Source organism: Dama dama, chromosome 1 (assembly GCF_033118175.1).
Source record: "Dama dama isolate Ldn47 chromosome 1, ASM3311817v1, whole genome shotgun sequence".
Classification (NCBI taxonomy): domain Eukaryota; kingdom Metazoa; phylum Chordata; class Mammalia; order Artiodactyla; family Cervidae; genus Dama; species Dama dama.
The window spans coordinates 21,105,748-21,177,836 of NC_083681.1; the positions used below are offsets into that span (position 1 = coordinate 21,105,748).

General features: G+C 39.1%; 1 long non-coding RNA gene across 2 annotated transcripts; it reads right to left on the reverse strand.

The window, feature by feature from the left end:
- Nucleotides 1-20,616: 20,616 nt before the first annotated feature.
- On the reverse strand, nucleotides 20,617-46,277 carry LOC133044589 (uncharacterized). Of its 2 annotated transcripts, XR_009690002.1 has the most exons (4): nucleotides 46,030-46,277; nucleotides 26,903-27,027; nucleotides 22,125-22,236; nucleotides 20,617-20,631 (listed from the first exon to the last, which is right to left on the reverse strand). It is a non-coding gene; the product is annotated as an uncharacterized LOC133044589 (long non-coding RNA). The 2 variants fall into 2 exon arrangements; XR_009690000.1 differs by lacking the exon at nucleotides 20,617-20,631 and having other exon boundaries at nucleotides 22,081-22,236.
- Nucleotides 46,278-72,089: the final 25,812 nt, after the last annotated feature.

Below are 72,089 nucleotides of genomic sequence, written 5' to 3' on the forward strand. Positions count from 1 at the left end.
ATAGATGGGCATCTAGGTGAAATGTCCTATAGATATCTATTAGGTCTACCTGGTCCAATGTGTCATTTAAAGTTTGTGTTTCCTTGTTAATTTTCTGTTTAGTTTATCTGTCCATACGTGTGAGTGGGGTATTAAAGTCTCCCACTATTATTGTGTTATTGTTAATATTCCCCTTCATTCTTGTTAGCATTTGCCTTACATATTGTGGTGTTTCTATGTTGGGTGCATATATATTTATAATTGTTATATCTTCTTCTTGGATTGATCCTTTGATCATTATGTAGTGTCCTTCTTTGTCTCTTTTCACAGCCTTTATTTTGAAGTCTATTTTATCTGATATAAGTATTGCGACTCCTGCTTTCTTTTGGTCTCTGTTTGTGTGAAATATTTTTTCCCAGCCCTTCACTTTCAGTCTGTATGTGTCCCTTGCTTTGAGGTGGGTCTCTTGTAGACAGCATATATAGGGGTTTTGCTTTTGTATCCATTCAGCCAGTCTTTGTCTTTCGGTTGGGGCATTCAACCCATTAACATTTAAGGTATTTATTGATAGGTGTGGTCCCATTGCCATTTGCTTTGATGTTTTGGGTTCACGTCCATACAAGCTTTCTGTGTTTCCTGTCTAGAGAAGATCCTTTAGCATTTGTTGAAGAGCTGGTTTGGTGGTGCTGAATTCTCTCAACTTTTGCTTGTCTGTAAAGCTTTTGAATTCTCCTTCATATCTGAATGAGATCCTTGCTGGGTACAGTAATCTGGGTTGTAGGTTATTCTCTTTCATTACTTTCAGTATGTCCTGCCATTCCCTTCGGGCCTGAAGGGTTCCTGTTGAAAGATCAGCTGTTATTCTTATGGGAATCCCCTTGTGTGTTATTTGTTGTTTCTCTCTTGCTGCTTTTAATATTTGTTCTTTGTGTTTGATCTTTGTTAATTTGATTAATATGTGTCTTGAGGTGTTTTGCCTTGGGTTTATCCTGCTTGGGACTCTCTGGGTTTCTTGGACTTGTGTCACTATTTCTTTCTCCATTTGGGGGAAGTTTTCAGCTATTATCTCCTCGAGTATCTTCTCATGGCCTTTCTTTTTGTCTTCTTCTTCTGGGACCCCTATGATTCGAATGTTGGGGTGTTTCCCATTGTCCCAGAGGTCCCTGAAGTTGTCCTCATTTCTTTTAATTCTTTTTTCCTTTTTCCTCTCTGCTTCATTTATTTCCACCAATTTATATTCTACCTCACTTATCCTAACTTCTGTCTCCGTTATTCTACTGTTGGTTCCCTCCAGAGTGTTTTTTATCTCATTTATTGCATTATTCATTTTTAATTGACTCTTTTTTATTTCTTCTAGGTCCTTGTTAAACATTTCTTGCACCTTCTCAATCCTTGTCTCCAGGTTATTTATCTGTAACTCTACTTTGTTTTTAAGATTTTGGATCATTTTTATTATCATTATTCTAAATTCTTTTTCAGGTAGATTCCCTATCTCCTCCTCTTTTGTTTGACTTGGTGGGCATTTTTCATGTTCCTTTACCTGCTGGGTATTTCTCTGCCTTTTCATCTTGTTTAGATTGCTGTGTCTGGAGTGGGCTTTCTGTATTCTGGTGGTCTGTGCTTCCTTTTTATTGTGGAGGTTTCACCCAATGGGTGGGGTTGGACGATGGGCTTGTCAAGGTTTCCGGGTTAGGGAAGCTTACGTCAGTGTTCTGGTGGGTGGAGCTGGATTTCTTCTCTCTGGAGTGCAATGGAGTGTCCAGTAGTGAGTTTTGAGATGGGTCTATGTGTTAGGTGTGACTTTGGGCAGCCTGTATGTTGACGCTCAGGGCTATGTTCCTGCGTTGCTGGAGAATTTGCGTGGTATGTCTTGCTCTAAAACTTATTGGCTCTTGGGTGGTGGTTGGTTTCAGTGTAGGTATGGAGGCTTTTGGATGGTCTCTTATTACTTAATGTTCCATGTAGTCAGGAGTTCTCTGGTGTTCTCAGGTTTGGGGCTTCAGCCTCATGCCTCTGGATTTCAGTCTTATTCTTCCAGTAGCCTCAAGACTTCTCCATCCATACAGCACTGATAATAAAACTTCTAGGTTCATGGTGAAAGGATTCTCCACAGTGAGGGATGCCCAGAGAGGTTCACAGAGTTACATGAAGAAGAGGAGAGGGAGGAAGGAGATAGAGGTGAGCAGGAGGAGAAAAAGGTGGATTCAAGAGAGGAGGGAGACAGATCTATGCAGTTCTCTGTTCCCTAAGTGTTCTCCACAGCCCAGAACACCCAGAGAGATTCACAGAATTGGATTGAGAAGAGAAGTGGGAGGAAGGAAATAGAGGTGATCTGGGGGAGAAAAAGGAGAGTCCAAATGGGGAGAGAGTGATCAAACCAGTAATCACACTCCTGAGTAAAAATGGGTACTGAATATTGGATTCTTAAATGTCCAAAATTGATATCAAATACTGAAAAACAAAGATTAAAAATCTAGTGTAGAGGTTAGATTCTTAAAAATACAATATTAAAAAACCACAAAAACACAAAAAATTTAAGAAATATATATGAAGTTCACTTTTAAAATAGGGTCCTTTTTTTTTTTTTTTTGGCCTGGTTATAGTGGGTTATAAAAATGAAAATTAAAGAGTAATAGAGGAGTAATAGAGGACTTTAAAAAAAAAGAGAGAAAAAAAATTTTAATTAAAAATAATAAGAACAATAGTAAAAATATATCTAGGAATTTCTCTGGAGCTGTTGCAGGCAGTGTGGGTGTGGTTCAGTTTCAGATAGCTCCTTGTTCCAGCTTACACTTCTTGATATCTGTAGGCCCCTTCCGGTGTAGTCGGTGTTAACTACAGGAATTTTAATCTGTTGCTCCTGTCACTTCTGAAGTGGTTCCCTTTGTTTATTTGGTTTCTGTTTGCAGGTCTCTCCAGTGTCTAACTTCTGCCCTGACCCAAGTGGGCAGAGGTGGTATCTTGTTTAGGTTCGCTTGTTCAGTCGTGCTGCGGGGAGGGAGGGGCACTGCAGACAAATATCGCTGGCGTGTGTGGGGAGCACTCGCAGTGTTCCAGCCACACCAGGTTTGCCCCCACTCGCGGCGTGTGTGCTTTCCCCGTCTACAGGCTGCTCTCCAGGGAGCGGGCCCTGAGTTGCGTGCACTTCCCAGGCCTAAGCCGCTCAGATTCAGGTTTTCGGGTACTCCACAAAAGCGCAGACTTGGTTGGGCCTGCGTTTTGTGCCTTCCCCGGCCCGGAGCAGCTCATGCAGCCGGGAGCTTGAGGAGCGCATTCTCCCCAGGTGCAGGGCGCCTTATCCCCTCCGCTGTCCCAGCCTCAGTTTCTGCGCACTGGTTGGGTGTGCCTTATGTCCCTTCTGGGAAGCTGATTTCTCACTGTGACCCTCCCGGCAGATGTCAACCATCCAGAATCTCAGGAAGTCTTTGGTTAGAAGCTGGGAGCCTGTTTGCCGTTTGGTAGGGGTGCCGTCTCTGGGGCCGAGTGCCAGTCCGCCGCCGGCTAGCTCTTCTCAGTATTCGCTCAGTCCTTTGTTCTGGGAACCGGCGGGTAGTGCCTAAGTTTAGGGCTTTTCCCAGGTTATTCTCTCTCTCTCTCTTGCTATCCCACAGTTTAAGTTGCTATCTCACGTTAGCTCCCTCCGATTGCCCTCAGGGCATTCAGGCCCGGTCCTTACCCTAAGCAATGCCGCCTGCTCCTCTCCGTTCAGCCTCCAGTTGCTTGTGGTGGACGCGAGCGTCTGGGGTACTTTTCTGCTGGGAGTTGTTTTTAGGCATGTAATCTGTGGGTTTTATTTATTTTCTTCCCAGGTAGGTTACCCGCCGAGATTCAAAAACTTCCCCCAGACCCACCAGAGAGAGGGTTTCCTGGTTTTGGAAATTTCCTCTATTAAGACTCCCTTCCCAGGGCGGATCTCCGTCCCTAACTCTATTGTCTCTCTTTTTCTCTTTTATATTTTGTCCTACCTCCTTTTGAAAACAATGGGCTGCTTTTCTGGGTGTCTGATGTCCTCTGCTAGCGATCAGAAGTTGTTTTGTGGACTTTGCTCAGCGTTCAAATGATCTTTCAATGAATTTGTGGGGGAGAAAGTGGTCTCCCCGTCCTATTCCTCCACCATCTTAGTTCCCTCTCTGGATATTTCTCTTATAAGTGTAAATTTCCCTCACAAAAGTGAGCTTTTCTGTTTTCAGAGATTTCACTATGTTTCTTGTTTCTCAAAAGAATCCCTGTGCCAAAAAGGTATATTTGGAGGTGGCATATTCTGTTGCTGTTTACTATTATGATTATTAAATATCAGAAACTTGTCAGATTCTGAGCCTAAGTAGACAGCAATAATTGCTAAACTATGTTAGGTACATGAACCAAGTCTCATTTCAAACACTTTCTGTGAAGTTTAGATAACTTGCCCAAGTTGAGAAGGACAAGGTATGGTTCCTTTTGATAATCCAATGTGAACCATAAAGATGTTCATCAAAACTATAGCATGATAAATAGAAAAAAAATCCCATTTGTGCACAGAGAAAAATAATTCCATCTGTGAAAGTAGACAACACCTCAGAAAGGGTTAAATCCCCCACCCCAGCAGCAGCACCACCACCACCCCACCCACCCCCACCAAGGTTTTCAGAGGAAAATGAACTGGCTAGATGGAGAAGGTGAAAGGGAACCTTCCAGGGAGAATGAAAATGAGCCAAAGAAAGGGTGAAACAGCCACTGGTCCTGGGGACCGAGAGCTTTCCTGGGGTATACGGAGTGTGAGGGGGCTTCTTTGATGGCTCAGTGGTGAAGAATCTGCCTCCAACACAGGAGACACAGGAAATTCGAGTTCAATCCCTGGGTTGAGAAGATCGCTTGGAGAAGGAAATGTCAACCCACTCCAGTATTCTTGCCTGGGAAATCCCATGGACAGAGGAGCCTGGTGGGCCACAGTCCATGGGGTTGCAAAGAGTTGGACATGACTGAGCGAGTGAGCAGGCACTCACATGGAGTGGGAAGGGCTGAGCCTAGAGTCATACTAGGGTGGAGCTGGGTGTGGAGGCTTCCTAGACCACATGGGAGGCTGAAATTTTCTCAAACGACAAGCGGGAGCCAGTATAGGCCCGTAAATGAGACTGCAACAGAAATAGATAGAAGGTGGGGAGATCTTGCCAAAATTAATTAGAGTTGCTTTGACAACAAATGTAGACAACAGGGAGTTCTTCAAATCAAAGCTTAACATTTCTTTTTTCTTTTTTTTTAAAGCTTAACCTTTCTTAAGTTTCTTGTTCAAAATTGTTCACTGACTCTGAAGTTTTCTCACAGAAGACTGGAAGATCAACTTTTCCCTTTATATACTCATATAAGCTACTTTCATGATTTCTTTTATGTAGTGAACATAATATTGAATATTTTTAAAATTCTTAAATATCATGGAAACTCAAGTGAAAAAAAGTTTATCTTTTCAGGTGTCACTTGGTTAAGTATTTCATTTCAACTCCTCTCTCTTACCCACATCTTGGTTTCAAATATCATTTAAATAAAATGAGTTCAGAATCAACAATACTCCAAGATTGTATTAATCTTCAACCTTGCAGATGAAAAATTGTTGCTGAGTGAACAGGCCTCAGGAGAGTGCCCTGGGGAGGGGAACACCCTTGTTTATCTGTTCAGAATTGCTGACCCACACACTTGGCTGCAGGTCAAGCAGGAAAGAAATGATTACTTCTGTCAAAGTTGCTCACAGACAGCAGTTCAACTCCCAGGATGTAAAAAACAATCTCCTAATAGCACCTGACCTTCACCCACCAGTCACCTACATTGTCAGCCATGGAGTCTACCAGATCTGACACTGCTTCCTCCCTCTGGGCAGCTAATGCAGAAGTTAAGTACAGAACTGGACTGTTTGCATCGAGTGTTGAAAGGAAATTTGAGCTTCTTGGGCTCCTGCTGCCATGGTAGCTGATGTTGCCTAGGCTGATACTTTTTCTTTGATTTCATTGTTAAGCCCTCAAGCTCTCTACCTGAAACATGTACCATCATTTCCTCATACAGTGTATCTGAGACATAGAAGGGGCTATGCAAGACACAGTGATTTTTTTCAACTTTATTCATAATGGCTCTTTTTTCATCACTGAAAGACTTAAGATATTCTTTGGAGCATGGAGTGAGATGCACTTTATGCATTCGTAGATCGTTGGGTTTAAAGAATACCTGGTGTTTCCTCTATAGCAGCCCGTCTGTGACAAGTTTGGCTGGAGACCAATCATCCAGCCTTTGCTGCACCAGCCCCAGTGAAGAGCTCCACTCCCAAGGTGGCCATGCCATTTTAGGATCTAATAATTAAAAACTCTATTTCTCACTCTATTTCTTGGAATTAAATCTATCTTCCATATACTGCCCTTAAAATTTCAAAAGACTTTACATTATCTCCATAAGTCTTTCCTTTTTATAGACTTAATTAGGGTCTTGGCAGAATCTATGTTCTCTGTGGGATTACTATTTTCTTATCTTTAAAGTACTGATACCACTCTTGGTAAAGTATCAAATTTCTTATCTTAAAAAGAAATGAGATAATAATAATAATATCTTCCATACTGTTCTATAAAGGTCATATAAAATAATAAAAACAAAGTTTTATAAAGAAAATATAATGTTCTACAAGTGTCATACATAAGGTTATTAGTATTATTAGAAAAACAGATATCTCTGTAGGATCCTAGTGCAGACATCTTATCACTTTGAGCAAAATACTAACCAAATAGTTATCCAAAAGAAACTGAATTTAAGAACTCAGCCTTTAACATTAGAAAAGAAGCCAAACTCTCCCATACCCTCAGTCACCTCAATTTCTTCTATGCAAGGAATGTTTTGTGAGCCCCAACTCTGTGCTAAGTATAGTCCCAAGAATTAAGGATATAGAAATAAGCGGAGTAGACAAAGGCATGGTCCTCTCTCAAGGAATTTATATTTTAATGTGGGAAGCTTGGTAATATATAATCTGATGCTGATTAATACTCTGGGGAAAAATGAAGCAGGATAAAAGTGTCCATGGATAAGGAGAGGTATATTATTTTCTATAAATTAGAAAGAGAAGGCCTCATTAATAAGATGATATTTGAGATGAAATGAGAAGTAAATGAGAGAATTAGGCACGTGGGTGCCTGGGGTAAGCACATTCAGGAAGAGAAGGGAGCATATGTAAGGGTCCTGACACAAGAAGAAAAGGGCAGCAGCTAATGTGACTGAGAGCAGCGGGGGATTGAGAGCCATTGTCAGGACTCTGGGTTTTATTCTAAGTGAATTGGAAGCCATCGGAGGGCTGTGAGCTGAGGAGTGATAGGACCTGACTTAGATTTTCAAAGAATCGCCATCCTATTCTATGATATGTAGCCAACAGAGATACCAGTTGCAAAGTGTTCCAATAAACTGTACAAGAGATCATGATAAGTTGGACAAGACTGTTATCAAAGTATGAGCTACACATGCTTAGATTTTGTATATACTTTGAAGCAAGAGTCGTCAGGGTTTGCTTATGAATTGGGTATGGAATATAAGAAAAATCAAGGAGCCGAGGATACACCATGATTTCAGGACTGAGCAACAGGTAAACTGGAAATTACAGAACACTTGGAAGTATAGAGAAGAGAGAAGAGGAGAGAAGAGGAGATAGGATGGGAGGGGATGGAGGGAGAAGGGATAATATGTTGAAAAGGTAGGCCACTGTTACATTGTGAAGGACCGTGTCCCTCAGGCTAAAGAACTTGGACTTTAGGAATAGAAAATTATGGGACAAACTTTGTATTTTATAAAAAAAACTGAAGCACATACAGAATGGAATAAAATGGGATGAAACTAGAAGATGAGAGATTATTTAGAATAATATTGTAATAGCCCAGGTGAGACATAATGAAAAAACAGAGTGTAGATGGTGGGCTGACCTTCATGTCGGCTGGCCTAAAGGTGAGGTTACCATAGACTCACTGTGGAAATGAGATAAATAACCTTAAGAAGTATTTTTCACCAAGTGACAGTGAGTGGACTCTGGTATATTCTAGTTTTTCACTTGATCAATTCATTTCTTGCCTAAACAATTCTAGAGAAATATTGATGAATTCTAACTCATCTAGGAAGTACATATTGAGAATCTATCACTATTTAAGTACTAGGCCAATACATTGTCTAGAATTGTGGGTTTTAAAAAAGGGAGGGGGGAAAGCAGTTGGGACTGGGAATCAAATTACTGAGTCCTAGTCCTTGTAGTGTTTCTGGTTAAATCACTTCCCGATTTTTGACCTTGGTGTAGTCATCTCAAAATGAGGAAATTTGATTACCTGACCCCTCCCTACCAAGCACCTGAATTATCTAACACCCAACTGTGCAGAATAAAAAATTTCATTGAAATATTTATTGGTTGGGATTAATATGCATTATATTCTCACATCCAGATTTCTATTCAGTGAGCATTTTCAGGCATATGGTAGATGTCAAGACTGAACACACTTTGATTTGAACCTTTTTTTAAGGGTGATGAGGTGGTAAATTGCTTCATGTTGCAACTCAGTCAGAGATATTTTTTCTCTTATCACTTCCTGAACAGGAAATTATAAACTAATCATACTGCTAACCCTTAACATTTTGTCAGTTGTCTTGTATTAACAGGTAAAGTCAATGAAGAGTATTTTTTTTCCATTTATTTTTAAGCAACAAGAATTCTTGATGTGTTTACAGTCTATGTGTACTGACAATCCTACTTCATATTTCCTGCTAAAGTCTAAGCAAAAAGTTCCTTTAAGTTTTCTTTTAATTGGATGTTACACTGTTGTTGTTTTTTAATAGAATTTGCTTTTAGAGTAGCTTTGGGGTGGCAGAAAAATTAAGTAGAAGATATAGAGATTTCCCGTACCTTTCCTCCACTATCAACACAGCACACCAGATTATATTGTTAAAATCAATAAACCTACACTGACACACCATTATCACACAAATTCAATAGTTTGCAATAAGATCACTATTGGTGTTATATATTCTGTAGATTTTGACAAATATATATGATATTTATTCACCATTATAGTATCATACAGAGTAGTTTCACTGTTAAGAAATTCTCTGTGCTCCACTTATTCATTCCTGTTGTTCAGTCACCCAGTCATGTCCAGCTCTTTGGGACCCCAGGAACTGTAGTGCACCAGGCCACCCTGTCCCTCACCATCTCCCGAAGTTTGCCCAAGTTTCATATCCATTGTATGTTCATTGTCCATTCATTCCTCTTTCTCCACTAACCCCAGGAAACTACTGATCTTTTCCTGTCTTCATAGTTTTGCATTTTCCAAAATATAATATAGTTGGGATAATACAGTAGTCTTTTGCAGAGCAGAATGTTTTTTATTTTAATAAATCAAGCTTATTGGTTATTCCTTTCATAGATGGTGCCTTTGGCATTGTATCTAAAAAGTTATCACCGTAGCCAAGGTCACCTGGATTTTTTACTTTGTTGTCTTCAAAGAATCTTACAGCTTTGCATTTTATATTTAGATCTATAATCCCTTTTCAGTTACTTTTTGTGAAGGGTATAAAGTTTGTGTCTGAATTCATTTTTTTTATTGTTTTGCGTGTAGATGCCCAAATTTTCCAGCACATCTGTTTAAAAAGACTATCTTTGCTCCACTGTACTGTCTTTCCTCTTTTGTCAAAGATCAATTAACTATATTCAAGTGGGTCAATTTCTGGATTGTCTACTCTATTTCATTGATCCATTTGTCTATTTTTTTCATGAGTTCTACACTATATTGATTATTGTTGCTTTGCAGTAAATCTTGAAGTGGGTAGTGACCATCTTCTTACTTTGCTCTTCTCCTTCAATATTGGGTTGGCCATTCTGGATCTTTGGCCTCTCCATACAACCTTTAGAATAGTTTATGGATATCCATAAGATAACTTTGCTGGATTTTGATTAGGACTACACTGAATCTGTAGGTCAAATTGGGAGAACTGATATTTTACTAATATTAAGTCTTTCTATTCATAAACATGGTACATATTTCCATTTACCTCAGTTTTTTTTATTTCTTTCATTAGAGTTTTGTAGTTTTTTTCCTATAGATCCTATACATATTTTGTTAGATTTATAGCCAAGTGTTTCACTATTTTGGATGCTAATGAAAATGCTATCATGTTTTTTTATTTCAAATTTCACTTGTTTATTGTTGATGTATATGAAAGCAATTGATTTCTTTGTATTAATCCTGTATCCTGAAATGTTATTTAATGGCTTATTAGTTAGAAGAGTTTTATTATTGGTTTTGATGATGATGATGGTGATGATAATGATGATTCTTTTGAATTTTCTATGTAGGCAATCATGTCAATTGTGAACGAAGAGTTTTATTTCTTTCTACCCAATCAATATTCCTTTTTAATTTGCTTATTACATTAGTTAGAATTTAAAATACAATGTCAAAAATGAATGGTGAGAGGGGCCATTCCTGCCTTGCTCTCAGCAAGAAAACTTCTAGTTTCTTGCCACTAAATACTTTGTTAGTTGAAGGTGTTTTGTAGATTTTAAAAAACAAGTTAAAGAATTTCCCCTCTATTCTTAGTTTTCTGAGAGCTTTTGTCATAAATCAATGTTGCTGCTACTGCTGTTAAGTCACTTCAGTCGTGTCCAACTCTGTGCGACCCCACACACGGCAGCCCACCAGGCTCCCCCCGTCCCTGGGATTCTCCAGGCAAGAACACTGGAGTGGGTTGCCATTTCCTTCTCCAATGCATGAAAGTGAAAAGTGAAAGTGAAGTCGCTCAGTCGTGTCCGATTCTTCGCGACCCCATGGACTGCAGCCCACCAGGTTCCTCTGCCCATGGGATTTTCCAGTTAAGAGTGCTGGAGTGGGTTGCCATTGCTTCTCCGAAATCAGTGTTAGGTTCCGTCAAATGTTCTTTCTGCATTTATTGATATAATCATGTGGTTTTTCTTCTTTAGTCTATTGATATTATGGATTACATTAATTGATTTTTGAATGTTGGTCCAGGCTTGCATACTTGGAATAAATATCACTTGGTCATGGTATACAATTTTTTTTGTACATTTTTGAATTTGATTTGCTAATATTTCATTGAGGACTTTTGCATCCATACTTATAAAAGTTACTGGTCCGTAGTTTTCTTTAATATCTTTGTATGGTTTTGGTATTAGGATAATTATTGCTCAAAAAATAGTTAGGAAGTATTCTCTCTGATCTTCTGGAAGAAAATTTGGAAGTTGGGACAATTTCTTCTTTAAACATTTTGTAAAACTCACCAGTGAACCCATCTGGGCATGGTACTTTCTCTTTTGGAAGATTATTATTTTTTATTAAATTTCTTTAAAATATATAGCTTGTCTTCATCCATGCAGGCTGCTATAACAAAAATACTATAGACTAAGTGGCTAATAAATAACAGAAATTTATTTCTCACAGTTTTGGAGGCTGAGTTGAGGAGTCCAAGATCAAGGTGCCACCAGATTCAGCATCCTGCAAGGATCAGTGTCCTGGTTCACAGACAATCGTCTTCTCATTGTAACCTCATATGGCAGAAGAGGCAAAGGAGCTCCCTGAGTTTTCTTTATAAGGGCACTGATCCCATTCATGAGGGCTCTTTCCTCCTCTAGGGCTCTAATCTCCTCCCTAGGGCCACCTCCTACCATTACATTGGGTGATAAGATGTCAACATACGAATTTAGAGGACAGATATATAAATACTGTCTATAGCACAGGCATATTGTCTATCTCTTGTGTGGATTTTGGCAGGTTGTGTCTTTTGAGGAATTAGCTTGTTGTATCTAGTTATCAAATTTGTGAGCTAATAATTATTCATAATATTTTATTAACCTTTTAATATTGATGGCATCTATAGTAATGTCCCTTCTTTAATATCTGGTACTAATAATTTTCTATAATTTGCTTCTTTTTTTTTTCTTAGTCTGGCTAGAGACATCAATTTCACTGATTTTTTAGTGATGTCCCTTCTTTAATATCTGGTACTAATAATTTTCTATAATTTGCTTCTTTTTTTTTCTTAGTCTGGCTGGAGACTTATCAATTTCACTGATTTTTTCAAAGAACCACTTTTGTTTAAAATTGTTTACTTTTTCTATTGATTTCTTATTTTCAGTTTCATTGATCTATGTTATGATTTTTTTCTTCTGATTACTTTGAATGTAATTTGATCTTCTTTTTCTAGTTTCTTAAAGAAGCTCTGGGAATTGATTTTAGATCTATTTTCTTTTATATATAATATATGCATTCAGTACTATAAATTTACATCTAAGCACTACTTTCACTTCACCCCCAAAAATTTAAGAATTTTCATTTTCACTTATTTCAAAATATTTTTAATTTCTCTTGAGATATATTCTTTACCTATGTGCTATTTCAAAGTGTGTTGTATAATCTGCAAGTGCTCGGGGATTTTCTGTATATCTTTCCATTATTGATTTAATTTTATTTTGATCTAAGAGTAAACAATGTACAATAAACTTTCCATTTGTTACAGCGTGTTCTATAGACCTGAATGTGGTCTATCTTGGTAAACATTCCATATAAACTTGAGAAGAATATATATTCTGCCTCATTGAATGAAATAATTGATTATGTCACATATCCAATTGACGGATGGTGCTCTTGCATTCAATTACGTCCTTACTGATTTTCTGCCAGCTGGATCAGTCCATTTCTGATGGATAAGCATTGAAGTCTCTGATTCTATTAGTAAATTCATCTATCCTGCTTGTTGTTTCATCAATTTTTGCTTCCCATCTGTAATACTCTGCTGTTAGGGGCATTAACATTCTGAACTATGATGCATTCCTGTAAAACTGACCCCTTTAGCATTATGTAATGCCCATCTTTACTACTGATAACTTTCCTTACTCAGAAGTCTGCTCTCTCTGAAATTAATATATCTACCCAAAATTTCTTTTGACTGGTATTATCATGATATATCTTTCTCCATTCATTTACTTAATCTATATGTCTTTTAAAGACATAGATTTAAGGTGGATTTCTTTTAGATAACATATAGCTAGGGTTTTGTATCTACTCTGACAATCTGTCTTTTAATTGGTGTATTTAGATTATTAATGTTCAGAATGACTGTTCAAAATATTGTCGGACTAATATTTACCATTGTAGTTGTCAATGTTTTTTCTTCACTGCCTTTGTCTTCTGTTCCTTTTTCCTATCTTTATCTTCCATTCTTTTCCTGCCCTTTATAGTTTTAATTGAGCATGTCATATGAGTATTTTCTCTGCTTTCTTAGTATCTCAGTTATACTTTTTCTTTTATTCTTTTTAGTGGTCACCTTAGAGTTTGCAATATACATTTAGAACTATTCCATGTCCACTTTCAAATAACACGGTACTACTTCATGGGCACTGCAAGTATCTTATAAAAATAAACCTAATTTCTCCCTCCTGTCCCTTGTATCATTGCTGACATTCCTCATATGTATACATAAATATACCAAAGTACATATAAGCATGCATGTGTTCAACTTACTGAACACATTGTTGCTATTATTCTTTGAAACAACTAGTATCTGTTAGATTAATTAAGAATAAGAAAAATAAAAGTTTTAATTTTACCTTCACTTATTCCTTCTCTAATATCCTTTTTTATGTAGGTCAGAAATTCTGACCTATATCATTTTGCTACTCTCTAAACAACTTCTTTTAACATTTCTTGTACACAAATCAATGGAACAGAGTAGAGATCCCAGAAATAAATGTGTGATTTATTTAAATAAAAGGTGATCCCATGTGCCTATGACAAATTGGTTTGACAAAGGAGGCAAGACTATATAATGGGGGAAAGATAGTCTCTTCAACAAGTGGTGCTGAGAAAACTGGATGTGCTCACATTTAGTCAGTCATGTCTGACTCTTTGCAACCCCATGGGACAGCCACATGCAAAACAATGAGATTAGAACATTCCCTCACACCATATACAAAAACTCAGAATAGTTAAAAGACCTAAATATAAGACCTGAAACCATAAAACTAGAAGAGAAAATAGGCAGAATACTCTTTGACACAAATTATAGCAAGATTTTATTAGATCAGTCATTTCCTACCACAAAAGAAATAAAAGCAAAATTAAACCAATTGGACCCAGTTAAACTTAAAAGGTTTTGCACCAGCAACAGAAACCATCAATAAACCTATGGAATGGGAAAAAATATTTGCAAATGTTGCAACTGACAAGGGATTAATAAATAGCTCATACAATTCAATATCCAAAACTAACACAAACAACCCATTCAGAACATGAGCAGGAGACCTGAATAGACATTTTTCCAAAGACACACAGATGTCTCACAGGCACATGAAAAGATGTTCAACATCACTGAATGCTAATCAAAATGTAAATCAAACCCACAATAAAATACCACCTTACATTTGTCAGAATGGCCATCATCTAAAGTCTATAAATAACAAATGTCAGAGAGGATGTGGAGAAAAGGGAACTTCTTACACTGTGAGTGGGAATGTAAATTTGTACTATGGAAAACTGTGTGGAGTTTCCTTTTAAAAGTAAAAATAGAGTTTACCATATGATCCAGCTTCCCTGGTAGCCCAGGGGGCTTCCTTGGTAGCTCAGAGGGTAAAGAATCCACCTCCAGTGCAGGAAACGTGGGTTCGATTCCTGGGTCGGGAAGATACCCTGGAGAAGGAAATGGCAACCCACTCCAGTATTCTTGCCTGGAGAATTCCACAGACAGAGGAGCCTGGCGGGCTACAGTCCATGGGGTCACAAAGAGTCAGACACGACTGAGCAACTAACAGTTTCACATGATCCAGCAATTCCACTCCTAGGTATATATCTGTGAAAAATGAAAACACTAGTTAGAAAAGATACTTGCACCTCAATATTCATAGCAGTACTATTTATGATAGTCAAAACATGGAAGCAGGGGATATGAGTTTGATCCCTGGTCCAAGAAGATCCCACATGCCATGGACCAACTAAGCCTGTGTGCCACAACTGCTGAGCCAGCACTCTAGAGACTCTGAGCTGCAACTACTGAGCCCACACGTGGCAACTACTAAAACGTGTGCCCCTGGAGCCTGGGCTCCACAACAAGAAGGGCTACCACCGTGAGAAGCCTGACAACTAGAGAATATTCCCCAGTCGCCACAACTGGAGAAGGCCCATGTGCAGCAACAAAGACCCAGCACAACCATAAATAAATAAATAAAACTTTAAAAAAAAACCCTTAGGGCTTAAAAAAACATATTATCATCTCAAGGGATTCTATGGTTGAATGTTTCTACTTGAGAGGTTTGTGTCGGGAGTTTTATGCAGTTGCAGTCAGGCAACTGACTGTAGCCTAGAGCTACAGACTTCTGATGTTCAACTATGCTGGACTCACCCACAAGGCTGGAAGTGATGCTGGCTTTTATCTGGAAGCTCAACTCTGATTGTCAAGCAAGCAGCTACACTTCACATGGCGTGGTTCTCACAGATCAGCACCAGTTTCTTAGAGAGAGCATCCCAAGAATGAGCGTTCCAAGAGACCCGAGTGGAAACTACAAGGTTGTTTATGATCTAGCCTTCTATTGGTCAACTCAGATCCAAAAGGAGGAGATGCAGACTTTTCCTTAACGATAGCAGAGTCAGAGAATTAGTGACCATATTAAATGAAACACAATCCAGTAGACTGATTTTACTACTCTCTAATGGGTCACACCCTGTAGTTTGAAAAATACTGCTCCAATATAATGGGCTACACTGTTTGATGGAGCAGTAGAAGGATGTGCACTCATCTTCTCCTGTGAGAACACCAAAATCACAACCAGCTGCTGAGCAAAAATCAACAGGAATATGTTGGATCTTACCAAAAAAAAAGATACCCCATGTCCAAAGGCAAAGGTGAAGACCCAGCAAGACAGTAGGAGAAGTGAAATCACATTTAGAATCAAACCTCAGACCCGCCAGCGATGCTCAGAGAGCACAAACAAAATCTTATGCACTCCAGAACCCAAGAAAAGGAGCAGTGACAGACACAAGAGACTGAGCCAAACCTGCCTTTGAGTCTTTGAGTGTCTCCTGTGGAGGCATGGGTCAACAGTGGCCTACTGCAGGGACAGGGGCTCTAGCTGCATCAGCCCTGGGAGGCGCAGCATGTGGCATAAGTTCTCTTGGAGGAGGTCACCATTAGCTCCACTATAGAACCACAGAGCAGATGACCCACAAACTAGAGAACAATTATACCAAAGAAGTTCTTGCACTGTTGCAAAAGTTCTAGGGCCCACAAGAGATTTCCCAACCTGGTGATCTGGCAAAAGGACTGAGAAACCCCTAGGGAATTTGACTTTGAAGACCAGTGGGATTTGATTACAGAACTTTTACAGGACTGGGGAAACAGACTCTTGGAGGGCACAAACGAAACCTTGTGCACACCAGGAGCCAGAAGAAAGGAGCAGTGACCCCACAAGAGACTGAGCCAGAATTGCCTGTGAGTGTCCAGGAGTCTCTGGTGGAGGCATGGGTCAACAGTGGCCTGCCCGAGGTCAGAAGCACTGACTACAACAGTCCTGGGAGCCACAGCATGCTGGTATAAATCCTTTTGAAGGAGGTCATCATTATGTCTCTTCCAGTACTAAGATTTTTGAACCTATGAATTAATTAGATCTCATGTCAGGGTATAGAGGCTACTAACTTTCTCCACTACAGGGAAAAAAAAAAACAAGGGTACAAAGCAAGAGGGGTGGCAAGGTCTAATGTCAGTGGTCAGGTCCCTGTCTAGAAGGACCTCACATTGTCTATTCTCCAACCTCCCATTGCTCCTATTTGGTCCAGGTAAATTAAGGATAAATACTAATGGCCACACATAGTGTGATGGGCCTTCTCTGGTGAAGAATCTGCCCCATTGCAAGGGGACGCAAGTTCCACCCCTGGTCAGGGAACTAGGATCCCACATGCCCCAGGGCGACTAAGCCTGAACACCACAACTGCTGATTGATTGCAGGTGCTCAATTAGAGAGCTTCTGAGCCACAAACTACAGAGCCCATGAGCTATGAAGCCCACACACCACAACCAGAGAAGCCTGTGTGCTGAAACAAAGAGCCCACATGCCACCAACGAAGGATCCTGCATGCTGCAAATAAGACTCAATGCAACCAAAAACAGAAATAAATAAATACAAATAAATAGATTTACAGAGAGATGCCCACATTCTTTGATATTGTCCCTGGTCTTAGGTGGCTGTAGATATTCTTAGTAAAATGTGCTTCCTGAAAAGAAACGTTTCTTATACTCCCTGTGCCATAGTATCAACATGTATGTTATCTTAATTTTCAGAAACATCTTTTTCTATTAAAATCTAAGAGTACTTTCTATGAACAGATGTTTCCTATTCCCTTGGCTTACCAATGCAAGACTAAATATTGAATAGAAGGCAACAGAGTCATTAAGAGAAAATAAAGAAGGGGGCATGAACACTGTGAATTTATGCACCAACTGGAATTTTGCCAAATTTGGAGGACTGATTTGCAAACTGAGATAAGCTGCTGTAAGAAGAAATTAGTCAATCTGAACTGTATATACAAGGTTATCTATAACAGGAACCTTAATCTCTGGGGAAAGAGAGAAAAAAATGTCCTCTGTCTGTAATTTTATTCTATTGGGTGTTATGAGATATCCCTAAGTGGACAGTCAAACTTCTAAATGACCATGTAATTCCCCATGTCTCCCTGGTGTGAAGAAGAAGAGTATAAACATGGGAAAGCTGTTCTGTTTCATGGTTGCATGGATACCAAGCAGATGGGTAGATGAACATGAAACTGTTCTTTCCAGAGAGAACCTCTGTCAATCCAGGTTTCATCCATCTGCCTATATGGCTACAATCCTGCTTTATCCAAGAGAGATAGAGTGAAAGAGAGAGAGATTGAGAGATTGTATTATTAAGAGAGAAAGCTGTCTGAGCTTTAGACTCTAATTAATATTAAAACAATAAAATAGCTCTCAATTATAGAAATTGTGGGTTATAAACTCTTGCAGAAACACCTTGGAAACTGAAAATCTTTGGATAAGGTATTTAAATGGCCTGCTTAATAATCCCAACACTACTTACTAGCAAGCTATTTAAGCTCTCAAAGATTCCATTTTCTTATCTGTAAAATAAGGGATGATATTGATATAACCTCCTAGAGTTTTTGTGAGGCTAAACTGAAACAATGTTTACAAAGCTTTTCGCACCAAATCTGGCACATAATAAATGTTCAATATTTATAAGAATAATATGAATGATTTTATTATGATTTTTGTCGTCACAGCTACCAAGTCTTCCTGGGAAAGAATTTCTATCCTTTCTTACTCCTTCTTTTCATCAAGCATCATGTACTCTACATTACCCTTTGCTTTTTAGTCATAAAAATGTGTGTTTCTTCTATGAATCTCACTGTTGCCTGGTCGACCCAGAGAAAGAAAACCCAGATGACAAAGGAGACAGAAGGCTGCTTTCTCACCCTTCTTTCCTTCAGTCTTTTAGAACTTGCTGTGGTCTCAAGAGTTCTTTGGCCACTTTCCTTTTTTGAATAATTTTATTTCATTTGTTTAAATAAGACAGTGTTATCTAATTATGTGGTATTGCATGCATGCATGCTAAGTTGCTTCAGTCGTGTCCAACTCTTTGCAACCTCACGGACTGTAGCCCACCAGGCTCGTCTGTCCATGGGATTCTCCAGGCAAGAATACTGGAGTGGGTTGCCATTTCCTTCTCCAAATTATGTGGTATTACATGCTGTCAAAATTTAGGATAACTTAGACTTTAAATGAACCATTCCTCCCCCATCTCCTTTTCATCTGCTCCCAGTCCGGCCCCCAGCTTCTGTGCAGACTTCCCTTCTGTAGACCTTCTACTGGTGTCCAGCTTTTGTCTGAATGTCTCTCTGCCTTGCAAGCCAGGCCAGTCTCCTTTAGACAGTTGTAATAATTGCACACTTCTTTTTTAAACTGACCCTAAATCTGACTCCTACTCAATCTTTCTGACACCTGGAGTGACAGAGAATAAATGTAATTACTCTTTCACATGCTAGTTTTTCAAATATTTGAAAACTTTAATTTGTTTTCTGTTAATTCACCTTAAGTAATACTGTGCTCTGATCCTTCCTCTTCTACAGTGAAATAATTCTCCAGCATTTTCCTGTCCTTTGCCCTTTCTCTTAAATGCCATTTAACTTTCACTGTATGTTATTTAAGCATGACTCCTAAGGTTTAGAGAAGCATTCTATTATGGTTCAACCGGAGAAGAGCAGAATGGGGCCACATTTTCCTGAGGAAACACTGTACTTCTCTTCACTCAAACCCAAATGGCTTTCAGAGTTGAGGCAGTTACTTTGTTTGTGGTATACATCAGTATGTATTAGTATACAGGCCTCCAGGGTCCCAAATATGAACTGTTTCAGATCAGGTGAACCTCATTTATCCTGTAATTGTACAACTGAATTTAAGTACATCAGTTCACAGAGGTGTCCATCTAATATTTCACAGAACAAATAACAATTTTTGTATAATTAAATCTTCATCAGTTCTTGCTTAGAGGCTTGCAACACTCACCTAATTATTTTCTCTTCTTTCATTTTGTTGATCCTCTCCTAACACATGTTCCAAACTTCTGTCACGTTTATCTCTTTTTAAAGTACATATACACCATGGAATATTACTCAGCCATTAAAAAGAATTCATTTGAATCAGTTCTAACGAGATGGATGAAACTGGAGCCCATCATACAGAGTGAAGTAAGCCAGAAAGATAAAGACCAATACAGTATACTAACACATATATATGGAATTTAGAAAGATGGTAACGATAACCCTATATGCAAAACAGAAAAAGAGACACAGATGTACAGAACAGAATTTTGGACTCTGTGGGAGAAGGCGAGGGTGGGATGTTTCAAGAGAACAGCATCGAAACATGTATATTATCTAGGGTGAAACAGATCACCAGCCCAGGCTGGATGCATGAGACAAGTGCTCGGGCCTGGTGCACTGGGAAGACCCAGAGGAATCAGGTGGAGAGGGAGGTGGGAGGGGGGATCGGGATGGGGAATACGTGTAAATCTATGGCTGATTCATATCAATGTATGACAAAACCCACTGAAATGTTGTGAAGTAATTAGCCTCCAACTAATAAAAATAAATGAAAAAAAAAAATAAAGTACAAGTCTCATTATATTGTAATATCAGTTAATTTCTCCTTTTTCTCCCCCTTTCCTGAACCCATGAATGTTCAAAGGATGGACTCCAAAAAAAAACATGTGAACACCTTGAAGATGTATGTACAGAGTGTTGTGTGCAGAATGTCCATTGTTTTCGACAGGTTAAGTCTAAGGATTTATAAGATAAAGTGCAAATAATTTATGACCAGAACAACTGAGAAGGAGTTAGAACCCTGGTCTAAAAAAAATTAGGGGAAGAGGGTCCCAGGAAAAACACTGATTAAAAATCTTTACACTGAATTCTTTCTGACATCAAATACAGCTGAGCCCTAAATCTGCTGAACCTGGTCATTTTTATCAGCTTCTCTCATCATGGTCCAGAACGTCATTACCTTTCCAGTATCATCCTCTCCTGCTTCTTCACAATGGACTCAGTCTGGCCACACTGATCTTGAAAACTCCTCTTCTTTCAAGATCTACAAGCAGTCATCTCCGTGAGTCAGAGCATGGATTGTAGTTGATGGCATGTGAGTTTGGGATCCAGAAAGACTATAGATTCCTGCTCTATCACTTCCTAGCTTTGGAGACTCAGGCATGTTTTTTGTCCTCTTAAATCTTTAGTTTCCTCATCTTAAAAATGGAGACTATGTAATACCACATGAGGTGGTCACAAGAATTAAATGACATGTGTGGAGGATAACTGTCAGGCTTTCTGGTTACCCAGCATATTCTGAATATCCATGCTACCTATGGACAGTGTCCAGTCTTATGAGCTGTGTCTACTCAAGGCAAAAACCCAGAAGTCTCCAACTTTGTTACAGCTAAGGAGACAGTGTGTGACCTAGAATCCACCAACAACATTTACTCACCCACCCAAGAGGCCCTAATCCCAAAGATGAAGGCCTTGCATGGCGATCATTGTGCTGACTGTGCTGGTTGCAGAGACAGAGTTTCAGGCCTGAGGGTAGCAAGACTGAGTCCTGATACAACAGAATCAGCCATGGCGATGTGATCACTATACTTCTCAGTGGAGCCTGTAGCACATCAAGGTTTCAGATATCATCCCCAGAAACTGTCTTGAGCCTGCTCCTCTAGGTTAACAGCTATACATCTTTTAAACAAAACTGCTTTTCTGAGTAATCACTCAGAATTGGCCTCTGTTGCTTGCAACCGTGATTCCTGACTCCTATTCTTGACTCAAAGTAAAGCACTTAGAATGGTGCTTACCATAAAGTAAGTGGATATAAAAACTTCCTCTGTGATGTTGCCCCTAGGACGGTCATTCTAAAATGCTCCTGCCACACCTGCAGTGGATGTATGTCACTGTGGAACTGTGGTTATTTACACTCATGCTTGTTCTTCCCTGAACTAAGTGTCTCTGAAGGCAGAAACCCTGTCTTATTCACTTTACATCCTCAGGGCCCAGCAGAGGCCCTAGAGAGTCGTGAGTACTCAATAAATACTCGCAACTGAGTGAACTGCTCAACCAACTGTGACTCTCCCTAACTGTATTTCACCCAGCTCACAGTCCATTATTTTTGTAATAAAATACCATGAGAAATTTTGTCAATCACTGAGCTGAAATAATATTTGTAGAACCAAAGCATTTCCACTAACCCACCAACACATCAAAAAACAAAATGAAAGCTGTTTGACAAGGCAGATTTTAAACTCACACACACACACTTTTTTCTCAACATGAAAACCATATGCCCATCTTCTCAAAAGCTTGAGAAGTTCACAAAAGTATAAAGGTAAAATTAAAATTAGTCATAATCTCCCTATCCAGATATCATAGCTACTTTCATTTTTTCTGAAAACATTTGTAATTCAGTTATTATTTCTTTTCTATCTTTTTCCCAGATATATTTCACAAGCTTTTGCTATGAAAAGGCAAAACTCTTTTAATCATTTTCATTAGAATTTATATGATTACTAAACAACTTGAATATTTTTATAACTTTATTACTCATTAGTATTTCATCTCTGTGAATGCATTTCTTCTTCATGATCTTTTGCCATTCATCTATTGAGTCTTCAAGTTTTTCTTGTTCATTTGGCTCAGCAGGTAAAGAATCCACCTGCAATTCAGGAGACACAGAAGATGCAGGTTCAGTCTCTGGGTAGGGAAGATCCCCTGGAGAAGGAAATAGCAACCCACTCCAGCATTCTTCCCTAGGAAATCCCATGGGCAGAGAATCCTGGCAGGCTACAGTCCAAAAGGTTGCATAGAGTCACACATGACCGAGCGACTAAGTAAATACACATATATAAAGTCAGAATAACACTTTGTCCCTCAAAGTTGTGCCAAACATGTTTCCCACTTATACAAGTGCCTTTAGCAAATAAATTTTATTAGGGTACAATTTTCATACAATAAAATACACGGATTTTGAGGGCATAATTTGATGAGTTTTGAAAAATACACACAACAGTATAATCAATAAAGATAAAATGTTTACATTACCCCAGAAATTCATCTGTACTAAAAAATCCCCCTTCATCCTTATATTCAGGAAAAATTTGTATCTGCTTACTGTCATTATTGATCCTGTGGAGTTTCATAAAGTGTGTTTTCTGTGTCTGGCTTCTGATATTCAGCATGTTATTTTTGAGATTCATACATGTTGTTGCATATGTCCATAACTGCTTCCATTGCTGAATAGTATCACATTGTGCAAATATACCAGAATGGATCCAGACTGTTTGATGATATTATGGTTCCTTTAGTGTAGTTACTATAAATAAAGCTGTTAGGAAAATTTGTGTACAAGTCCTTCTGATACCATTTGTTTTCATTTCCATTGAATAAATACTTAAAATGGAAATGATGTTCATGTGGCAAATATATATTTAACTTTTTATGAAAATGCCAAACTGTTTTCCAAACTGATTGTCCTATTTTATATCCCACCAGCAAAGTATAAAAGCTCCAACTATTCCACATTTTCACTCACATTTTCTATTATTAGCTTTTAATTTTAATCATTCTAATATGTGTAGTGACATCAGATTAGGGGTTTAATTCCTGATGACTAATAATGTTGAATTCTTTTTCATATGCTTAATCACATTTGTATGCATTATTTTATGAAATATCTGTCCAAATATTTGACTATTTTTATTGATATTTTTCCATTGTAGTGAAAGGGTAACAGGCAGGAAGGCCAGGGGTCTCCAGAGGAAACAGGCTGCAAGTGTTTGACATTTTTTTCTCTCTCTTAAGTGATAGGAGGGAACAAACAAGTGTTAGATTTTTTTCCCCTTCTCTATACAAATTTAAAAAGAGCTTCTTTTAAAATTCTGTGTTGCCATGACGACACTTGGTTCCACCTGAACTTAACTTTTCTCAAACTGTTGAGCTAACCAATGCGTTTTTCTTATGGAAATGTTTGTCTTAAGCTATGTTAATGAACTATGTATTTACCCTAGACTCTGTCTTCAAGTCAGTTCTGCCTAAGACTCAGAACTAACTTGAGAAACCAGTATGCTTTACTCAGGCAAATGTTTTCTTAAGCTATGTTAATAAGATTGTATTTGCTTGGAAACCTGCCTTTCTTCAAGATTCATGTCAATCATTTTATGGCCCAGGACAACTCACCTTGTGCCAATGTTATCTCAAAATGCATGTTGGGGGTGAAGGGCCATTCTCTGAGTTTTGAGACATTTCCTTTCTCTAATTAGCAGACTGCTGCTGCTGCTAAGTTGCTTCAGTCATGTCGACTCTGTGTGACCCCACAGACGGCAGTCCACCAGGCTCCCCCGTCCCTGGGATTCTCCAGGCAAGAACACAGGAGTGGGTTGCCGTTGCCTTCTCCAATGCATGCATGCATGCTAAGCTGCTTCAGTCGCGTTCGATTCTGTCTGACCCCTTAGACAGCAGCCCACCAGACTCCTCTGTCCACAGGATTCTTCAAGCAAGAATACTGGACGGGTTGCCATTTCCTTCGCCTAGTAGACTGCTAATAGGTATATAACATCCAGCTAAAGACTAGCAGGGGGGCACTCTTTCTGCCCTCTTCAGATGTCTATGTCAGAAGCTTTCTCTATCTCTTTTATACTTGGTCAAGTCTCGTCACTGGCCCTGGATTGAATTCTTCTCGTCAGAAGGCCAAGAATCCCAGTGTCTTTCAAGGCTCAGCAGCAACCTTTCAATAGGATGTAAGTCTTCTTTATATATTCTGTATATAAGTCCTTTACCAGATATATTGAAAATATTTTCTCTGGCCTGTGGCTTGCCTTTTCATTTTCATAAAGTTGTCTTTCAAATAATGGAAATTTTTCTTTTTTATAAAGTCTGATTTTCTGCTTTCCTTTTATGGTTTATACATAATGTGTCCTTGCTAAGAAATCTACATCTATCCCATGATTGTGAAGAATTTCCCTTATGTTTTTGGAAGGAAATCCAATAGTTTTAGTTTTCATTCTAAATGATTTAATTCTATGATTCATTTTAAGTTAATTTATGGTAAATGGAATGAAATAAGAGTCCAGTTTCATTTTTCATGAAGATAAACAGTTGTTCCAGCAAGATTTTTCTAAGGGTGTACTTTTGCTCATGGAATTACCATGACACTTTAATAGAAAATCAAATAACCATACATGGGTGAGTGTATTTCTGAACTCACTATTTTGTCCATTGCCCTATATATTAATACTTAGACATAGCCACATTGTCTTAATTACTGTAGCTTCAGTAAGTTGGAAGTCCTCCAACTTTGCCATTCTTTGCTTAAAATTTTTAAATACTCAAGGTCCTATTCACTTCCATAAAATTTTGGAATCAATTGATCAGTTCCTACCCCCCAAAAAAAAAAAAATTCAACTGCAATTTTTATTGGAATTGAATCATATCTAAATGTTAATTTATGAACAATTTATATTTCAACAATATTGAAGCTTCCAGTCCATACACATGGTATCTGTCTATGCCTACCTCATAAAAATGAGTTATGAACTATCTCTACCTATTTTCCATTTGAAAGAATTCACATAGAATTAGTATTTTTCATTCCTAAAATATTTGATAGACTTGAGTAGTGAAATCATATAGACCAGACATTTTTTTGTAAGAAGATTTTTAAGTATAAATTCAATTTTTAAAGTAGATTTCAAAGCTATTAATACTTTTAACTTTTCGAGTCCATTTGGTTAATTTGTGTCTTTCAAGGAATTGTCCATTTTACCTAAGTTGTCAAATTTGTCATAAATTTACTAATAATATTGTCTTATTATTATTTTGATATCTATAGAACCTATAGTGATAACTCCTCTTTGGTTTCTTATATTGATAATTTGTGACTTTCCTCTTTTTTTATTCATTTGTTTATTTTTTGGCTATGCTCCACAGCTCGCAGGATCCTAGTTCACCAACAGGGATTGAACCATGCCCCTTGTGCAGTAGAATCAGGGTCCTAACCACTGGACTGCCAAGGAAGTCAGTCCTCTTTTAGTTTTAACCAGAAGAACTACAGATTTATTAATTTTATTGATTTTTTCTCTATAGCCTATCTTTATTATCTCTGGCAATATTCTTTTTTCCAAAGTCTACTTTGTCTGATATTGATAGAGCCACTCCTATTTTCTTTTTATTAGTTATTTGCCTCATGTATCTTTTTTTATTCTTTTACTTTTATAGCATTTTTATCTTTATATTTGAAACATACTTCATGAAGAAAGCATAAAGTTGAGTCTCCCTTTTTCTAAAATTTGAAGCTCTCTGTCTTTTCACTGGAGTGTCTTTATGAAGTACATGTAGATCAATTTTTCTCCAAATACAGTAGAACAAGGTATATTTCTGAAGTCAAGAATCTAACTTGTTCAGGATTAACAATGTCCATCCAAAATGATGCATATTTTAATTTTCTTTTTCATTGCAATATAATTTGTGTACAATGTTGTGTTAATTTCAGGTGCACAACAAAGTGATTTAGTTATATTTTCAGATTACTTTCCATTATAGATTATTAGAAGATACTGAGTATAGTCCCCTGTGCTATACAGTAAATCCTTGTTGTTTGTCTAGTTTATGTATACTAATTTGTATCTATTAATTTTGCACTCCTAATTTCTCCCTCCCTCCCCACTTTCTTCTTTAGTAACCGTAAGTTTTTATTCTGTCTATGACTGTGTTTCTATTTTGTACTTAGATTTATTTGTAATATTTTTTAGATTGCACATGTAAGTGACATCATTTAATATTTGTCTTTGTCTGACTCACTTCACTAAATATGGTATTCTCTAGGTCTATCCATGTTGCTGCAAATGATAATAGTTATTCTTTTTATGACCAATTAATATTTCATTGTATATGTATACCACATCTTCTTTATTCATTCATCTGCCAATGGGCATTTAGGTTCCTTCTATGTCTTGGCTATTGTAAATAGTACTGTTATGAATATGGGTGTGCAAGTACCTTTTTTAATTTGAGTTTTCATCTTTTCCAAGTATCTATCCAGGAGTGGTGTTGCTTGATCACATAGTAGCTCTATTTTAGTTTTTAAGGAACCTCTCTACTGTTTTCCATAGTGGATGCACCAATTTACATCCCCACCAACAGTATAGGACTGTTTTTAGACATTTGATGATAGCCATTCTGATTGGTGTGAAGTGATACTTCCTTGTGGTTTTAATTTTCACTTCTCTAATAATTATCAATGTTTAAGAATGTACATTTTTTAATTGATACATAACATATAAATATTTGCTTCCAAGGTGGCTCTGTGGTAAAAAAAAAAAGTCTACCTGTCAATGCAGCTGATGCAAGAGATTCAGGTTTGATCTCTGGGTCAGGAGAAGGAAATGGTGACCCACTCTAGTATTCTTGCCTGGAAAATTCCTTGGATAGAGGAGCCTGGCAGGATACAGTTCTGTGGGGTTGCAAAGAATTGGATATGACTGAGCATGAACACATAAGTATGCATATAAGTACTTACATAATTGAATTTTGATAAATTAAGATAGTATCTACTAAAACATACATCACAAATTGTACATTCCATAAAAATACCAATCAATTTTTTACCCCACAATTCATAGGTTTTACACTACAAGTCTTCAATCAATAATTACAATAGCATTACTTTAAAATCAATAAGCAAAAAATAAAATCAATAACCATATTTAAAATTGTGTATTATATGAATTTTTCTGGTGTTTAGAAGCATGGGTAAATAAGCCTCTATTTCAGCTAATAAACTTTGCCAGTATCAATTATGGAATAAACCATTTTTCACATTAACTTTCAATGACATGTTATTTATACATTAAAGTTTATTTATGAGTTCTTATGCCAATGACATTCATATTTGATTTTGCTTTGGTATGATATTATTTCAATTATTATAGCTTTGTATTTTCTTTTGATACCAAAAAAGAGAAGACTTTTTCATTAGTCTTCTTTTAAAACAAAATTTGGATGCTAGTATCTTACTACTCCTCCAGAAGAAGTTTAACTATGTATTTTCTTCCTGCATAGAAAAAAATCATTCAGATTTTTGTTAAAATAACATTAAAATACTGTATCTGGAGAAGGGAATGGCTACCCACTCCAGTATTCTTGTCTGGAAAATTCTATGGACAGAGGAGCCTGGCAGGCTACGGTCCATGGAGTTGCAAAGGGTTGGACATGACTGAGCAACTTTCTTTTTCACTTTCAAGCTGCTAAATAAGCTATAAGAATTAATATTTCTTAAATGTTGTATTCCCATCCAATGACATAGCCTGTTTTATCAAATATTCAAGTCATCTTGCATCTTTTATATCATTTATTAATGTTTTGTGTTTTACTCTTCTAGATTCCAATTCATTTTTTATCAGTTTAGCTCAGTCATGTCTGACTCTTTGCGACCCCACAGATTACAGCACGCCAGGCTTCCCTGTTCTTCACCAACTCCCAGAGCTTGCTCAAACTCATGTCCATTGAGTTGGTGATGCCATCCAACCATCTCATCCTCTGTCGTCCCCTTCCCCTCCTGCCTTCGATCTTTTCCATCAGGGTCTTTTCTAATGAGTCAGTTCTTCACATAAAGTGGCCACAAGTATTGGAGTTTCAGCATCAGTCCTTCCAATGAATATTCAGGGCTGATTTCCTTTAGGACTGACTGGTTTGATCTCCTTGCAATCCAAGGGACTCTCAAGAGTCTGCTCCAACACCACATTTCAGAAGCATCGATTCTTTGACACTCAGCTTTCCTTATGGTCCAACTCTCATATCCGTAAATGACTACTGGAAAAAAAATAGCTTTGACAGATGGACCTTTGTCAGCAAAGTAATGTCTCTGCTTTTTAATATGCTGGCTAGATTGGTCATAGCTTTTCTTCCAAGAAACAAGTGTCTTTTAATTTCAAGGTGCAGTCACCATCTGCAGTAATTTTGGAGCCTAAGAAAATAAAATCCATCATTGTTTCCATTGTTTCCCCATGTATTTGCCATAAAGTGATGGAACTGGATGTCATGATCTTAGTTTTTTTGAATATTGAATTTTAAGCCAGCTTTTTCACTTTCCTCTTTCACTTTCATCAAGAGGCTCTTTAGTTTCTCTTCGCTTTCTGCCATAAGGGTGGTATCATCTGCATATCTGAGGTTATTGATATTTCTCCTGGCAACATTCATTCCAGCTTGTGCTTCATCCAGTTCGGTATTTCACATGTACTCTGCATGTAAGTTAAATAAGCAAGGTGATAATATGACATAGTCCTTTCCCAATTTGGAATCAGCCTGTTGTTCCATGTCCAGTTCTAATTGTTGCTTCTTGACCTGCATACAGATTTCTCAGGATGCAGGTAAGTTGGTCTGGTAGTCCCATCTCCTTAAGAATTTTCCACAGTTTCTTGTGAGCCACACAGTCAAAGGCTTTAGCATAATCAATGAAGCAGAAGTGATGTTTTTCTGGAATTCTCTTGCTTTTTCTATGATCCAATGAATGTTGACAATTTTATCTCTGGTTCCTCTGCCTTTTCTAAATCCAGTTTTAAGATCTGAAAGTTCTTGGTTCTGTTGAACTTCTTTCTGTTCAATGCACTGTTGAAGCCTGGCTTGAAAAATTTTGAGCATTACTTTGCTAGTGTGTGAGATAAGTACAATTGTGCAGTAGTTTGAACATCCTTTGGCATTGCCTTTCTTTGGGATTGGAATGAAAACTGACCTTTTCCAGTCCTGTGGCCACCGCTGAGTTGTCCAAATTTGAGATTTCCAAATTTTCATTTTTTATAAGGTTACAAATATGTAGATTTTGTTTGTTGCTGTTGAAAATGGTATTGTTTCCATTACAGTTTCCAGTCATTCCTTTCTAATATGTACAAAGGCTATTGGTTTGTATATATTTATTTAGCATCACAAATATTTTAAATGTTGTTTATTTTAAACCTTCCTTAGGAATCTAACATTATTCATCCAATATTTATTGATCATTGATCTCTGCCAGACACTGCAGGTTCTCACTCACATACTAATTCTTACTTGTCACTACACTTTTTTTCTGCACACTTGAAAACCATGTGTTGTTTTTTTGTTTTTTTTTTTTTAATGAGCTCTAAAATTTTCTACACAATCAGGCACCAGCTTCTTATTATGGCTTCTAAGCTAGGTCCTCTCTCAGTTCTAACCTGGCCTTCTGGGTTTATTTCACGTCATTTTCTCTCCCACATCTTCTGTTCCACCTGCTCAGACAGGCATTATAATTCTTTCATAACTCGATTATGCATTTTGCATGCTTGTGATGTTCTTTCCTATTTGATTTCTGGGGAATTCCAACTTATTATTTAAAGAGTAATGCAAATGTCACTTCTTATCTACAGCTATCCATGACCACATGCTCAGGCAGAATTAATTTCTCATTTGTATTGCCATATCTCATATGTATTGTACATATCTCTATTATAATACAGGTCACATCATGTTACTTTTATTCTTTCATGCTTCTAAGTCTCCTCTAAAAGGTTATGGTTTCCTTCTTATTTATCTTTGTGTTCTCAGTAGTCAATATATTTTTTACAGAATAAATAAATTGGATAATTAATCAATTAATTTATTATTTTTGTGATTTAAATAAAAATTAGTGAATTTTGTTTCTGGAACTTACCATTCTTTCCTAATAAAAATGGTAGCATTCTCCCATTTATTTTCATTTGAGGCTACTGACATTCTCTACGAATTCTAAAAGATTATGATTCACAGTTCTAATATCACGTCTAAAGTCTTTTCACCGGTCTGTAAAGTAGTGTCTCTGGAGCTAGAAGCCAAATTATTTTACATAAGAGCTCTAAGGGTTCATTAATCCATTAATCTCCTGTCTCCATCTTTGCCTTAAGTTTCTTGTTTATGATGTCAACCTTTCCATTTTTTAGTAAGAATACCATCTTACTTGTAACATGGAAGAAAAGTATGAGTTCAAATCTATTAATTCAAGTATTTATTCGGTTGGTATTTATTCAAGTCTAACTCAAAAGAATCATAGTCTGTTTGAGGCAGTAGATATAAGCCCCACAGTAAATGCAGAGAGTGACAGTAGCCCAGCCAGAGGTGTGGACGTGGTGTCCCAGGAGAACAGAAGAGCTTCCCAGCTGCGCAAACTGAGAGGATTTCTTGGAGGAGACAGACTAAGCTCGGGCTTGTAGGATGGGGAGAAACAGAAGGAAGAACACTCCGGCAAAAGAAAACAGCCTCTCAGAAATGCAATTTAAAACTATAAAAGAAATTCTGTTAGCAAGGACTTTTATAGATTAGATAGTAGACAACATATCAGAAAAATAAACCTGTACTACCATCATAAAAGTCATCCTTGGCACACCCCTTTCCTTTATCCTCAGTTTATACTCAGTCAAGTACTGTTCAGCTCAACTACTGAATTTCTCTTAAATTGGACCAATTTTCTTTCACAATGCCCATTTTGTTGTTGTTCAGTGGATAAGTCGGGTCCAACTCTTTGCAATCCCTTGAACTGTAGCACGCGAGGCTTCCCTGTCCCTCACTATCTCCCGGAGTTTGCTCAAATTCATGTCCACTGAGTCAGTGATGACATCCAACCATCTCATCCTTTGTCACCCCCTTCTCCTCTTGCTCTCAATCTTTTCCAGCATCAGGGTCTTTTCCAATGAGTCACTTCTTCAAATCAGGTGGTCAAAGTATTGGCACTTCAGCTTCAGCAACAGTCCTTCTGATGAATGTTCAGGGTTGACTTCCTTTAGGAATGACTGGCTTGATCTCCTTGCAGTCCATTGCCCATTGGCATCACCCGAAGCCACTCTCTTCTCCTGAACACTGACACAGCCATCAGCCCAACCTCCCCACAGCCACTCCTGCTGCCTCCAGACGACTTCCACACTGTAACCAGAGTTGTCTTTCATTAAATGCAGACCATGTTGTGCCTTAGCTCAGGATGCTTCAGTGGCTCCCCGTTGCCCTTGACAGAAAATCTCTGCTCCAAGGTTTACAAAGCCCTTCACCATCAGCCCCAGTCTATCTTCAACAAGACACTCAGTGACTAGCTGTGGGAAGATCCAGAGATTTAGAGTTAAAACTTAGGTTTATGTCAAAATTCTGTCACTTAAAATGTGTATGACCTTGGATACATTATTAAACCTTTATGATCTCTTTTTTACTCATCTGTAAAAAAAAAAAAAAAAAAAAAGGATAATAATCCCTAAATAATCACATGGTTGTAAAGATTAAATGAAATGATGTTTATGAAAAAACATTTTATAAACAATAACACATGGTGGAAATGCTAATAATATTACCTAATATGGAACATCTATCATCAGGTAAATAAATACCACACTGCTTTGGCCATTAAAGAGTCAGCATGAGCTAATACCTGGAAAGAGCCCAAGTTCTCATACCAAAAAAACGTTTTAAATGAATTGTGTTTAATATATAATTTAAAAGGGGGTGTGACCCTTCAAGGAAATGGAAAAATTGAATCAAACTACTAAAGATTGCCAGGAGAAATATTAATAACCTCAGATATGCAGATGATACCACTCTAATGGCAGAAAGTGAAGAACTGAAGAGCCTCTTGATGAAGACGAAAGATGAGAGTGAAAAAGTTGGCTTAAAACTCAACATTCAAACAAAGAAGATCATGGCATCCAATTCCATCACTTCATGGCAAGCAGAAGGGGAAAAAGTAGAAACAGTGACAGATTTTATTTTCTTGGGCTCCTAAATCACTGTGGGTGGTGCCTGCAGCCATGAAATTAAAAAACACACTTCCTCCTTGAAAGGAAAGTTATGACAAACCTAGACAGCATATTAAAAAGTATAAACATCACTTTACTGACAAAGGTCTGTATAGTCAAATAATGACTTTTCCAGTAGTCATGTGCAGATGTGAGAGTTGGACTCTAAAGAAGGGTGAGCACCAAAGAATTGATGCTTTCAAATTGTGATGTTGGAGAAGACTCTTGAGAGTACCTTGGACTGCAAGAAGATCACAGCAATCAATCATAAAGGAAATCAACCCTGAATATTCATAGGAAGGACTGACGCTAAAGCTGAAACTCCAATACTTTGGCCACTTGATGGAAAGAGCTGACTTACTGGAAAAGACCTTGATGCTGGGAAAGAGGGCAAAAGGGCAGGAGGAAAAGGGGATGGCAGAAGATGAGGTGGTTGAATGGCATCACTGACTCAATGGACATGAGTTTGAGCAAACTCCAGGAGATAGTTGAGGTCAGAGAAGCCTGGTGCGATGCCGTACATGGAGTCTCAAAGAGTCAGGCACGCCTTAGTGACTGAACAACACAACTAAAGATTTAAAGAGTGACTAGCTTGAAAGTTTGATCCTTTGCTTTGAAAGACTATGTTACTATGCTATATTTTCTCTCTTAATATTTTCTATTTCCTGACTTATTTGGAATATAGCATAATGTTACTGATATTTTAGGAATATTTGTAAATATTTTAATACTATTGTCAGTGTTTTAGGCACACAGTTATTTTCCTTTAAATCAGCTATTTCAAAATATTCACTGACTTCTTAAGATTTAATAATATTCATGAACTTATTTTTTGTTTTTCTAAAGGACTGTATCCCCCATTTAATAATGAAATTCTGTGAGGAAAAATAGGGTTTATTTAATGAAAATTAACTTTATGGGTTGAAAAAGAAAACAGAATCACATTTACTTCATTAAACAAGAGACAAGTGTACTTGAAAACCTTTTCTCCTGGATGATGTGAATACCAAGCAGATTGAATTGATGAAGCAGCATTTAAACTAACTGTGCTACTTTCCTCTTTTATATTCTCTCTGCCTTTAATTCAGGTAACATGGGAAGCTGGAGTCTGACTATTTGCATACACATCCCCCTTGCACAAGGCATTTTTCCACCGTGAAAGAGTTCCTCTACTGCCATCTAGTGAATTTTATGAAAGGATTCAAGGTTTAGTCAAATGAGCTGGTTTATACTTAGCTCAAAGTGTGGGTGGAGGGAAATGAAGGGCCGGAGTGGCAGAAAGTTAAAGCCTTTTGAGACAGTTTCTAAAATGTATTACATTAATTAGCGAGAGGTGCTGAGTCACAGAAATATATTAAGGGCTTATGAGCTCTATATTTCAGGGAAAGTTGCAGGAAATCAGGTATGGGAGATAGTGAAGCTCAACTAGATTCTAAGTTTGTGAAAGAAGATTGCCATTATGATGGCGAAGAGCTCAGCTGAAAGCAAAGGGGAGGAGATTAGAATGGCAGTTACATATTTGCAGCATCTGATTCTCTGGAGATGCTATGATATATGCCCTTTAGGACCTCCCCATTCCCCAGCAAAATTCTTGCATTTGCCAACAGTAAAGCCTGTTTCCAAGCCCCCTCTTTTTTTCCTGTCCTCCATTTCCTCATCTCACCAACTACTCTAAGAGCCCCTGCGAGACAAGTCTCATGCACTCAAGGCTCATTTCCTGCCACAAGTTAGAGTCCCAACAATCTCTACTAAAAACAGTTTAAAAAGTTATCTATCAACTATCATCAGGATCTTTCCTCTTTTTATAGGAGACACTTGAATACACTTATAAAGAGTATGAGGTTTTAGGTTCCAAAGATTGGTGAGGCAGGCTGGGTTGACAGCCTTGCATTTTTTAAATTTTTCCACATAAGCATTTAAAAACATGCTGTCATTCATGAAAGCACCTAATTAAGAAACTTGAGTCATCTTTGACATTTTCTTCTCCCTCATGCTTCCACCACAAGTTCAACACAGAATACCAAACACGCACACACACACATATCAAATTAATCTCTAAATATTGTGGATCCTAGCTTCTAAAATCTCTCAAATCCATCTAGTTTTCTCTCTTCCATACTTATATCATACTAGCATAAGTTACAATCATCATTCACCCAACTTATCTATCTCCCTGCATCAGTATTCAACTGACAGTGAGAAAAAGCTTTTTTTAAACAGTAAATTCAATCATGTTGCAATCCTGCTTCATATCCTTGAATGATTTTCTTTTGGATAGAAAATAAATTCCAGGCATTTTAATGTGACCTAAAAGCCCCTACATGGTCTGGCCTCTGCCCAGCTCCCCACACTGATCTCTTGTCCATCTCTCCCATCTATTCCTGAGTCAGTGCCACCAGTCTTCTCTCATTTTCTCCAAAGGACCAAGCTTCTTATCACCTCAGGACCTTGAACATGCTGTTTCCCATGCCTATTCTTCATTCTTCTGGCACTCTGCACTAATTACAAATCACTTTTAATGATGCATTATTTAATACCTGTCTCTAAACCCAAGAGAAGACTCTTGAGAGTCCCTTGGACTGCAAGGAGTCAATTGACTGCCAAGCAGTCAATCCTAAAGGAAATCCACCCTGAATATTCATTGGAAGGACTGATGCTGAAACTGAAGCTCTAATACTTTGGCTGCCCAATGCGAAGAGCTAAATCGTTGGAAAAGACCCTGATGCTAGGAAAGATTGAAGGCAGGAGGAGAAGGGGACCTTAGAGGATGAGATGGTTGGATGGCATCACCAACTCAATGGAGATGAGTTTGAGCAAATTCCAGGAGATGGTGAAGGACAGGGAGGCCTGGCGTGCTGCAATCCATGGATTTGCAAAGGTTTGGACATGACTGAGCAACTGAACAGCAATAACAAGCCCAAATTTTAAATTCTTTTAAATCAGGTACCAATTCTACCTTGCTTACTTCTTTAACTAAGCCAAAATAGGCAATTAATAAAAATTTGTTGAATAAATCCATGACTTAATCATTGCCTCCTAGGATTTTTCATTATTTTAAATATGCTCCTTGCTTGACAGTAAGTTCCTCAAAGATAATCAAATCTTTAATGATTTCTTATGTGGGAGATGGAGGCAGAAATGACTCAGACATGATCTTGCAAACCTAGTAGAGATAGAGCATGGAAACAAAGTCTCATATAAAATTTAAAATGTCATAATGTGCACAATGAGCACTTTTTTTGGAAACAGAGAGTAGGAAGGTGTTAGGTTAGTTTGGCTGATTATGGGTAGCTGTATCATGCATGCCTTTTCAGTTGTGTCCGATTCTTTGGAACCCATGGACTGCAGTCCACCAGGCTCCTCTGTCCATGGAATTTTCCAGTCAAGAATACTGGAGTGGGTTGCCATTTCTTACTCCAGAGGATCTTCCCAACCCAGAGAAGGAACCCACATTTTCTAGATTGGCAGGCAGATTCTTTATCCACTGTGCCACCTGGGAAACCCATATCAGAGAGGATAAAATTCAAGTTAAAGCTTTGAAGGACAAATAAGTAGTAAATATGGGAAGGGTGATCAAGGGAAAGAGGTCAAAATAGTGAGAAAGAGTGCAATGGTTTTAACGTAAGAAAAGAATGGATTGTTACCTATTTCTCCACCAGAATCTCCAACACAGTTACTGAATGCACACAATAGACATTTAGAAAAGGCAGAGGAACCAGGAGGTCAAATTGCCAATATCCGTTAGATCAGAGAAAAAGCAAGAGAATTCCAGGAAAACATCTACTTCTATTTCATTGACTATGAGAAAATGTTTTGACTGTGTGGATCACAACACACTGTGGAAAATTCTTAAAGTGACAATAATGCCAGACCACCCTACCTGCCTCCTGAGAAACATGTCAAGAAGCGACAGTTAGAACCGGACATAGAACAACAAACTGGCTCAAAACTTGGAAGGGAAGATGTCAAGGCTGTATATTGTCACTTTGCTTATTTAATTTCTGTGCAGAGTACATCATATGAAATATCAGGCTGGATGAATCACAAGCTGGAATCAAAATTGCCAGGAGAAACATCAATAACCACAGATGATACCACCTTTATGGCAGAAAGCCATTAAGAAGAGGAACTAAAAGAGTCTCTTGATGAAGGTGAAAGAGGAGACTGAAAAAGCTGGCTTAAAACTCAACATTCAAAAATGGAGATCATGGCATCTGGTCCCATCACTTCATGGCAAATAGATGGAGAAAAACAGAAACAGTGACAGATTTTATTTTCTTGGGCTCCAGAATCACTGCAGACGGTGACTGCAACTGTGAAATTAAGACATTTGCTCCTTGGAAGAAAAGCTATAACAAACTGAGACAACATGTTAAAAAGCAGAGACATCACTTTGCCAGCAAAGGTCCATATAGTCAAAGCTATGATTTTTCCAGTAGTCATGAACAGATATGAGAGTTTGGCCATAAAGAAGGCTGAGTACCAGAAAACTTGATGCTTTCAAATTGTGGTGCTAGAGAAGACTCTTGAAAGTCCCTTGGACAACAAAGAGATCAAACCAATTAATCCTAAAGGAAATTAACCCTGAATAATCATTAGAAGGACTGAGGCTGAAGTTGAAGCTCCAATATTTTGGCCACCTGATGGGAAGAGCCAACTCATTGGAAAAGACCCTGATGCTGGGAAAGATTGAGGGCAGGAGGAGAAGGTGGCGACAGATCAGATAGTTGGATGGCATCACTGATTCAATAGACATGAGTTTGAGCAAACTCTGGAGACAGTGAAGGACAGGGAAGCCTTTTGGCTGCAGTCCATTGGGTCACAAAGAGTCAGACATGACTTAGTGACTGAACAACAAGACATTTCATTAACATCTGTGGTTTAACTTTTGAAGAATGGTAAGAAATGTGGAAATAGCAACAAATATGGTATCTTGGTAAAATCAGAATAAGAGACTAAATAAAATGAGTTGTCATCCATTTTCAAATCAACATTAAGAAATTTTTTTTGATACTACTTCAAAAAATCTCTGATAAGAATGCCATTTCTGGGAGTCCTGATATGTTTGGTCAAATCAGCTTGTCTTTGAAACCTCTCTGAAAAAGGATTCTGAGTTTCAGCTGAAAGTTTGCTCATGAAATCATGCCTAAATTTTCCGCCAGAGAACACTGTTCTCTAGGAATAGCTTCAAGTCCAGAGAATGTTTTCTCCCCCTAGAATTTCCTGTCTTTCTGGTCTGAGAGAATGAGAGGGCAACATTCTTTTAGCTCCATGCTAACACTTTTAAACAAAGCCTTAATCACTCGTCTTGAAAGTCAAGACATATGTGTTTATAACACCTTCTACTGGTCTTTGGCATGCTTTTATCCAAGAATAATAAACATCAGATTTCTCTGCTTTTGACTGTTTTCCTGATTCGAAATATAAAATATAGATATAACCAATTAATTGTCACTTAAGAAATCTTGCCCATCCTAAATACCTTTTGTTGCTTAGAATTAAGTTTCAGGAAGCCAATCCTTCACTCTTTCTTCAGTTTTTGGAGAATTGAAAATGCAACTAAGGAAGTCAAGTTATTTTTATTTCAGGAAGAAGAGACTGTGTTTAATACTATACATGAATTCTCAATTATCTAAATATGATACGAAGACAATTACTGAAATGCTGCTTACAAAAAAACAGGAAGAAAGAAACATGTCCATACAAAAGTTCTCTCTCTCAGGAACAGATTATAGAAGTTTGATGCTTTGCTTATAGAACGATTTTAAGGATTCAGAATATAATGCTGTTGCTGTTGTTGAATCATTAAGTCATGTCCTACTTTTTTGCCACCCCACGGACTGTAGCCCACCAGGCTTCTCTGTCCATGGGATTTTCCAGGCAAGAATACTAGAGTGGGTTGCCATTTCTTTCTCCAATAAGAAAATAATGGAAAACCTTCATTTTGGGTATCTTAGATAAATAACTTACTATTTTCATATTAACACTCACCATACTTTTATATCATTTGGTTCCTGTTTAAAGTTTTCTGTTAATATTAGTACGATTTATTGTGGAAAGTATAGTACATTCTATACTGAGAACCAGACCATCAGTGGCTGACTTTATTTTTCTGGGCTCCAAAATCACTGTGGCTGGTGATTGCAGCCATGAAATTAAAAGACGCTTGCTCCTTGGAAGGAAACTTATGACCAACCTAGACAGCACATTAAAAAGCAGAGACATTACTTTTTGGCAACAAAGGTCCATCTAGTCAAGGCTATGGTTTTTCCAGTAGTTATGTATGGATGTGAGAGTTGGACTATAAAGAAAGCTGAGCACTAAAGAATTGATGCTTTTGAACTGTGGCGTTGGAGAAGACTCTTGAGAGTCCCTTGGATGGCAAGGAGATCCAACCTGTCTATCCTAAAGGAAATCAGTCCTGGGTGTTCATTGGAAGGACTGGTGTTGAAACTGAAACTCCAATACTTTGGCCACGTGATGCAGAGAGCTGACTCATTTGAAAAGACCCTGATGCTGGGAAAGATTGAGGGCAGGAGGAGAAGGGGACGACAGAGGATGAGATGGTTGGATGGCATCACCGACTTAATGGACATGGGTTTGGGTGGACTCCGGGAGTTGGTGATGGACAGGGAGGCCTGGTGTGCTGCGGTTCATGGGGTCACAAAGAGTCGGACACGACTGAGCAACTGAACTGAACTGCACTTGATGTTTTGCTTATGTTTAAGAGGTACATTTCTGTGTCTTAGAATCCTGGGTTGGAGTCATCGTTCCTGCGGTGATACTGAAGCACACTCCCTTTTAACAGAGGTGTGTCTTTCACACCATTGTGCTATGCTGTGCTCTGCCGCTTCGGTCATTTTCACCTCTTAGTGACCCCATGGACTGCCATGTGCCAGGCCCCCCTGCCCTTCACTATCTCCAGGAGTTTGCTCAAACTCACGTCCATTGACTCAATGATGCCATCTAACCACCTCATACTCTGTCGCTCCCTTCTCTTGTCGCTCCCTCAATCTTTCTCAGCATCAGGGTCTTTTCCAATGACTAGGCCCTTCACAACAGGTGGCCAAAATATTGGGGCTACAGAATCAGTCCTTCCAGTAAATATCCAGGGGTGATTTCCTTTAGGATTGACTGGTTTGATCTCCTTGCAGTCCAAGGGACTCTCAACAGTCCTCTCTAGAACCACAGTTCTAGAAAATACTTATATATTCAAGATTTACACCTCACTGAAAACACTGGCTAAAGTGAAGATACATGTTAATGACTTAAGAAGCCATTCAGTTGCCATAAAGAAGTGGTTTTGCTTCTTCCAAATTCCAGATTATTAGGAGATTTTTCTCTTGAGTATTACTTTTTAAAGTCATTATGCACATCAAGACTGTCATAGCCACAAGGAATCATAGAAGTTTTATTATCTGTTGATGTGAATAAGAAACTAAAATTTCCATATTTAAAACTGTCAGATAAATTTTAAATGGGTAACATTAAATTACTGACATAAATGTTCAATATTTTCTCATCTATATACAGTTGTTTCTTGATAGAGTAAAACTACAATCTAATTTCTTAGGCTGAATGATCACTTTTCCACTTTGTCCCCAAACTTGCTATCAAACATATCCCAAATGCAAGGGGGTGAAATTAAATCATTTCCTAAGTGTGCCTGTGTGTGAGAGAGATAGAAATAAGCAGAAAGATAAGGAGATATCTCTGAATGGCATATTTCTTAAATCAAACTTTTCTCAAATAATTGTATGATTTTTTTAATGACACACATGTGGAGGATACTTGGAAACAAACTTTTGTTCAAAGACTTTCAAAGTCTTTTTCAAAGACAGTTGCATTTTTTGGTATAGTTAAAATGTAAAAGTCGGGAGCCCAAATATCAGGATTGATTTTATTTTTTTTTAATCCAACATTGTGAGAAAATTTTGAGAACTACAAAACCCTGGCTTAGGTTCTATAGGCTTCCCAAGTGGCTCAGTGGTAAAGGAATCCACCTGCCAATGCAGGAGACTCGGATTTGATCCCTGGATTGGGAAGATCCCCTGGAGGAGGAAATATCTACCCACTCCAGTATTCTTGCCTGTAGAGTCCCATGGACAGAAGAGCCTGGTGGGCTGCAGTTTATTGGGTCACAAAAGAGTCAGGCACGCACACATACACACACTTTAGCCTCTGAGGGTAAAGAAAGAAGACAACTGGGACATTATGATGAAATTACATAAAACTTTTCTAATTTCTGCTCATAATGCAGTATTCTGTGAAAGGGACACAGGAATTTAGGGAGGGGACTGTAGAGGACATGTATAAAGCAAACAAGCTGCTACTTACACTTTGTTATTGTTTTTTGTTGTTCAGTCACTAAGTCTTGTTTGACTCTTTGCGACCTCATGGACTGCAAGATGCCAGGCTTCTCTATTCCTAACTATCCCCCAGAGTGTGCTCAAATTCAAGTCCATTGAGTTGGTGATACTACCTAAACATCTCAGTTTCTGCCACCCCCTTCTCCTTTTACTTTCAATCTTTCTCAGCCTCAGGGTCTTTTCCAATGAATTGGTTCTTTGCATCAGGTGGCCAAAGTATTGGAGCTTCAGCTTCAGCACCAGTACTTCCAATAAGTATTCAGAGTTGATTTCCTTTAGCATTGAGTGGTTTGATTTCCTTGCTGTTCAAGCAACTCTCAATAGTCTTCTCCAGCACCATAGTTCGAAGGCATCAATTCTTCGGCACTCAGCCTTCTTTATGGTCCAACTCTCACACGTATACCTCCATTGCCTCCTTTTCAAAAGCATAAATATCTTTTAAGACATAAACCTTTTAATGATATTTAAAACTTTGAAATAAAAAGTTTGCTAAAGTACATATTAAAGCAATGGTAATTTTAAAATGCACTTAGTCAAACCACAATAAAGACATGCAAAAGGTCAGAGACAGGCTCCCCTCAATAACATGATAACATGAAAATTATCCACTTGAGAAAAAATAGCAAAATAAAGAAACTTTTAAAGATGTATAAACAGTATTTGAGGCTTCCCAGGTGACTCAGTGGTAAACAATCTACCTGCCAATACAGGAGACACAGAAAGGGGTCTCTGGATCGACCTATAAGTCACTGGATCCGGAAGATCCCTTGGAGTAGGATATGGGAACCTACTCCAGTATTCTTGCATGGAAAATTCAATGGGCAGAGGAGGCTAGCAAGCTACAGTCCATGTGGCACAAGGAGACAGACAAGACTGAGTGACTGAGCACACACACAGCAGATATTTGAGGAGACAGAGTTTCCAGCCAAAAGATCCGTGGTGAAAAAGGACTTTGAGAACTGGTAGAAAGTTTAGAGGCCTCAGTTCAGTTCAGTCACTCAGTCATGCCTGACTCTTTGCGACCCCATGGACTGCAGCATGACAGTTTTCTGTCCATCACCAACTCCCAGAGTTTGCTCAAACTCATGTCCATTAAGTCAGTGATGTCATCCAACCATCACATCCTCTGTCGTCCCCTTCTCCTCTTGCCTTCAGTCTTTCCCAGCATCAGGGTCTTTTCTAATGAGTCAGTACTTCACATCAGGTGGCCAAAGTATTGGAGTTTCAGCTTCAGCATCAGTCCTTCCAATGAATATTCAAGGTTGATTTCTTTCAGGATTGACTGGTTTGATCTCCTTGCAATGGATTCTCAAAAGTCTGCTCCAACACCACATTCAAAAGCATCAATTCTTCAGTGCTCAGCTTTCTTTATGGTCCAACTCTCACATACATACATGACCACTGGAAAAACCATAGCCTTGACTAGATGGACCTTTGTCAGCAAAGTAATGTCTCTGCTTTTTAATATGCTATCTAGGTTGGTCATAACTTTTCTTCCAAGGAGCAAGCATCTTTTAAATTTCATGGCTGCAGTCACCATCTGCAGTGATTTTTGAAGCCCAAGAAAATAAACCCTGTCACTATTTCCATTGTTCCCCCATCTGTTTGCTATGAAGTGATGGGACCAGATGCCATGATCTTAGTTTTCTGAATGTTGAGTTTTAAGCCAGCTTTTTCACTCTCCTCTTTCACTTTCATCAAGAGGCTTTTTAGTTCCTCTTCACTTTCTGCCACAAGGGTGGTGTCATCTGCATAGCTGAGGTTATTGATATTTCTCCCAGCAATCTTGATTCCAGCTTGTGCTTCATCCAGCCTGGCATTTCTCATGATGCACTCTGCATGAAAGTTAAATAAGCAGGGTGACAATATAAAGCCTTGACATACACCTTTCCAAATTTGTATAGTCAATAAAACAGAAGTAAATGTTCTTCTGGAACTCTCTTGGTTTTTTGATAGTCCAATGGATGTTGGCAATTTGATATCTGGTTCCTCTGCCTTTTCTAAATCCAGCTTGAACATCTGAAAGTTCATGGTTCATGTACTGTTGAACCCTAGCCTGGAGAGTTTTGAGCATTACTTTACTAATGTGTGAGATGAGTGCAACTGTGCAGTAGTTTGAGCATTCTTTGGCATTGCCTTTCTTTGGGATTGGAATGAAAACTGATCTTTTCCAGTCCTGTGGCCACTGCTGAATTTTCCAAATTTGCTGGCATATTGAGTGCAGCACTTTCACAGCATCATCTTTTAGGATTTGAAACAGCTCAGCTGGATTTCCATCACCTCCTCTAGCTTTGTTTGTAGTGATGCTTCCTAAGGCCCACTTGACTTCAGACTCCAGGATGTCTGGCTCTAGGTGAGTGATCACACCATCGTGGTTACCTGGGTCATTAAGATCTTTTTTCTATAGATCTTCTATGTATTCTTGCCACCTCTTTTTAATATCTTCTGCTTCTGTTAGGTCTATACTGTTTCTGTCCTTTAATGAGCCTGTCTTTGCGTGAAATATTCCCTTGGTATCTCTAATTTTCTTGAAGAGATCTCTAGTCTTTCCCGTTCCGTTGTTTTCCTCTGTTTGTTTGCACTGATCACTGAGGAAGGCTTTCTTATCTTTCTTTTCTCTCGCTGCTATTCTTTGGAACTCTGCATTCAAATGGGTATATCTTTCCTTTTCTCCTTTGCCTTTAGCTTCTCTTCTTTTCTCAGCTATTTGTAAGGCCTCCTCAGACAACCATTTTGCCTTTTTGCATTTCTTTTTCTTGAGAATGGTCTTAATCACTGCCTCCTGTACAATGTCATGAACCTCCATCCATAATTCTACAGGCTCTCTGTCTATCAGATCTAACCCCTTGAATCTATTTTGTCACTTCCACTGTATAAGAAATTCTCACACTGTTTAGAAAGTTCTAGGACCCACAGCAGATTTCCCAAACTGGGGATCTGGCAAAGAGAATGAGAATCCCCAGGCAATTTGACTTTGGAGGCCAGTGGGATTTGATTACAGAACTTCCACAGGACTGGGGAAACAGACTCTTGGAAGGCACAAATGAAACCTTGTGCACACCAGGAGCCAGAAGAAAGGAGTGGTGTCCCCACAAGAGACTGAGCCAGACTTGCCTGTGAGTGTCCAGGAGTCTCCAGTGGAGGCGTGGGTCGACAGGAGCGCTGAATACAACAGTGCAGTGTAGGTCCTTTGGAGGGAGGTGACCTTTACCCCACCATAGTTTGGCCTCAGGCCAAACAACAGGGAGGGAACACAGGCTTGCCCATCAACAGAAATCTGGATTAAAGATTTACTGAGCATGGCCCCGCCCATCAGAACAAGACCCAGATTCCCCTACAGTCTGTCTCTCACATCAGGAAGCTTCCACAAGCCTCTTATCCTTCTCCATCAGAGGGCAGACAGAATGGAAACCACAATCACAGAAAACTAACCAAATTGATCACATGGATCACAGCCTTGTCTAACTAAATGAAATTACGAGCCATGCAGTGTAGGGCCACCCAGGACAGATGGGTGATGGTGGAGAGTTCTGACAAAACATGGCCCACTGGAGAAGGGAATGACAAACCATTTCAGTATTCTTGCCTTGAGAACCCAATGAACAGTATGAAAAGGCAAAAAGATAGGACACTGAAAGATGAACTCCCCAGGTCAATAGGTATCCAGTATGCTACTGGAGAAGAGTGGAGAAATAACTCCAGACAGAATGAAGAGACAGAGCCAAAAAGAAAATAACGCCTAGTTGTGAATGTGACTGGTAATGGAAGTAAAGACCAATGCTCTAAAGAACAATATTGCAGAGGAACCTGGAATGCTAGGTCCATGAATCAAGGTAAACTGGAAGTGGTCAAACAGGAGATGGTAAGAGTAAACATTTTAGGAAGCAGTGAACTAAAATGGACCAGAATGGGTGAATTTAATTCAGATGACTATTACATCTACTACAGTGGGCAAGAATCCCTTAGAAGAAATGGAGTAGCCCTCATAGTCAACAAAAGAGTCCAAAATGCAGTACTTGGGTGCAATCTCAAAAATGACAGAATGATCTCTGTTCATTTCCAAGGCAAACCATCCAATATCACAGTAATCCAGGTCTATGCTCCAACCACCAATGCTGAAGAAGCTGAAGTTGAACCATTCTAGGATGACCTACAAGACCTTCTAGAACTAACATCCAAAAAAGATGTCCTTTTCATCATAGGGGACTGGAATGCAAAAGTAGGAAGTCAAGAAATACCTGGAATAATAGGCAAGTTTGACCTTGGAGTACAGAATGAAGCAGGGCAAAGGCTCACAGAGTTTTGCCAAGAGAACACACTGGTCATAGAAAACACCCTCTGCCAACAACACAAGAGACGACTCTACACAAGGACATCACCAGATGGCCAATACTGAGATCAAACTGATTATTTTCTTTGCAGCTGAAGATGAAGAAGCTCTACACAGTCAGCAAAAACAAGACCAGGAGCTCAGTGTGGCTCAGCTCATGAACTTCTTATTGCAAAACTCAGACTTAAGTTGAAGAAAGTAGAGAAAACTTTCAGGTATGACCAAAATCAAATCCCTTACAATTAGGGACCTCAGTAAAATGCTACAAGTCACGATCCATGATCTCCCCAACACCCAGAACCATCTAGAGATGAGAAATCTGAAACTTGAGCTTAGCTGGGCAGAGCTGGGCTGGACTCGGCTCATCTTACTATCCGAACCAATTTTTACTTCTTCTTCATGCTTGTAATTTTATGTCCTTAATTCCACATTTAGAACAGTACTTAGAATGTATTTCCATTGAAAATGGGAATCTGTTGACTTAATTTCACAGAAAAATGTAAGAGCACAATACTAGATCACAAATCTTGATCAAGGTAATAGCACTGAATCCTTAATTAGTATGAGATGGGCTGCACTCGGAGGAACAGGGAGGTTTTACAGAAGTGCTGAAGGGGCATCAAAGGCAAACAAGCATCTCACTTTCTGTTTCTGGGAAACCGTTTACTAATCAGAATCCAAACTCCCCTCTCCTTGCCTGTGGAGGCTGGCTTGTTTTATAAGCCTTGAAAATGCAGTTTTGGAAGTCAGATGTTGCTAGTGGCTGAGTTAAGTCTATTTTCTTTTACCTTAATTTCTAAGTTACAAGATGCCCTTTTGCTTCACTCGGCAGCGCAGACTCTGACCACTAGAGGGAGCTGCTCCATCAGATGTGTGACGAATCGACTTCAGGCTCCGCATTCCCCTGCCTCTGACTATACCAGTTTCCTCAGAAGCATAAATTGATCATTGATCTGATTATCTCTATTTCGAGACCTTCAAAAGGTACTCACCCAGCCTCGGAGTTCTGAGTCGAAACACTGCTGTTGAGCAGAATGAGTTCTCGGAGACCTGGTTTTCTTTCTGCAGAATGTCTCCTGACTGACACTACTTACTGGTGAAGCGTAAACTGAGAGTCCTTCCGGGGAATTCCAATAGTAAACAGCAAAGGCATAGGCCCCCTTCTCTCTCCCCAAACTCTCATCTCCAAAAACCTCACTGGGTGCTGTATTAAATGATAGAGGAACTGGGGAGGGTACTGATCCTGTGAGTTAGGGTGGGGCCAAATGACTACTTACACTCTGAGTCAGCCAAGACCTGGATATCAAGCACATGCAAAGTAGGAAGAAATGCAAGAAACTAGTATTCCCAGTGAGTAAGCAAAAAAAAGAAAAAACTGAATAGAATTTCTTTAGAAAAATGAAAATTTTTTCAACTGGTTTCTATGGAAAGTTTGTGCTCTCAAGCATATTCTGATTCCAACAATCCTTCAGAGGTCCACAAACTTAGAAGAACAAACCAATATTACAGGGGAAGGTGAACAGACTGTAAAACATCTATAAATGATGGAAGATGAAGAGTTCCTATCTCTCCTGGAGGTTCTAAGTTTTATGAATTTTAAATAAAATCCATTTACGAATCATTTTCCTGTTTTAAATTCATAGCTTATTCATTTAGCAAAATTAATTGCCTTCCGTCTACCAGGAACTGTTCTAGGTACCAGAAAGTGTGTATGGGGCACAGGTACTACATATGAGATTATCTTTGCTTTTTTAAAATACACTTTTGAATTAAATGTGCTATTTTGAAATAATTGTGGATTCACATTGAGTTATAAGAAATAATGCAAAGATTCCATCCACCCTTTAACCATTTTTCCCCAAAGGAAACATTTTACAAAACTAAAGGACAATTTCACAACCACAATATTGACATCAATACAATCAATAAAAGTGTGTTTCCATCACCACAGGAGCTTCCCTGATAGCTCAGTTGGTAAAGAGCCCGCCTGCGATGCAGGAGACTCCGATTCCATTCCTGGGTTGGAAAGATCCACAGAGAAGGGATAGGCTACCCACTCCAGTATTCTTGGGCTTCCATCATGCCTCAGCTGGTAAAGAATCTGCCTGCAATGTGGGAGACCTGGGTTTGATCCCTGGGTTGGGAAGATCCCCTGGAGAAGGGAAAGGCTACCCATTCCAGTACTTTGGCCTGGAGAATTCCATGGACTGTACAGTCCATGGGGTCACAAAGAGTCAGACACGACTGAGTGCCTTTCACTTTCACTCCATCACCACAAGGATCCCTCATGCTGTCCTTTTATAGCCACACCCAACTCACCTTACTACCTCCCGTAGGACCACTCCTCAACCCCTGGTAACCACTAATCTGTTCTCCATTTTTATAATTTTATCACCTTGAAATTGCTGTATAAATGGAGTCATACAGTATATGACTTTTTGAAATTGGCTTTCTTCACCCAGAATAATTCTCTAGAGATTCGTCCAAGTTGTTCATAGTTCATTACTTTTTATTGCAGAGTAATATCCCATGATATGGATATATCATAGTTTGTTTATTTATCCATTGAAGGACCTCTGAGTTGTTTCTAGCTTTTATGTATTACAAGCAAAGCTGCCATGAACATTTATGTGTAGGATTTTGTGAGAACATAAATTTTGATTTCTCTGGAATGAATGTCCAGGAGTACATTTGCTGAGTTGTGTGGTAGTTGCATGTTTAGTTTTTTAAGAAACTGCCAACTGCTTTCCAGAGCTGTACAATCTTTATTATTATTAGCAATGTATAAGCTATTCAGTTTCTCTGCATCCTTACAAGTCTTTGGTATTGTCACTTTTTTTTCTTTTTTTTAGCTATTCTAATTGGTGTATAGTGATATCTCATTGTACATTTATATTACATTTATCTGATGGCTAACTAATGGTGTTTAACATACTTTCTTATGCTTACTTGCTATCTATATATCTTCTTTAATGAAACATCTCTTCGTGTCTTTTGCCCATTTCCTAGTTGGAATTGAATGGTTTGATTGTTTTTGTTTAGTTGCTTAATCATGTCTGACACTTTTGCAACCCCATGGACTGTAGTCCACCAGGCCTTCTGTCCATGGGCTTTCCCAGGCAAGATTACTGGAGGGGGTTGCCATTTGCTTCTCCAGGGGGTCTTCCTGACCCAGAGATCAAATCCAAATCTGCATCTCCTGCATTGGCAGTCAGATTCTTTACCACTAGAGAACAAGGGAAGCCCATGCTTTGATTATTTTGCCACTGAGTTTTGAGAGTTCATTAATTTATACATAGATATATCTATATATTTTCTAGACACTAGTACTTTGCCAGAAATGTGGTTTGCAAATATCTTCTCTCAATCTGTAGCTTGTTATTTCATCCTCTTTACAGAGTGTTTCTCAAGGCAAAAGTGCTTAATTTTAATGATATACAATCTATCAAATTTTTATAGATCTTAATTTTATTGTCAAGTCTAAGAATTCTTTGCTCAGCTCTAGATCCTGAAGATTTTCTCCTGTTAGCTTTACATTTTATTTTTAAGTCCATAATCCATTTGAGTTAATTTTTATTTAAGATATGAAGTTTAGGTTAAAATACATGGGGTGGGGTTGCCTATGAATGTTCAATTGCTTCAGCATGATTTGCTGAAAGGCAATCTTTCTCCCACTGAATTCCTTTTGCATCTTTTGTCAAAAATCAGTTGGCATATTTGCGTGAGTTTATTCATAGGTTCTCGAAACTGTTCAACAGATCTCTGTGTTTATCTCTCCACAAATTTCATACAAGTTTGATTACTGTAGCAAATGATGTCTTGAAATCAGATAGACAGATTGCTCCAATTTTGTTTTACTTTTTTCAAAATTGTTTTAACTAGTTTACTTTTGTCCATATAAACTTTAGAATAATTGTGTCTTCACACACAGAAAAAATCTTTCTAGGACTTTGGTGGGAATTTTATTTTGGGAAGAATTACTATCCTTTCCATGTTAAATCTTCCAACTCATGAACATAACATGTCTTTCATTTATTCAGATCATCTTTGACTTCTTTCATTAGCATCTTGTAGTTCTCAGCATATACTTTCTAGATATGCTTTGTTAGATTTACACCTAAGTATTTCATTGTTTCAATGAATCACTGGGCAATTGTAAACAGTATTTTCTTTTAATTTTGATGTGTACATGTTCATTTATAGAAACTAGTATATATACTATATATATAATTTATAATTGATTTCCTATCTTTATTGTATATCATGCAATGATACTGAATTCACTAATTAGTTCTAATGTAATTCTTTTTGGGGTTTCCCAGGTGGCCCAGTAGTAAAGAACCTGCTAGTTTCCTTGGGATTTTCTATACGGATAACCAGGTCATTTGCAAAAAGATAGATTCATTTGTCCATCTGATCTGTATTTCCTTTGGTTATAAAAAGCAAGCTTTTTGTTTTAGCCTTCCTTTTATTTAAGTTTGTCTGTGTTTGTTGCTATTTTCAGATTGCCCATTATTTGGCTGCACGAGCAGCAGCAGCATGGGATATATGAGCGGGGAAAAAAATCCAGTCAAATGATTGCAGTGTTTTGCCCAAGTCCCAAGGCCCCTAGGCAATCTGCCTTCTCTCTACTTTTCAGAGCATTTTCATGTTTGCTTGATATATATAATGTGCAGGGGCTGTTGTTCTTAGCAAATAGGTGTTGTATTTAGCAAATAGGTGTTGTTCTTAGAAATAGGGAAAAGCATGTCTACTCCATATTCCAGAAGTAGAACCCAGTGTTATTTTTAAACAATATATTGAGATATTAGCTTGTGTCATTTTTATGCTTATTAATTCTTGCTACCCATTTTGTCTTCTGTCCATAGAAATCTTGGAATCTCTTGCCTAGAAGCAATCAACGAAGCCAGATTTCAGCTTGTAACTTCTTAAATAAGCTTCTCATGCACATTTTGAGGATAAGAATGCCAGATATTTATTTTTAATTTTCAAGAGCCAAACTTTGTTAAGCTGGGGAGAAGGGGGAATACTTTTGCAGACTTTAAAGCAGCACAGCGTAAAGGACTTGAATACAGAATGCTTAGCATGAAACATAGAAATACTTATATGATCAGGATATGATATTGTAACAGAGAAAGCATTTCTCCCAGCCTGGAGGCAGAAAAGAGAGATAGTAAGACATAGGTGAGTATACTTCCTTCCAGGATTGAGACTGGCTTGGTGAAAAACAGAAACCCTTAAGTGGGGTTAAGAATCTAAGGAAAGAAGAGTCTGCTTTATACCAAAAACAGAGACAGAGTGAGAGGGGGAGTCCTTCGTGTGCCCTAAACCATCACAGTTTAGATTCAGAACAGAAATGGAAGATAGCACATTTAGGTAGGGAGCCAGAGAATTCCTGACCCTCAGAGCTGGCTTCCTTCCCATGGCTCCAGCACTCTGCAGCAGGGATGGGGAGCAGAGTAAGCAGGTCACAAAGTCCACAGGCCTGAAGATCAGATGGCATGACTGCAACCAAGGGCACCAGCTGAGATGCTGGTACTTTCAGAAGGATGAGCAGGGACTGGCAGCCTGAGATACTCAGGTGGAGACAACTCCGGGCCAGAAACCCCACCTCTCCTCCGCGCTACCATACAGGCAGCCCCTGCACCCAGAAGGCATCATGAGGGAGAGAAGCAGTGCAAGCAGAGGAGGAAGAGCAGGGGGAGAGGGAGGAAGGGGAGGAGAGAGAAAGGGAGGACGCAGAGGGAATCGGGAGGAGGAAAGGGCAGGCAAGGACAGGCAAACAGGGCAGAAACCTAGGGAGGAAAAGGCAACCCTAACAGAGACCTTGAATTTCTAATCAACTAAGTTTAAATACTGGGCAACTACACCAAAAGACTAAATTCTAAACGAGAAGAAAATAAGGTACTTTGAAGTGGCAAAATACAGTGGTTGGCTGTTTGTTTTCATTTGTATGTTTCTCTCTCTCCGCCATCATTAGAATAGGCACTATGAGAATTCAGTTTGGCTAAAGAGAGGTTAAAAAGGACTACACGCTTACATATGCAGACAGGATATTACTGCCCTGCCTAAACCTGAAGTCATGGAGTGGACTTTAAAGCTATCATAGTCCAATCAGCGGTGTATTGAGAGGAGACAGAGGCGCAAGCAGAGAGTTAATTACGTCAGGGTCACAGAGCTAGTTAGTAAGAGAGCCATAACAACATTCCACACCTCTGAAGTACCCTAAAATCTGAGTGCTCAAAATCAAGAACCACTTTTATCCACAAAAATAGATGGTGGGAATCTCTGGGTTCACCAGATGCTGCTATCTCTGGTTTATAAGCAACATACAACTCCTCCACGGTTGGGGCAAACCGATCAGCTGTCAGTGAGGACTTCCCCAGCTCTTGGCTTTCACTGCTAATTCCCTTTGTTGGTGACTTTCAGTGTTTTGCAGGGCCAGCTGGTCGTGACTGGTTGTAGCGCACTGGATTCTGTTTTAAAGTCCCCTGGTTGCATTTCAAAGCTAAAAATAAAATTACGTTGTATCATCTGATATGCTCTGATGATCAGCTACCCCACTCCCTCCTTTCTGAAAATAACAGAGGTAAGTAGATTTTAAAATTCTGTTCTTTCAACAGCCAAATTCAGAGAACAATTGCATTGTACCATAAGCACATCTAACTTTAGAGAATTCAACTGTACAGATTCAGCTTTAATCCCAGAATGAGAAAGAGACAAAGAGAAGTAGAGACAGAGACCAAAAAAAGACAGAGAGAAATACAGAGAGAATTTCATTCTCTCCAATTTTGTCAAGAATAATTGGACTCTGACTAACTGACTTCCCTTTATCTTCAAGAGGATCTCATCAGAGGTTATTTCCTCTGGTTTCATGAGCTGCTAAAAAAATATAGAAACAATTGTGTGGGTCCCAGATTTATGGAGTATGTATCCCAATTAGCCTGAATTGTGTGTGTTAGTAGAGAAAACTGCTTCTGTGTGCTACAAAAGTAGGGTGCATTTTAAGTGTGACCTCACCTCATTTTACTCTTCTCTATCCACTTTCCTTTACCCTAACTTCCACATCTGTTTTTAAATTTTATTTTACATAATTAAATATTTCTGTATCCCAGCTTACAAAAATCAGAATAGTAATCAATTTTGCTTACTCTCAGCAGACTCAACCAAACTTTTCTTTCACCCATCTTCAAATTATTTACCCTGATTATATCTACAAGTTAAAATGAAGTGGAGAATAAAAAAAAAGAAAGAAAGAAAATGAAGCAGAGGGGAAAAACATCCTGCTCTTTAGGATGGAAAGCATCTTTCATTTAATAACTAGTCTATTTTTGAGACTATGAACACAGATGATGATATCAGATAGGTGTTTCAGTGGGGCGGTTTCACTCCACCCATATGGATCTAACCTCAACTTAGTGTTGTAACTAAACTTGAATGAAACAAGAGTGAGCTTTAACCTTTTAAGATCAGAAAGCACACCTTCTTTTAAAAGGTAATTCAACTTTATTTTTGTTGGAGACTCACCCAGGGTATTTATTACATACTCCGCAAAAACAAACAAGAATCTTAAGAACCTGAATGAAATACAAATAGTTACTTGAAAACCTGTAACAACACAAGGTGAAATTTAAGATTTGAGTTGGGAAGGCCCATTTGTTCTTGGCAAATTGCAAATAAATAAGTCCCCTTCCTTTGTGCCATACCCACAGTGTAGTAGCTCACAAGTACAAGATTCGTACTAAGATAAATAAGATCGTGGAGAATATAAGTCAGAGTACCCAACAATTTCTCCTTTTTGTGAGTCTTCACTTTAAAATTACAAGTTCCAATTCAATGTAGACAAACTGGATTTGCACTTTATCTCTTTTTTTAAAATGCCTCTATTCTTTAGCTTTTTCTAATCAAGGAAGTGAATGGGTATCTTGGCAAGAGAGGCCCTGAGGAAGAGTTCAAGTATTATACTATACTTTTTTGAGCGAGTTCAAATAGCTTACAATATATTATCATAAAAACAGATTGTCATCAATAGCATAATTGCTGCATGAATAATCTTAGAACATGTGAGACCTTTCAAGGCTTTTTTGTTGTAAGCAATCATTATGCTCACCGTAGTAAAAAAAAAAAAAAAAAAAAAAGTGCCTTCTGGGAATTTGTTTTTTAAAATACACGGCTTTCTCTAGTTCATATTTCATGGTTTCAGCATGAGATATCTAAAAGATGAAAGAAGTTTTCTGTTCTGCCTATCGAGATAATACTATATGTAGCCATTGATGACTTATGCAGTAAATTAGTGGGGAAAAAAGTTGCAAATATAATGAAATATTGGTGAGCTAGTCCTCATTACCATCATAATATTTGGTGCTGAAATTTGATAACTCTTTCTGCACATAGATGCCAAAGAGCATCTTAACATTAATCAAAACCCCACAATGCATTAGATGAAAGGGATGCAGTTAACCCAATTTTGCATGTAAGAAACAGAGTGGTAGAGATCAGCACATATTTTTTAAATTATTCACAATGGCACAATATGTCACTGGGGAAAATGGAAATAGGTGTTGAGTCCCACAACCGCTGCTGCACTCAGCGGTGCCCTGTAATGGGACAGAAGCCTGATAATTAGGGCCTCTCATTACTACAGATGTCCTCACTCACTCTTCCACCCTGCATTCCCTCAGCACTGATGAATTCAGGATTAATTTGAAATACATGACTGAAAAAATAAAAAGCTTTCTTCAACTCCCTTAGGGCAGAAGCCAGTTCTTTGATTTTCTCCAAATTTCTTCCTATTTTTCAGGCTCAATATGATGAAATGTGCAAGTAAAAGAAGAGTTCATAGGCTGGGCACTGTTAAAAGACCTCTTTAAGAATTCTCTGGAAAAAAAAAAAAAAAAAGAATTCTCTGAGACTTTACTATGCTGATGAAGATCTCAAAACTCCAAGAAGGAAATATTATTTGCAGAATTATGTGACCACCAAATTCCCATATCATGGTTGTGGAAGACAGGCTAATGGCCTTCCAGGTGTATCCACGTTCTCATCCCTGGAACTTTATAGGGAATTAAGGTTTTCTATCAGCTGACTTTAAGCTTAGAGAAGTTCTGGATTATCTAGGTGGGCCCAACATAGCCACCAAAGTCCTTTAAAGTGGAACTGGGAGGTGGAAGAGGGTCAGTAAGGCAGCATGAGAAGCACTCAAAAGCCAGCCACGGCTGGCTTTGGAGATGGAAGGGAACACAGGAATATAGGCAACCTGTAGAGGCTGGAAAAGGCAAGGGGGTGATTCTCCCCTGCAGCCTCTAGAAGGAAAACAGCTGGGCTCACAACCTTATTTCAGCCCAAAGAGACTCAATTCAGACATCTTGCCACCAGAACTGTAAAACAGTAAATTTGTGTTGTGTTAACTCACCAAGTTTATAGTCATTTATTACAGCCATAGCAATGTCCCACGGTGGGACACCTATTAATCTCCAACTAACATTCCCAGATTTATAGTCTGTGTTAGAATTTAGGAGGAGGGTAATGCTATCCTACCTGGAACAGGGACCCACATCAAGCTTGCAATCAATAAATATTATAGATTGAATAATTAATTTTTGTCACATGAAAATTTTTGGTATTTTTTCAGTGGGCCAATCTGTTCACCTATCTATCCCACTAGCTTCCTATTTTAACTTTAAAATAATGATAACTATCAATTACTTTGAATTATGAAGTAAAAATGTATTTAATTTAAATGATGTTAAACTACCACACAATTGCACTCATCTCACACGCTAGTAAAATGATGCTTAAAATTCTCCAAGCCAGGCTTCAGCAATAAGTGAACCGTGAATTTCCAGATGTTCAAGTTGGTTTTAGAAAAGGCAGAGGAACCAGAGATCAAATTGCCAACATCCGCTGGATCACTGAAAAAGCAAGAGAGTTCCAGAAAAATATCTACTTCTGCTTTATTGACTATGCCAAAGCCTTTGACTGTGTGGATCACAATAAACTGTGGAAAATTCTGAAAGAGATGGGAATACCAGACCATCTGACCTGCCTCTTGAGAAACCTATATGCAGGTCAGGAAGCAACAGTTAGAACTGGACATGGAACAACAGACTGGCTCCAAATAGGAAAAGGAGCACGTCAAGGCTGTATATTGTCACCCTGCTTATTTAACTTATATGCAGAGTACATCATGAGAAACGTTGGCCTGGAAGAAGCACAAGCTGAAATCAAGATTGCTGGGATAAATATCAATAACCTCAAATATGCAGATGACACCACCCTTATGGCAGAAAGTGAAGAAGAACTAATGAGCCTCATGATGAAAGTGAAAAAGGAGAGTGAAAAAGTTGGCTTAAAGCTCAACATTCAGAAGACTGAGATCATGGCATCTGGCCCCATCACTTCATGGTAAATAGATGGGGAAACAGTGTCAGACTTTATTTTTCTGGGCTCCAAAATCACTGCAGATGGTGATTGCAGCCATGAAATTAAAAGACACTTACTCCTTGGAAGGAAAGTTATGACCAACCCAGACAGCATATTAAAAAGCAGAGACATGACTTTGTCAACAAAGGTCCATCTAGTCAAGGCTATGGTTTTTCCAGTAGTCATGTATGGATGTGATAGTTGGACTATAAAGAAAGCTGAGCACTAAAGAATTGATGCTTTTGAACTATGGTGTTGGAGAAGACTCTTGAGAGTCCCTTGGACTGCAAGGAGATCCATCCATCCATCCATCCATTCAACCAGTCCATCCTAAAGGAAATCAGTCCTGGGTGTTCATTGGAAGGACTGATGTTGAAGCTGAAACTCCAATACTTTGGCCACCTCATGCGAAGAGCTGACTCATTGGAAAAGACCCTGATGCTGGGAAAGATCGAGGGCAGAAGGAGAAGAGGATGACAGAGGATGAGATGGTTGGATGGCATCACCGACTCAATAGACATGGGTTTGGGTGGACTCTGGGAGTTGGTGATGGGCAGGGAGGCCTAGTGTGCTGAGGTTCATGGGGTCACGAAGAGTCGGACATGACTGAGTGACTAAACTGAACTGAACTGATAATAAACACTGTACATCTCAAGTTTTAATGTGCATGCAAACCACCTGAAGAAATACGTGCTTCTAAAAAATGTCCAGGTGATGCTGATGCTCGTGGTCTGTGCGCCACATTTTCAACAGCAAATAAAAAGAAGGTGGCCCATGCCAGGCCCTTCATGGGTCTCTGCTCTGAAAGCCTTTCTGTTCTAACAGGTGGAATCAGCAGCAAATTCTCCTTGCCCATGCTTTTAGGACCATTCTTAAGCACAAGATATTCAAGCAATTTTAGTTTAATACTTAGAAGACTCAGTTAATATTTCCAGTTAATATTGTACATTTTTAATTTTAAAATAAATATATCCTCATGAAAGACAATTGGTAAAATAGAGAAAGGGAATAATTTTAATCATCCACAGTCTTAGCACCCCAAAACATACCCTATTAATATTTTAATGTGTTTCCTTCAAGACTTCTTTCTCTGCATAGATTCAGTTGTATATATTTGAAATCATGCTCCCTATCTCAGTTTTGGCAAATTGAATTATGAGTCCCAAGTCTTCTAATAGAACTGGGATTCTAGAGTCCCAATTCCTCTTATAGAATTAGACATCCACAGGCTTGCCATTCTGGTAAACAGTGTCCAATTCTTCACTCCCTTCTAATGCATGTACTCATTCTTGCCAAAGCTGGTGAGCAGAGGGTACTTCCTCACACCTTGACTTTGGGCTTGGCCAAGTGACTTAAACTGGTCAAAGGGATATTAGTAGTTATTCAGGTATGGCAAAGTCAACAGATCCAGAAATAAATGCCATTGAAGAGAGAGTTTGTTCACTTACAGATCTCAAGAAAAGGAGATACGCCACACCACAGGCCACACAGGGTCAGTCAGGAGGCAGAAGGAACAAGGGGAAAATGTGGGCAAGATCTTTATTGTGGTTTCTGTGGGAAGGAACGGGTGAAGCAGCGTACGCAGATTGACTATTTTTAATAGTTTCAGTGGGTTCTGTGTTGTTCCTAATTGTCTGGCACCTGGCCCTGGGGTGATTAGAGCAGGGAAATATTGGCCAGGAATGTAAGAGCTTCATAAAAGAGATGGTTGGGGGTATGGCCTCTATATCAGTTTGCATATGAAAGGCACACTGGAAAAACTTAGCTATTCACTGTCTCCAGGAATTAGCTAATCCTGGGAGGGGCAGTCCCTCCAGCGTCAGCAAGGCCCCCAAAATGCTAAAGCATCAAAAATACAGAATAAAAAGACAAAGCAACATGATGCAAGCACAGGCTTGGAATGTGCTGACAGGGCTGGGCTTGTTCCCTTGCAATGTGTTTGTCCATCAAGAGACAAGCTCATGCAGCCGAGGCTACAGAACAACCGCAAGTGGAGCAGACGTGAACCCAACCCAAGGCCAAGACCTAAGCCCAGCTGCCACTGAGCTGGAAGTTGAGCGAAACCTCAGCCAACCCACATAAGTGAGAAATTAATGCTTACTGCTGCATGCCTCTAAGATTTTATAGCTGCTTGTTATATAGCGTTATTGTGACAATAGCTAACTAAGACTAAAATAAGGACTAGAAATAGGGGACTGCGGTAACAAATCCTAAAACATGTGCCAGCAGCTTGGGGACTAGAGAGCAGGCAACAGGGTTATTGTCACGGGAGGCTGGAACAACCTTGATCCCTGTTATTTAGTGTTGAAACATTTGTTATAGCTGTTACTTTAAATAAACCGAAAGTCTGAAATTGGACTTGATAAAGTTGGCATGACCAGCAAGCGCAATGCACGGTGTTGATAGGATAAGTGGGCTGTTGCTAATTGCATTTGAAAAGGTACTGTGAGAGATGAAAGCAGAGAAAAACAAGGCAAGTTTTCAAAGAATTGAGAGTGAACAGAGCTCAGAAATACTAGCATTTGTAGGAATGGAAAATTCAACTGTTTTGAGAAAAATTTACATCAGCTTGAATTAAAAGTGATCATGGCTCTTTTAGATATGAAAATACCTTCTCTTTCCCCAACTATCTTCAGGCAGGAAGCAAGTTGAGAAGGTTGCTCAGCTACCAAATTGGGCATATTCCCTAATGCTGCCTTCAGACACGGCAAGAGGGAAGTTTTGGCAAAGAAGGACCTCCCAAAGAGTAGTACCAAGAGCTTGAGGGAAGACCAGACTGGGGTATAGGAGGATCCTCCCAGGGCACAGTAATGGAATCTAATCCAAGAACATTCTCTTCAGCCAGGTAGGGGAACCTGGCAACATTTGCCTACCAGGATTTTGCAATTGCTATAAGCCCATGACTACTATATGCTTCTCACTCTTCCCCCATTAGAATGGGGGTGTTTACTGTGGTCATCTTGTTCCTGTTCCACTTTTGTATGTAAGATGTGGGAGGAGAGAGATGACTTGTCTTTTTTAGCTCAAAGGTCTCTAGACCAATAGGAATGACATCTGGATGTAGACCCAGAGGTGCTTTCTTCTTAGCCTGGTGCCATCATGGGATGAGAGGTGGAGGGATGTTGGAATGGGGGTGAGTATATGTGGCAGGGATGTGAATAACAGTGTTGGAAAGCAGACCGTGGTAGGCTGAATTCTCTATTCTGCTGCAATAAAATTATGTATAACTTTCTTGCCACTTTCTCGCAGCAGGGAGAGGAACTTTTCCACTCCTCACATTTAGGCCAGGTGCTTGACCACGTGACTGGCTTTGGAAAGTTAGCAGACACGAAGCAAGCAGATGCTTAAAACGTGCTGTGCAGACACTGTTGTTCCTGTGCCCTCACGCCCTCTTGCACTCCAGGGGTCCCCCATGTAGCTTCCCCCAGTAGCAGACGTCCTTCAACACAGGCTCTAAAATGAATATAGTGCGTCATACATAAGCCTGCAGCCAAAGTCAGTTTATCCGAAGCCCAAAGCAGAGCCACATCCTAGCAAATCTGCAAACGTGTGCATGAGAAATAAATGCTTATTGTTGTATGCCACCCAGATTCAGCGCTTCTGTTATAGAGCTTTATTGAGGCAATGGCAGACTAAGACATGTATTTTCCATGTCACTATGTATCTTTAAGAACACCTTAGTAGAAACATCAATTGCCTTGAGTAGGTTCACTTAAGTAATCATTCCTTGATTTTTTAATTAAGTTTTTTATCTTTTTTTTCCTAGTGGGTGGAGGGAGCTTTATTTTTTGCTCCTTTTAACAATGTTATAGTAACATGGTGATAATAAATTTTTCCATACTTTGGCTTATTTCAAGGGATTAAAACTGGATAATAATAACTCCATCACACATGGTGCTAGTGGTGAAGAACTCGCCTGCCAACGAAGGAGACAAAAGTAGGTGCGGGTTCAATTCCTGGGTTGAGAAGATTTTCTGGAGAAGGAAATGGCATCCCCTCCAATATTCTTGCCTGGAGAATCCCATGGACAGAGGAGCCTGGTGGGCTACAGTCCAAGGGGTCATAAAGAGTCGTACATGACTAAAGTGACTTAGCACTTGCAGGGCTGGTGTTAGGATTAAAAGACATCAAACATATGCTAAGCATATTATCTGTTTTATGATCAGCATTCAGTAAATAATCAATTTTATTGTTTTTCGTAGTAGAATCTTAGAAAAATTCTAAGTAGAATCTTAAAAAATTTAAGTAGAATCTTAAAAAAAATCGAACACATTTGACATGAAATGTAAATCTGTTTTCAAAAAAAGGTATACCAATTTGCACTGCTAATAGCAGCATGGTTACCTTCAAACAACTGCGATTTTTTTAAAAACTTTGGCCATTTTGACAGGTGGGAAACAGTATCTCACTGATATTTTAATTTTTATAGCTTTCACTGCAAATAAGATGGAAATTCTTTGATGAATTTTCTAACGTGTTTTTTCTCTTCTGTGAACTAACGGTTAACAGGAGAGTTCCCATCAGTCCGCATGAGGCTAGCCTTCCTCTGACAGACTTCTCTGCCACCAAAGCCTGACTGAATCCGCCCTGTCATAGTCATGCGTGGCTACCCAACACTAGAAGTAGCTAGTGCCTCCTGTTGACAGGATGTACTGGGTTCAACACCATGAGTTATTAGAGTTTATTTCACTTGTTCCTATTTACTTTTTAAAATGTCACTCTAGGAAGTGTTAAATTACATATTCCTCTTGGGCAGTGCTAGTAAGACCCTTGAACATCGTTTGCTCTGAAATTCTCTGTGGTTAACATTGCATGGCCATCACCTGTGGTCTGTTGTCAGACCTTCTAGATAATACTGTGCAAGGTCCAAATCCCTCATTTCCAGTTTCTGCAACATTTTATTCCCCAAATCCCACTTCTTCCTGATCCAGTTCCCTCCTCCTGTGGTTGACCCGCCCATGTCTGACAGCACATCTCGGTTAGATCTCTTACTTTTTCCTTGTGGAGGAAATGGCAAGTTTGATAAGGATTTTCAACCTTATAATGTGTTTTAGACAGACTGTATTCTCTTTTATCTGTATGTCCATATCCTAGTTATACTATTTCTATCATCAAAGAATATGATTCTGCAAAGTTCGTGTTTTGTCTTTGAAATGTCACAAACGTACAAAGCTAATAAACAACTTCATATGCTTTCAAAATTCCCCACCTCTGCCCACACTCTCCAACACAACCCTGCATCTTCTCAAACCACATTAGTGAAGACAAATAAAGGTTATGCCTGTAGCCGTTAACAGTCAAAAGGTTCCCTAACACCGACTCCAATTAACCGAAATGTCACAGACATTTACTCATCATTCCTTGGGGGTGTTTTAGTCTAGAGAGCAGGGTGGATATGCGTTAACTTACCTGGCTATAATAGGAAAACCTTAAAAAGCCAGTTATGAAGTATTCTTTAAAAAAAAAAGTCCTTGCTAATGTAGAATTCTTAATGTATCACAGAATTATCATATGTCACGTGGAAATTCAGTCTCATTTTTTAGATTCACAGTTCTTGCCTGACTGTCTGGATTTTTGTGACTGTGGGGCTTTTTCACTTTAGGGAAATGTCTGTAGCACATTTTAATCCCAGACCAGCTTCCTCCACCCCCCATGCATGCCCAGCACACTTCTCTTCCACCTCCCTTGACACCCCCTAGCCCCGTGGCACCCAGGGAATCAAAAACCAATTTGCATATGTAATCATGTGAAATAAAAAACGCAAGTGTACTCTCTGGGGTACACCCACTGCCACTCAGCTTCCTGCAACTCGTTTCCTAAGAACCTTTGAGAGATGCTGAGAACACCATGTTGGCCGTTGACCTTTTAACAGTTTGGCCGTTCTCTGTTCCCACTGGCTCGAAGCCCAGCTCTGAGAAGGCACAGGAAGTGGGGCAAAGGAAGAGCTTGCTTCCTTCTAAGACTCACTGGGGCACACTCGCCGCAGCCGGAGGGGGAGAGCCTGGCAGGCTTTGAATCAATGTACTTTTAAAGCATTCATTACTCTGACAATGTAGTTCCATGAAACTAGCTTTTATTCCTTTTACACAAGTCACACAGAGATTTCCCAAAACATAATATCAGGAAGTCAATAACCACAGCCTTGTTTTATGAATATGAGAAATTGCTCTGAAGATGCCTAAATATTTTGATTAATCTGAAAATAAATGAGCTGATGTGCAGATATTTACAATATCAAAGGACGGCTCTGATCAAATCCGTTTCAAAAATACAACATAAAAGGGTAGGACATTCATCTTAAACAGCAATTTTAAAAATGGGTGCTTTGGTAGTCTGAGGTTTTCAGAATCTGATTAAACATCAGAGTGATCTGTTTGGAGGGAAGGACCTCACTCTGGATTTAGTAGTTAGATCAGAATGTAAAAGCACCTGCTGTACCTCTTGAATGTGAAGTAATAATGAACAATCCCAGTAAATATCTGAACAGCAACTAGTGCTCTTTCACCTATATAGTCTTCTCATCTTTGAAGCAGAATGGGAGATATTATTAGTCTTAATTGCTGATGTTGCTGAGGTCGAAACTTCCTGCTCAGTTGCTGAGGTCTAAGAATCACTCATCCTTCTTGAACACAGGCATACCCACTCAGGGCAGAATTTCTGCAGATTGAGCTTGAGTTATTTTTAGGTGGGGCTTGAAAAGCAGTTGCAACTCAAGTGGCACAAGTGCACGCCTTCTCGACTCAGCAGCTGAGAGTTCCTTTTCGTGCTCCTCTCCTTCTCCCAACTTCTAGAGCAGTGACATAGAGACCGTTTGGGACGGGGTGTGTTATGCATGTACCTCATTTCTCCAACATGATTGGAAGCCCCTTGAGGTTTACAACATATGAAACTTTATCACAGGGCTCTAAACATCCCACATTGATAAATGCTCATTGATAATAATGTCCCGTAAAATTTCAGAGCCCATCATGTCCTGACCCCAAGGCAGAAGAGTAAGGGTGTCCAAGGGCTAAGACGTCTTATCAAGGCACAGTTAGGGGACTGGAGCTGAGGAAATGGCAGGGCCTAACCTGGAAGAGAAGTTAATGACTAGAGGTCTTGAGAGAGGAGGCAAAGTCAACAATTAGACATCAGAGAAGAGTTTTCAGTTCCGTTCACATTATTTCTTAAGACTCTTGAAATCATGCTCAGATATAATGGTCAGAGCCCTTAACAGGGTCTGACCCACTGCTGCCCTACACCTCAAATGATGCCCATGTTTCTCCTGTCCTTCCCAGCAGCACAAACCAACTGGCCTCTCCTAGTATTAGCAGGACCATAGAATTTCAGATTTGGAAGGACACTTTCTTGCACACATCAGTGACCCTACCAGTTAGTTATCTAAGTTTGTTGCTTCAAGAACAAAGAATTTATTGTGGGTGTGGTGATACAGTTATTTTGTCACATTTTTCTCCTGGCATTTCTTCTTTTCCAAAAATACGGGCAACCCTGATCTTGTTGCTTCAGGGAGAGGATTCAGCTAGTCAAAAAGTTTTAAAGGTGGGGACTTAGAGTTTGGGGATGATGTATAGACAAAATATATGGGAGATGTAGGGGTCAGACAGCCATAATTTCATCCACTCCCTGCCTCAGTTCAGTCACTCAGTCATGTCCAACTCTGCGACACCATGAACTGCAGCACACCAGACCTCCCTGTCCATCACCTGGAGTCCACCCAAACCCGTGTCCATTGAGTCGGTGATGCCATCCAATTGTCTCATCCTCTGTCATCCCCTTCTCCTCCTGCCCTTAATCTTTCCCAGCATCAGGGTCTTTTCCAATGAGTCAGCTCTTCGCGTCAGGTGGCCAAAGTACTGGAGTTTCAGCTTCAGCATCAGTCCTTCCAATGAATACCCAAGACTAATCTCCTTTAGGATGGACTGGTTGGATGGATGGATGGATGGATCTCCTTGCCGTCCAAGGGACTCTCAGGAGCCAACAACACAGTTCAAAAGCATCAATTATTTGACATTCAGCCTTCTTCACAGTCCAGCTCTCACATCCATACATGACCACTGGAAAAACCATAGCCTTGACTAGACGGACCTTTGTTGTCAAAGTCATATCTCTGCTTTTTAATATGCTGTCTAGGTTGGTCATAACTTTCCTTCCAAGGAGTAAGTGTCTTTTAATTTCATGGCTGCAATCACTATCTGCAGTGATTTTGGAGCCCCCCAAAATAAAGTCTGACACTGTTTCCACTGTTTCCCCGTCTATTTCCCATGAAGTGATGGGACCGGATGCCATGATCTCAGTCTTCTGAATGTTGAGCATTAAGCCAACTTTTTCACTCTCCTTTTTCACTTTCATCAAGAGGCTCGTTAGTTCTTCTTCACTTTCTGCCATAAGGGTGGTGTCATCTGCATATCTGAGGTTATTGATATTTCTCCTGGCAATCTTGATTCTAGCTCGTGCTTCCTCAGCCCAGCGTTTCTCATGATGTACTCTGCATATAAGTTAAATAAGCAGGGTGACAATATACAGCCTTGACGTGCTCCTTTTCCTATTTGGAAGCTCTCTGCCTAGAATAGGGTTTTCCACGGGCTGAGAAAGGGAAAGTAAAGAGGAGGCAACTAGAGCAGACAGAATGGTGGGGGTCCTGGGGCCAAGTTCCCTTCTTTCTGGGTGGTGCTCCTGGGGAAGCTGTCAGATCCCAAAGAGGAAATGGCTTCTCGCAAAGTCTCAGCACAGATGGTCCATTGTCTCTTAAAGTTTCCCTGCCCTTACGTGATACAGCAAAACATCTATGTGAGCCTCCAACCCTAAAGGGCACAGCTGTGCTACAGGCCAAAGGCAGTTTTAGGGTAACTCAACTTCAGCAGATGACTCCCCACTTCCCCAATTTACTAGACATGGACGGAGAAAATCCCTCCAGAACCTTTGTCTCAACCCAGGACTGAAGAGAGAAACAAAAACCACCTGAAATTATTATTTTTAGCTAGGCAGTAGGAGAGTTAACATAGAATTGATTTAGAAGAAATGTTTAAGTTACTTTCTTAACTTAACTGAGTCTTTGGAATGAGATTCATATATCTACTATACATATAAAACATCTATAACTACCTAACACACAATAAATGCTCAAAGCATTATTTATGTTATTAATACTTTTATTAGTGAATTCAAAGTCAACTATAAAATCTGACAAACCTAGACAGCATATTAAAAAGTAGAGACATTACTTTGCTGACAAAGGCCTGTATTGTCAAAGTTATGGTTTTTCCAGTAGTGAGAATTGGACCATAAAGAAGGCTGAGGGCCAAAGAATTGATGCTTTTGAACTGTGGTGTTGGAGAAGATTCTTGAGAGTCCCTTGGACTCCAGGGAGACCAAACAGGCAATCATAAAGGAAACTAACCCTGAATATTCACGGGAAGGACTGATGCTGAAGCTCCAATACTTTGACCACCTGATGGGAAGAGCCGACTCATTGGAAAAGATCCTAATGCTGGGAAAGATTGAAGGCAAAAGAAGAAGGGGATGACAGAGGACAAGATGGTGGGATGGCACGATCAACTCAATGGACATGAGTTTGAGCAAGCTCTGGGAGGTGGTGAAGGACAGGGAAACCTGGCGAGCTGTAGTCCATGGGGTCACAAAGAGTTGGACATGACTGAGCAACTGAACAACAACATAAAATCTGAAAGGCATTTTTCATTTGCACAACTGTCAGTTGAATTCCACATTTTTGTGTCCAGACGGAAAATGTTGATTCAGTTCATTGCTGTCTTAAAATCCCTTCTTAAAAAAAGAAAATGTTAATCAGATATTTATCATCTCTTTAAGGGAAATAAAGAAGGAGAGAGTATGGTGTGTATGTCTTCGTTCCACAGAATTTGTCATAGTTGTTTCATTCAGCACTTTGCCAATTCCTTGGGCAAGAGGAGGAACAGGCATACATCCTATGAGATTTTTTCACTCAGCTAGATTTGACCATTTGTTCCAACAATGCTATTTTAAGTCTCAGTTATGCTAACCAGTATTTTGGCTGCCCACTCAATAGCACATGATCTTAATTAATCACCATATGACTCTACTTCTTCAACAGCTTCTGCTCCTACCCCTTGCTCTTTCATGTTACCATTTCTGCAGACCTCTCATTCTTAGAGCACTCAGTCCGTCTCCCTCTTCCTTTCCTTCATCCTGAGGTGAGGGTGTAGCCCTACCGCTGAGGACTGATGCACAAAAGTCATACATCAATGCCAATTAGTGTCACAGCAAACCATGTCTCCAAACCACGTGCACCCTCAACACTGTGTAGCAGTGTCCTCCTCCCTCATCCAGGGTAACAGCACTCTCTTTTGGTTCTCCTCTCATCAAACTGAGCTTTGTCTCTCAGGCCTTTGTAAGTACCTTTCTTCTTTTCTTTAATATTGGTGTTCCCTGCATTCTAGCTCTCTTCCCACTCAACACTCAGAAATTTCAGCCACTGTGAAAATAGGACAATCATACACACTAATTAACCCCACATCTGTATCTCCAGTCCAGTGCCTCTGAGCTCCATAGCTGTATCTTAACAGACATCTCAACATCACTGATATATTTTAAGTCTAAAGGTAATTTGTCTTCTATTATTCCATTCAGCAGCTACTGCCTTTTCAATTTTGATAAAGACCGCCACCACTCTTTTTGTGTACCTGGTCAGATTTCTGTCTCATTGCTTCCTAGAACACTTGATTCTATCCCATGGTCATTAATAAATGAACATATTGCTCATTTCTCCAATAAAAATATGACAGACACTATCCCTGCACCTAGTTGGTATTCAATAGCTATTCACCAGATGATTGACTAATTTTCATGATCTAGTAGCTCAATAATCTTCTCAGAAAGGAAAATGACAAAACTCAACATTTAGGAACTAATGTTTATAATCATCTTTTACCTTTTCTAAATGCTTATGAAAGTGAAAGTCTCTCAGTCATGTCTGACTCTTTGCGACCCCATGGACTATACAGTCCACGGAATTCTTCAGGTCAGAATACTGGAGTAGGTAGCCTTTCCCTCCTCCAGGGGATCTTCCCAACCTAGGGATCGAACCCAGGTCTTCCATATTGCAGGTGGATTGTTTACCAGTTGAACCACAAGGGAAGCCCTCTAAATGCTTATAAACAATCCGTATACTGCTTCACTTGGGGTAAACATCAAGCTTATCAGTTTATAAGACATGAAGTTATAAGACTGAGTAGATTTGTCTCTTCTGGAAATCAGAATAAACCCTGTGTCATATGTGTTGGACATATGCTCATGCTCTGTGATTCCTCATAGATTGCCGTTTGTGGTTTCCCAATCTTGCCTGCCCTTTTCCTAGTAGCATACGGGACTTCCCAGTTGGCTTAGTGGTAAAGAATCCACCTGCAATGCAGGAGCAGCAGGAGACATGGGTTCGATCCTTGGGTCAGGAAGATCCCCTGGAGGTGGGCATGGCAACCCACTCCAGTATTCTTGCCTGGAGAATCCCATGGATAGAGGAGCCTGGCAGGCTAAAGTCCATAGCATCTCAAAGAGTCGGCCATGACTGAAGTGACTTTGCACACACACATGACGTAGCTAATGTGAACTCATTTGGATGGCTCTCTTCCTGTCTCTAAGAAACTTAGATTCTTCTTACCAATGTTTATTCTTCCTCTTCTGACTGCAGATACTTCTCTTTGACCAAGAAGAAAAAAAAAAAAAAAAACACTAGTTTGATAGTTCTGCTTTTTTTCCTGTTGTCTGTTAACATTACACAATTCCTCTAAGTAGCAGGTACCCCTTCCTTATTTTTCCTGCCTTTCCTTCCTTCTCCTTTTGTTGTCCTATGTCCTCTTGGCAAACCTCGACTCAGTTTGGATTTTAAACTTCCTGATCCAGCTTTCCATGTTCCCACTGCTTTACATTTCTGCTTAGATTTTTCCTCTCCTTCCAGCTTCTGGTTACATCATTTTAAAATCTATATTAAAATCTCAGCAATAGAACTGGCAGACAGAAGTTATTGAACACTTTATTGTGTACCAAGCACCATGCAATCTTTTAATTCCACGATAAAACCAGTGGAAAGTGAAAGTGAAGTCGCTCAGTCATGTCCGACTCTTTGCGACCCCGTGGACTGTAGCCTACCAGGCTCCTCTGTCCATGGGATTCTCCAGGCAAGAATACTGGAGTGGGTTAGTGGAGTAGGTTTCAAAAGTTTATAAATAACAGAAGTAAATCCAACAAACCACCAAAGTAGTAATTAGTAAAAGTTTACTGCACACACACCAAAAAGACAGTTTGCAAACTGGGAAAACTCAAACCAAAATATGGAAGGAGGCTCTGGGATATATTTTTGTAAGGCAGCTTGTGTTAAGTCACTTCAGTCATGTCCAACTTTGTGTGACCCTGTGGGCTGTAGCCCACCAGGCCCCTTTGTCCATGGAATTTGTAAAGCAGCTTATAAAATGACAAAGCAGTGAAGTGACTATTTATTCTTCACAGTGATATACTATAATATTAGAATTTTCTTAAGTGATAGGGAATTAACCCGTGGTTACCTCGACAATTTTGGGAAACAGTTTAAGTTTTCCTTATGATTTCCAGACGCATAAGCAAGAAATGACCCAGGTCAAGTTAAGTCTTGCAAAATAAACTAAATTAATTTCTGATGGTTTCGTCTGCTTAGGGAATTTTCAAGGCTGGTTTCCATTTTTTTTATTTTAACATATGTATCGTTAAATATCCCTCTATTATAGATGAGGAAATGAGTCTTAATAAGATTCAAAAGCTTTCCACGGTCACAAAGCTGGTAAAAGGCAGAGCCAGGAGCTCAAACCTGGTTATAAATGACTGAAATCCTAAGTTTGAGGTTTATTGGCAAACTCTTCTTATGTGTGTGAAAGTTGCCATGAAACAGGTCACAAAGTCAAGTTTGAGTAAAAAGGCCAAAGGGTTTGCATTTTAAACATGTTGAAATGTTCTTTGCTTCCACAAAGACAAACAGTTCTCCTTTTTTTTCTTTTTTTTTTTAAATTTTCCCACTATCTGGAGAGATACATAGGGGAAAATATTTCTCTAAATAGACCAAAGGCAGTAATGTGAGCTTGGTGATAAAGTGGCAGCAGATACCCGAGGTACAGGAACCAGTATGTGGAAAGACCGTGCTTTGCTGGAAAGCACATTTCCTACCTCAGTGGTTCTCAAAGTATGGACCCCAGACCTGCAGCATGAGCCTCACCTGGTAGATTGTCAGAAATACACATTTTTGGATCATGACCCACTGAATCGAAAACTCCCTGGTGAGGCCTGCAATCTGGCTTATCATGGCCTCCAGGTGATTTTAATATACTGCATGCCCACCTAAAATGTTTGAGAACCACTGCTCTCCATAAAATGGACACCTACCACTCTGTTCCAGCTTCTTGCTACCAGGAAGGGATATGAATCCCAGGTCTTCAGACTCTCCATGTTTAAGAAAGCTGGAAGTCTCAGTTATTTTCATTCTCCCAATTTTAAAATACTGCCTGAAATGTTTTTAATACTGTATAAGCTAAACAAAACATGTTTACAGGTGGGTTCTGGACTGCAGACCATGAGTTAAAGACTTTTGAATAGAATTGAGTTACAGTATATATTGGAGTTATTTTATTAATAGCTATATATTGAAATATCAATTAATTGGCCAAACAAATTGCAATCTCCTCTTCATTACAACTGCTTGTTGTTGGGGAAAGTGTTGCCTACCTTACAACCACCGAATGGAGTTTAAATGTTTTGATCATTGAGCATTTGGGGCCTTATTGTAAGGACAATGGAAAACTATTGACTGATTCAAATACAGCCACGATTTTCTAAAAGTTGAGTCTTTAAAGATCAGTTTGATTGTATTATGGACACTCAATGGGAAAGTGTAGATGCAGAGCAGAATGATTAGAAAATTATTCCAGGAGTCCTAGAGGGAGATGGTGTTGGTAATAAAATTAAGGAGAATTACACAGGTTTAGGAAGCACTTGGGCTTCCCAGGTGACGCTAGTGGTAAAGAGCCCACCAGCTGGTGCAGGTTAGATGTCAGAGACACAGGTTCCATTCCTTGGTGAGGAAGATCCCCTGGAGGATGTCACGGCAAACCCACTCCAGTATTCATGCGTGGACAGAGGAGCCTGGCAGGCTATCGTCCATAGCGTTGCAAAGAGTCAGACATGACTGAAGCGACTTAGCACGCACGCACAATAAGCATTTAAGAAGTTGAATTGATACAGCTTTGTGGTTACTGGTCAGACTTCAATAAGTCAGAAGGCCCAGGTGCCATGGGCCATCGCTGGAACTAGAACACTGGAATATCACTGGAACAGCATGCATGCTCCAGGTGACTCCGATTACTCACCCCAGTGCTCCAGAGAAGCCCAATCTTATTCCAGCTCTCTGCACCTGCTGCCTCCTTCACCCCATGCCTATACCATTCTCTGAAGTCCTAGGCCTCATACACCCCATTTACAAATGCATATACGGCCTTGAGAAAACAACCACCATTTACTAATCCTATGTGAAACTATGTTGAGTTACAAAACAATCAACTTCTGGAAAATAGCCTGTCTACTTTAAGTTAGCTATTCCTTGCCCTCTGTTCATTATAGGATATATTTAGAGCTCATTATCATTTTAGTTATTAATTCTAATAAAGTTCAGAACCTCTAAAACTATTTCTCTATGTCTCATTTTCCTTTATTAGCACAATTTCATCATGCTGACCTGACGAAAGTCTTCTTGCTCATCAATCAAAATCGAAGGCATAGTTTTGATGTTACATCTACATTGAAACACTGAACCTCTCAGTGTAGGGTATATTTATGACTTGGGGTATTATGAGTTTCCAAGGCAAAATAAATCAGCACCAACTGTTTTTGTACTCCATCACCATCCTAATGACAATATGGTAGAGAAACATTCATAATCTGTTCATTTCTTTTAGGAATTTAGAATTTAGATCATTAATACTCAGCAAAAAAGATGATGGGCAATACAAATAAAGAGAAATATTAATATTAGGTCAGGAATATAGGCAGCACACATATTAACACAATGCCTAGCAGAGCATCTTTTGAAATACAATAATCATTTGGAAGTTCTTCGTCCGCTTAGAACTATCTTTTTCAACCTAGGAATGATTATAAAGGGGCTGGGTCAGCATATACTCCCATTAAGATCTCATCCCGTTAACAGATGGAAATATGAACCAAAATTAAGAATATATATTTTTACATCCTGTATAATGTTACATGCTTTCCACTCATTCTCAGACCCACTGCCCTAAATTTAACTTTCTTTGGTAAGTAAAGCTCAGGTACAAACTGTGGGCAAAATGGAGACAGCATGAGGCCAACAGGGAATACAAGATTTAGGACAGAAAAGGTGGCCCATCAACACTTCTTAGGTCCTGAGAAGAGCTCCCTTTCTCCTTTCATGAAACTAGAAACCTAGGGAGACAGAAAGAAATATGGACAGATGTAAGACAGACAGACTTGTCCCCTGGCTCTAGCTGTTTTTCAATAATACTGCAAAAGCAGTATTTAGTGAGATAAAGTCCTGTCCAAGGCATCCTGATGATGGCTGGCTATTTAGTGAGAAGAAACACTAGGACATGATCCAGATGAAGAAATGGACTTCCCACTTGTACAGGAAAATTGAGGGTTTCATATCTTCTTCACTGTGGGCTATCTTTTGCTGTAAACCTAAATGGAGGTATTTCCGGCCTAGTGGGATTAAGAATGAGGTGGGTGACAGAAACAGCTTCCAATTATTCCCAGGGGGGAAAAAAGTGAGCAACAGTTCCACTACTACTGTGTCTTCCAGGATTATTAAAACAAAAAGATTTGGGGTTCAGAATTGTTGCTGGGAAAGTATTATCTTTATAGGAGATACAGAAGCTACATAGTAATAAAACAAATTGTAGGCAAAATTTATCACCTCCCTGGATGCCATTCCTTAAATAACACCTTCTTGGTTAATACTTAGTACATTTTATCAGTAACCATAATGGCATATGGATTTTAATATTGCTGCTAAATTCCATACAATTGATAAATGCAAAGATGAATTAGCATGATTTCCTTTTCTCAACAGAACTAAGTTGATGTGAAGTTGCACCACCCTGTACAACAGAACCAGAATTTTTTTCCCTTTCAAGGTCATGGAAAAGGAAACTGAGCAAAGAAATTGAATTTAAATATGAAAGAGATGGGTCTAATATTTATCAAGCATGTCTACCTAGGCTAAAATATTTAATCCTTTCAAAGCCATCTTTCAGAGGCATGTGTGTGTGTGTGTGCATGCTAAGTCACTTCAGTCATGTTTGACTTTTTGTGACCCTATGGACTGTAGTCTGCCAGCCTCCTCCATTCAAGGGATTCTCCAGGCACGAATACTGGAGTGGGTTGCCATGCCCTCCTCCAGGGGATCTTCCCAATCCAGGGATCAAACCCAGGTCTCTTACGTCTCTTGCATTGGCAGATGGGTGCTTTACTAGTAGCACCATGTCAGATGGAAGCCCATCTGAGGCACAGGTGTTATTTTATACTTTATAGGTAAAGAAACTGAGGCTTAGGAATTTAAGCAGCTAACTGAAGGTGGCACAGCCAG